At 34.4% G+C, this 69,841-nt stretch overlaps 2 protein-coding genes, 1 long non-coding RNA gene and 2 pseudogenes across 5 annotated transcripts; 1 reads left to right on the top strand and 4 right to left on the bottom strand.

Annotated features, from left to right (window-relative positions):
• Positions 1–27,580: 27,580 nt before the first annotated feature.
• On the bottom strand, positions 27,581–30,402 carry LOC143572935 ((1S)-1,7-diacetoxy-luvungin A aldo-keto reductase-like). Its single transcript, XM_077057955.1, has 4 exons — positions 30,077–30,402; positions 28,227–28,470; positions 27,915–28,097; positions 27,581–27,781 (listed from the first exon to the last, which is right to left on the bottom strand). Exons 1-4 carry the CDS (start codon positions 30,400–30,402, stop codon positions 27,581–27,583), a joined length of 954 nt encoding a protein of 317 aa, XP_076914070.1.
• An 8,038-nt stretch (positions 30,403–38,440) lies between these two features.
• On the bottom strand, positions 38,441–41,878 carry LOC143572934 (D-galacturonate reductase-like; annotated as a pseudogene).
• A 3,633-nt stretch (positions 41,879–45,511) lies between these two features.
• LOC143572933 (uncharacterized) lies at positions 45,512–46,289 on the top strand. The gene is made up of 3 exons (XR_013142339.1): positions 45,512–45,578; positions 45,678–45,828; positions 45,904–46,289. It is a non-coding gene; the product is annotated as an uncharacterized LOC143572933 (long non-coding RNA).
• A 1,311-nt stretch (positions 46,290–47,600) lies between these two features.
• Positions 47,601–49,829, bottom strand: LOC143572937 (D-galacturonate reductase-like; annotated as a pseudogene). Its single transcript, XR_013142340.1, has 4 exons — positions 49,487–49,829; positions 48,275–48,518; positions 47,970–48,151; positions 47,601–47,831 (listed from the first exon to the last, which is right to left on the bottom strand). The product of XR_013142340.1 is annotated as a D-galacturonate reductase-like (transcript).
• A 4,046-nt stretch (positions 49,830–53,875) lies between these two features.
• Positions 53,876–69,441, bottom strand: LOC143572931 (D-galacturonate reductase-like). Of its 2 annotated transcripts, none has more exons than XM_077057954.1 (4): positions 69,110–69,441; positions 54,683–54,926; positions 54,313–54,492; positions 53,876–54,135 (listed from the first exon to the last, which is right to left on the bottom strand). In XM_077057954.1, exons 1-4 carry the CDS (start codon positions 69,424–69,426, stop codon positions 53,917–53,919), a joined length of 960 nt encoding a protein of 319 aa, XP_076914069.1. In that variant the 5' UTR covers positions 69,427–69,441; the 3' UTR covers positions 53,876–53,916. The 2 variants fall into 2 exon arrangements, with proteins under 2 accessions (XP_076914069.1, XP_076914068.1); XM_077057953.1 differs by lacking the exon at positions 69,110–69,441 and adding an exon at positions 57,191–57,533.
• Positions 69,442–69,841: the final 400 nt, after the last annotated feature.

The following is a 69,841-nucleotide window of genomic DNA, read 5'->3' as shown; positions in this document are numbered from 1 at the left end:
TATCACCAAATACTATGGCAACCCATCCGCCCACAACATGCATAATCACATTATTTTCTTAGCATTCATATCATAATCAAGTTAGTTTGTTTAGTTGCAGCAGAACTTGGCTCATAGGCTATACTCAACTTTAGTTTATTAAGTTGCAGCAGAACTTGACTCATAGACCATATTCAACTTTAGTTTATTAAGTTGCAGCAGAACTTGGCTCGTAGGCCATACTCAGCTTTAGTTTGGTACTATTGTGGCCCCCCTTCCGCCCACAATAGCCCCATGGTCATCACAGACCACGTTATTCCCCATAGCCGTTACGGACAACATTATGTTTAGTAGTACCCAGCATATTTGTATAAATGTGTTGTCACGCATAATTTCGTTATGTTTTGGCAATCGTGGCATATCCACTTAATTTGTCATTCAATAATACTATTCACCATTCATTCGCACGTAATCAATCGTTATGTTTATAGGGACTTTTTGTATGTAAACGTTCAGGTAATTTATTTCCTGAACTATTTCCAGATAGATAACGTAAGTAACTATGCTTTTCACCCTAAAAAGTTCGTAAACAGTTTGAAAAGAGGGGTCATGAAACTCACGGTTTTGTAGCCACTAAGTACGAGGTCAGCTTGGGGTCCATTTCCCTTGCTATCACTTAGTCCCTATAGTTAATATTATAATAATATTAATATTTTAATATTATTATAATCCTTATACTAAGCTGGACTGTATAGCTAGTCTGGGTATAGCTGTAACACCCAGAAAATAGGCTTAGATTGTGATGTTGTTCAATGTCTAATATTTTAAATCAAACTTGGCTCAGTTTCCCCGTTTCACCGGCTGGGCCAAGTTGCTCATTTATGCGTTTGGAAAACAGTTATGGGGAAGTAAACTTGGGTAAACGTGTTGGTTGTTAAAATGATTAAGTTATAAAGAAAGATCACGTATTAGGGGTCTGGATTTGCTACGGGGCTCATTTCCGTTTATTCAGTTTGATTTGGAGAAAAATGCGCACAATCTATCCAAATTGTCCGGATTTCTTACAAAAAATTCATTTTTACATAATTAATCCGAAAATATGTTTTTGATCACTCTTGATGTTCTGATATTCTAACAAGTTCGTTAATCATGAACTTGCCGGTTTTCGTCAAAATTAAATTTGTTTAATATTCAAATTAGCACAATTAATTATCCATTAATCATTAGATCATATAATTTAGAAACTTATCAAAAAAAAATATGTATATTTTTATAAAAATATTTCTGGAATTATTTATTGATTTATAAATTTATAAAAAATCATTTATGTGCTATAATTAGCCCGAAAATTGTCCGTTTATATCAAATGATTTCCGAAAAATCTGCCAAAATTACTGAGTGACCAAAACACTTCCCAAAATAACCTGTAGCAATTCCATAAGCTAACAATCTTGCCAAATATCATTTTCGAGCCAAAAACGACTATGAAAATCTGGATAAACGCAAATGCACAAAATATACCTAGGGTTTTCCAAATGACTCCAAATTTCATATCATAATATATCAAATCTGAGTTCCCCACAAAATTTCATAATTTATCAAGCATTTTAACTATTTTTCCTAAATAAACGTCAAAATTCAGTAATAAATTCGCCAAATATTCTCGGATGGTCGAAAAGTTACCAAATTTGAGCAGGGACCCAATCATATTGCCTCTGATGTCCCTGCAAAGTTTTATGACCTAACAATATGTACATCACAACTTTAACCTAAACAACCCGTAATAGAATTTTTCGGGATTACCTTTGTGATTTTCACCCGTTTTCGCTCTCTTAATCCAATTTTCGGGTTCTCGTGCTTCTATATAAGCTAAGTACAGGTCCTATATCACAAACCAAGCATGTGTCATCAAGAGACTAGCCATGAAAGTTAGGGTTTCAGTTAGGGTTTTTAACCGAACTTTTGAACCATAAAAATGTCGTTTAAACCCTATAATCCGTGTTTATGGAAAAAATAACTATCAAACCAGATTCCTAATCATCTGTAGGATCAAAAAATGTTTTTGTACAATTTTTATGGTTTTTACATGGTTAGAAGTAGTTTTTGGCAATCAAACTATGTTTATATGTGATTAAACAAGCTAGAAATTGATCAAATAAGGTGATTTACCTTAGGGTTATGTGTGTGTGTGAAGGAACCAGAAGAGACTGTCCAGAACTTACAGGAATTATCACAAAATATCTTACTTATTATTCTTTTATATAAAGGAAACTTAAGGGTGGAAAAGTCCACTTTGGCGGGCCGGAAGTTAGGGCCCTCATTGGGCCCCATTTTGGGCCCATTTTCCTCGTTTTGCATGTTTCGAACGTGAATTCCGAGTTCATGTTTATTTCGGGTTCGGGTTTTGGCAAGAAAAATATATCGGAAACGAAAAACAGCACGAAAACGAGTGTATAAATTTAGAAAAACATAGTGTTTGTTTGTAAAAATCAAAAATATTTTCAAGGATCACTTTAAATATCCCCAACAAGTTCTTGGTAGATCTTTTTCGGCTTAACCGATGATACAATGCTTGTTTTGGAACTATCTTTCCCGTTTAAATCCATAACGGGTAGTTAAACGAGCATGTTTTCATTTAACTAGTTTGCTATCGAACTATGGCCTTAATATCAATATGTTGGTTTATAATAGACATATATCATTTATACATGGCCCCTCGAAATATCTGGGTCATAACCAGACCCGTTCGATTAATTGTTTGTTCGCTACGCAATAAGCGGTTAATTGCTTATTCGACAAACAAATACTAAGGCTATGCTCAATTTTGTCACGAATGTCACAGTTCCGACATGAGCTCGCATCTTGAAAACTTGGAGCTGAGGCTAGCCGAGATTGCCAACATTAAAAAACAAAAACAGGAGGGTCTAATGAAAATGCACGAAGAAAGAAAGGCGATGCTTGCAAAATACAAAGCGATGCACTAAGAGCGAAAGAAACAAAAGGAATTCGAGCTCATCTAAAAAGATCTATCGCATCTAGATCATGTGTCGCGGGCTGTGATGGGAAAAAGAAAAGCAAAGATATTGGCCAAATATGCAAACGAGGACGAGGACGGCGAACATTAGTTATATTTTTTTTATTTGTATGTTTTTTATTTATATTTGTAGGGTTTTTATTTTTTATTTTGTATTTTAGTATTATTGCATTTTTTTAATTATTGTGTTGGTTTTTTTATTGTATGAAAAAAAAAGGTTAGGCTTCTAAGCCCCTTAGCCATAGAGGGGCTTTATATCATGGGGCTTCGAAACCATCAATGTCCACGTGACGTTGACGTAACATTGTGGAGGGGCTTCGAAGACCCCCTACCATAGCATATAGCCTAATAGGCAACTCAGAGCCTTTACTATGCCCAATCTCTCTCCTTTTTTGAGTAACATTTATGTATAATAATAGTGGCATGTACAAATTAACCCTCCATGTTTTTCAGTGCCACAGTTGAATGGTTTTTAGGCAGTCTCTCGTCACTCTCATGGATTGATACAACACAATGCACAAACACAAATACCCTCCTCTCTCTCTTTCTCGCTGGGGGCTCTCATGGGGCACTCACTTTTTGAATTATATTTAACAAGAGCCAGTCAGCATCTATGCAGGTGGGCCCACTTTTCAATTTCATTAAATTGGAGAAACAACAGACCTCAATCATTCCACTCTTGACTCTCCTTTTCGTGAAACGTGAACAGATCCCAAATAGTTACTGTACTAAAAGTAAAAGAAATATTATGTGTCAATGACTCTAGGATGGAATGATAAGAAAGAAAACTTATGTTACATGATATTTAGGTTTGATTCTTACTCTTATAATTTAGTTTCGGTGTCAATAGGTGACGATGAGGGAGAGACTAGGCGAGTAAGTGGCGTTTACTAGTTGAGTTCTTGAATTGAACGAGTTTTTCTCACCACACTGTCGTGCCTTTGGGTGAGTATTCACAGGCGTTGGCCTCAGGTGAGGGTTTTTTTCCCGGATCAAAAAGCAAATGTATCTCGATCAATGTAGTGAATTTAGCTTGTAAAGGATTCGTTGGCCGTTAAAAAAAGAAAGAAAGAAACATTATGTCTTTGGAGTTGTTTCTTTCTCTCATCATGGTTTATTAGGCAAATAAACACTTACACAAGTGAAGAATCGGTGGTTATCCATGAATCATGCATGCCCATAAACTATAAAAGTAAAAGATAAATAATTACATATTCTATAGTATCTCTAGATGATTACAGGCAAATCAGATTTGTACTAGCGACTGCATTTTGCGACATGCAAACCATCAATGATTCTTAAAAAACCATGAAATAAGATTATGATGTTATTTCATCTTGTAGACTTTGTGGTTGGTATAAGTTGGATGATATGTGAGACATATTCCTTCGACGCCTTAATTTCTAATTAGTTGGGAACTTGTTGGTACATGATGTCAGTAGTTCAGTGTCAAGTGTCTGTAATCGAGTTTGTTAGATTTGTGTTTTTGTATGTAAGCGAAGTTAGCTCACAAGTTCGCTGATACAGGCGAACTTGTGAACTAAGCGAAGTTAGGGACAACTTCGCCTGAACATGCCAGGCAAAGTTGTCGTGATATATATGTCCTAGGTTACGACTTAGAGTTTAACAATTCAATCAGTGTATTCAGTTTACGTGTAACGAGTCCAGTATTAGTGATAGATATCACTTGTTTTCCGGTTGCAATATAACGTGTTTGTGTTTATTGTAACGTGTGTTTAATCGTATCGTCTTCTACGCTCGTAACGTCTTACGTAGGGATTCCGCACCTACGTAGAACGAGATATCTCGTGTAGATCCGGCTGGGAACCTACAATTGGTATCAGAGCCATTGCTCGATTGTGTGGTTCGGGATTATCACGCGGGTGTAGAAATCGTTCTGTTCGACTATTCGCGAGACGAGTTTTCTGAGTTTTTGTGTCCTACTCACCTCCTACAATCATAAACAACCCATAACACCTTCACAAACCTCGTAAAGTCCAGAAATCAAACCTGCATATTCATCGTGTTCATCAGGCGAAGTTACCGTCACTGTTCGTAGGGTTTCAGCGAAGATATAAGGTTAAGCGAAGTTATCCACAACTTCACCTACCTTCTCAAGTTCGCTTATCTCAAGCGAAGTTACCCACAACTTCGCCTACTTCACAAGTTCGCTTACCTTAAGCGAAGTTATACACAACTTCGCCGAATCAGGCGAATTTAAAAAGGAAGCGAAGTTCAGAATCAGCGAAGTTCAGACTTAAGCGAAGTTATCCACAACTTCGCCTACAGTACTGTGAAAAATAAAATTTTTATTTTTCGGATTTCATTGTGTCTTGAGAAAGATGTCTTCAATTAACATTACCGAACTGGTAAAGATGGAAGTTGAAGCGGGGTCAGCTACAAAGGCACCGAAGATGCTTAAGAAAACCGAATATGTAGCGTGGAAAGATCAGTTTGAACAATATGTCAAGTACCAGGATGCTAAAATGTGGGTGTGCATACAAGATGGTTACATTCCACCAACTGCTGAGTATGAGGGTCGTGATCAGATCAAGAAATACAAAGAGATGGAAGAAGAAGAAAAGAAAATGTATGAGGCTGAGAGCAAAGCTCATGCAGCGATTACTATGGCTCTTCCACAAGAGATTCTTCACACCTTCAGAAAGTATAAAACTGCTAGAGAGCTTTGGGAAGCACTTGAAAATCGTTTTGAGGGTAATGTGGGAATTCGTGCTTCAAAGATTAAACTACTTAAAACCCAGTTCTCGGTCTTCAAGTATTTGAAGAACGAATCACTTGATGATATCATCACTAGATATTATCATCTGATGACCGAACTCAACAACTACTCCATTACTTACAAAGAAGATGAAATTGTTGAAAAACTTCTTGATGCTCTCCCACCAAAATGGGAGATGTACACTGTGTTGATGAGAGAAGACAAAGACTTTGCCGACTATGACCTGGAAACAGCAGTTAATAAGCTACGAACTTTTGAACTAAACATGGTTCGAAAAGAGACACCTACTGATCAGGTTCAAGATCCAGGAATGTATGGTGCAAAGGTTAATACAAGTTCAAGTTCGAAGTCTGATTCGTCTGCTTACTACTCAAAGGGAGAGTCGGGTGCTAACTCAACACATGAAGGTCATGTATCTCTCAACATGAATGGTGATGTTTGCTTTGTAGCTGGAGGATCAAATGCTTCTAACCCTCAAGCAACCAAGAGTAGTTTTACCCCAAGTGTTTCGAACAACAACTACTCAAGGATGCCCATGAGTGTTAAATCTGCTGAACAGCAGTTTGCTCTCTATGCATCCTTCATTGCTTCGTATGAAAATTACATTCAGGGTAGGATTGTTGATCCTGCGACTTTGGATGAAGATTATGATCAGATCGATGCTGATGATCTGGAAGAGATGGATCTGCAGTGGCAGATGGCGATGATTGTGAGAAGGGTTAAGAGGTTTATGAAGAAGACAGGTAGGAAGTTTGTTGGTGAAAGACCAGGGTTCGATAAATCGAAGGTCAGGTGCTACAACTGTCAACAGAATGGCCATTTTGCGAAGGAGTGCACAAATGAACGTGTAGAACGCAGTCAAAACAGGTCTACACAACAGAGTGGGGGTGGTAATGATAATAGAGCCATGATATCCAGACAGAATGGGGAGTATAACTGGAATCTGCATGTTGAAGAAGTGTTCGAACAGGCCAATTTGGCGAACATCGAAACTGCAGATACTGAGAAAGTGACTGGCGAAAGTGAAGCTTACATGGCAGAAGCTCAAAATGAAGCTTACATGGCAGATGTGAAAGACCAGCTCACAGAGGTAAGTACTAAACTCCCTTGTACTAAGTGTGAAAATCTGTCTGAACAATTGACAACTATAACTGATCAGTATGTTAGTTTGGATGCTCAATTTAAAACGCTAAAAGAAGATCATCATTTCACTAAAGCTAGAGAAAACAGTTATAAAGTTAAAATAAAAGCTAGTGAGAAAGATATTAGAAGTCTTAAAGCAAATCTAGCTGAAAAAATTCAAGTGATTGATCTTAGTTATGAAGTGCTAGAAGAGAAAACCAAACTAATAGCTGAAAGGGATAAACAGATAGCTGATCACCAGGTGAAAGTGGTGGAACTAAACAGGAAACTTGAGAAATTCAGAAATTCCACCGCTATACTTGATCACCTCGTTAGTGATCAAGGTTCCCCAGTTAAAAGGGGAGGAATTGGTTATCATGAAGTTCCACCACCTTACAATCATAATTACACTTATGATCCTAGTAATCAGAAATCTGTTGATGTTGATTATAGTCAGACAGTTCCGGTTAAAGTAACTATTAAAGATCCAGAAGTTAGTAAAGGCGAAACGAGTAAGCCTGTGTCTAATGTGAAGATTTCTGTTCCTAGTCCTGTCTCATCAAACTCAGACAAGTCATCCGAGTCGAGTGAGACAAAAGCAAAGGCAGTGTTACCAAAAAGTGGAGAGAAACATAAAACAACTGAAAAGAAATCTCCACTAAACCCGTATGTCCCACCATATGTGAGACAAACGGGCAGTAATGCAGCCTCATCATCTAAAACAACTATTGAAAAGAAAGTTGAACACATGAGTTGTTTCAGATGTAATCAATTAGGACACCTAATTGCTGATTGCCCTCTCAAGCAGAGATTCAGAGGTATGAGGCCTTCAAAAACTGAAAACAGAACTAACAGTAACTACAATAGTGGTAAAACTGAAAACTCATCAAAGTTCAGAAATTGGACTAATTCAGGTTTTCAAAGAAAAAGATCTCAGTTTTTCACTGCTAACAACCAAACCATAAGTAATAATTCATTTAATTCACGAAGGTTTGGATGGCCTCATAGTCAATCTCCAAGAAGGTATCCGTTCAGGACTTACAGAAATTATTCTGATACTGACTTTGGACAGTCAAGGTACGGGATGTATCGACCCAAGACCAATAGGTCTTGGGTCCCCAGATTTTAAATCCTTTCCTTTGAGTGTGCAGGAACAGTCTGAAAGGACTGTGAACAACAGGTGGGTTGTCGACAGTGGCCGTTCCCTGCACTTGTTTGGTAACAAGAAATTGTTATGTGATTGGAAAGTAATACAAAAAGGAAGAGTAAGTGTTGAAAGTGAAAGTGAAAAGAGTACTTCAGACGTTGATATGAGAGAAAGGATGGACACTCAGACGCCAACTATCGAAGAAGAGAGCTTCACGCATAACTCAAGGGTTGATTCTCTGATTAAATTTGCCGACTTGTTTACAAAAGGGTTTGACAAAAATCGTTTTCAAAACCTTGTTGAGCTGAATGGGATGATCAATCCCGAGTAACCCTGCTTTTTGTCTTAGTAATAAAAAAAAAAAACGTCATTATCGCTTAGAATTATGTCGGTTGCCTCAGTTTGAAGGACATATCTTCGGATATGTTTGGTCCTCATTTCTACTTGTAGAATATGAGGATAGCCATTAACCAGATGACTGAAAGTGACCGGGGCGGTTTATGATGTGTTTTTATTCTTTCGCTGAAAATTAGTCGATCATACCTAGTTAGAAGGACACATACTCATATGTGGTCGGTCCAGCTGATCCATTGGATCTTCAGGATAGCCGTTTACCTGAAGACTTTGACTTGATCGGGGCGATAGAAGTTAAAAATTTTTTTTTCGGGAGATGAAATTATTTTTCAAGTCTACTACTTCGTAAGAAGTTCCTTTACTATGTTTAACAGAAAATTGATCCAACCTTGGAAAGTGATAGATAAACTGATTCTGTGTGCTTAACTAGTGAAGTTATTAGGCCTAAAAGACTTTAGAACAGTCATTGTATGTCATGGTAGCTTTTTATGGTGCGTAAAAGTAGAAGTGATACTAACTAAATCTACTCGATTTTACGTGGAAACTTCTTAACAGTTGTGCATGTCTCCATATATATCTTTCCGAATGATAGGCAGAAAAGCGATTACCCAGTCATACACGAGCCCGTGAGTGTTCTGATTCCCGTGAAGATAGCGTGTCAAGATACTGCAGTGATCCAGATTCGGGACTTGCAGTAGTTTATCTGAAGTTGTGTAAATATTCAGTTTATTGAAAAAAAATGTGTGAGTTATTGAGACATTATAGAGTTCATAATGATAAGACTTCTCAATCAAGATGCAAGATAGAGAACGGGAAGAAGAGTCCAAAGATCGAAGAATACCTACTATTTAATCAGACACTACGGGTCGAGGTCAACTCGGGGTGACTTGGGAAAGCCAAATACGCTTTGAGAATAGATAGGAGGCATCATAATCTCTGAGTTGTTGCCCACTTAAGTTTTTGAGCTTAATTGAACCTAACCCGTATCACAGAAACGATGAAAACCATTCTAAGTTATTTACCTGCTTACAACCTGTTTCTTTATGTCATAATACAGCTGAACACGGATCTGTGTGACAGTCACGTAGTTAGTACGATTCATGTTCGGATCTTTTTTAAAACATGGTAGTCCCTATCGAGACTGAAATTTGATCCCGTGTACTTTAAATTTTTAAAAGTTTTTTTCTACTTATGTAGTTGTATGATTTTATACCTGGTTACTTGGTCTTGATCATATCATTTAACTCTTTAAAGGATGTTTTAAAACTTAATTGCAAATTGGTCAAATCTTTTTATTCTTGAAACCCTCGGCAAATTTAACCTCAGAATCAGCCTAGTATCAGTAAGGGTGGTGAGCTGAGATCAAAAGGTAGGGAGTGATTCTGCATCTCAGGGGGAGTATGGAAAGATGAAGATACAAGATTGTTGAAGATTACAAGACACGTGTTTGAAGATAAAGAGATGAAGCTACTGCCAAGGGGGAGTCTGTTGGTACATGATGTCAGTAGTTCAGTGTCAAGTGTCTGTAATCGAGTTTGTTAGATTTGTGTTTTTGTATGTAAGCGAAGTTAGCTCACAAGTTCGCTGATACAGGCGAACTTGTGAACTAAGCGAAGTTAGGGACAACTTCGCCTGAACATGCCAGGCGAAGTTGTCGTGATATATATGTCCCAGGTTACGGCTTAGAGTTTAACAATTCAATCAGTGTATTCAGTTTACGTGTAACGAGTCCAGTATTAGTGATAGATATCACGTGTTTTCCGGTTGCAATATAACGTGTTTGTGTTTATTGTAACGTGTGTTTAATCGTATCGTCTTCTACGCTCGTAACGTCTTACGTAGGGATTCCGCACCTACGTAGAACGAGATATCTCGTGTAGATCCGGCTGGGAACCTACAGAACTTGTTATCAACTAGTTGATATGCGAGACATATATTCCTTACCATTCCACCACTAGCTCGTTGACAAAAATTTGTTATAGTTAAGGAGCAAAGGTAAACTTATAATATGACTATATGAGCATATCTCATAAACAAACCATGTAATAAACTCATAAATTTTTATCAATTTCTAGTTTCAATCTTTGTTTTTTATTAGGTTCACTTGTTTCTCAGTTTCAATCCCAGTTTTGAATTGGGGCGATAACGGATCACTGGTTGATTCAATCCGGCTTCAATAGGTGAGAAAGTAAAAAGGGTGAAGAAAGAAAACCAGCCGATCCGAAAGGAACATCCCACTTTGGAATATGCTTCGGTTGCTAATTTGGCCTAACTGGCTCTATCTAGATTTGTTCTAGTACTCTCTTAACTTCTTTTGTGTATATGTAGAAGAGAAACAAGTAATGTTTTAGTTTGACTATGGCCCTATTGTTCATATTATCAGTGCTTATGTATGGTCTTTGTTATATATACTAAACAATATTTACATACTATTGGTATGTCTATTACCATTTGTTTTCCTTTGGTTAAATTATTGTACATAGATCGAAATTTATTTGTAATCAGATATTTAGATTGTTTTTAATTAAAAAATTATATTGATATTTTAATCAACTTTTTAAAACTATGTATATTATATTGTAAAAGCTTATAGTGGAATTTGGCGAAGGGCCTTGGCCAACAAAGTCGATAGAATGCAAGAGAACAAAATAACAAGTGAGTGCGAGTTCTAAACTGACTAGCATGCATGAACACTACGGAATGGCCATAACTCAAACTTCATGGGTGCCTAGCGCCAACAAAACAACGCATTCAATAACACTTAAAATCCAGGTTGGAAGAAACATCCAAACTTTAGATGTAGCAATGGCAAAAACAGAACATCCGACGTCGAAATGAGATGATGACACAATTCCTAGCTGTCAACGAGACACGTCATCAAGAGTTCCTAAAGTATCAACGTGATATAGACAACCGTTTAAAGGAACATAAGGTTGAACTAACAAACCAATGAGTATGCTATTCAGAATTGCCAAAAGTTTTTCCGAGTGTCCGGAAGTCCCCTGTGAACACCATTTTACATATCATTATATCACTATGCTGGAAACCATTTGGTATTAAAGGGAAGTGAATGAACAGTAATGAAAATATGGAATTGAGAATTACTGGATGGCAATAAATAATAATATTTCACTATAGGAAAAACAAAGAAACTTTAAGATTACATTAGATAACCATTTAAAAACACAAAAGGTGGAATTTTTAAAGCATGGTCAATCCGTTTATTTAAAGGGTCATGTCATGGTCAGGCAATTTTATTAGACAGAATATCTGGTCCTATGTCGTGTTTGGGTTAGTCAATCTTCTTCATAAACGGTGAAAATATGAATCATACAAGTAGGATTATGACACAGTTAAAAGACTGGAATCAGATGAAATCTATTCAGCTTTAAGCATGAATCTGTGTAGGAATGAATGTCCATCCAATAAGTGGCCATAAAGAATCACAAGGAATCGTTGCAGAACTACATGAACCCTAGCAGTAGTGTCTATGGTCTAAGATAATATTAGATTCCCTCATTCATATGAAAATGGACAAAAACCAAATATTCAAACACCTTTAATTGCCTTGACCGATTTATACCTTGACTCGTGGATTTAAAATGTGACATGATTTAGAAGCTATTTATTATACCTCTTCATGTCACATATATCTTACAGCCCAATTTTATTACCTCATGTTCTAAGGCATTGCTTAGTGTGCGAGGAGATGGGGCGATGAAAGGCGATAAGGAGGTGGAACACCCCCCCCCCCCCCGGCCGATAAAAGGGGCGACAAGAGAGGGGGGGGGGGGATTGGTTTTTGTTGTCGGTGATGGTTTAAAGAATATTATCATTATATTGTTTTGACCGTTGAACGATCATAAATTTAAAAAAAAACAATATATATATCAATCAATCAATCAATCATACCCAGTAAAATCCCACCGACAGCAGAGCTATAGGTAGGGTCTGGGGAGGGTGGGATGTAGGCACACCGTACCTCTATCCAAAGGAATAAAGAGGTGGCTTCCAGAGAGACCCTCGGCTCTAATATATATATATATATTTGAGAGAGAGGGTTGAGATGTTGAAAATTAAGATATTTACAATCAATTAAGCATAGTGTACAACTGTTTACTGCAGAAGTCTTAAAATCCCATCTAAATCTCCACAACATCATCTGAAGCGGGCAGAAGGGAGGGACTCAAATTTCAAATACTCTCAAACTCTCTATTCATTCTCTGCTCACCAATAAATTCAAACTCATCTCATCTCTTTCTTTGTTCTCCCAAACTCATAATTTAATTTTCAAACCCAAATAACGGTCTGCTCTCTCTGTATTTGATTCTCACAGGTATGGTTTCTGGGGTTTTTGATTTCCATCTTTGTGTACCGAGTTTGATTTGGGAAACATTCGCTTCATTACTTCTTACGTAAACCATGTTACTTCTTGAGGTTGTAATCTGTTTTTGTGCCGCGAGTTCGATTTTGTAACCTTAGAAGCACTCCGGCGCTTTGGTTGTTGGGGTTGTAGTGTTGTACACGGAACGGCTACAGTCGGTTAATGGTGGTGGTAACTGGCGATGTTGGTTTTATATCGATGTAAGTCCAATATGATTATGCTTATTAATCTTAGAATAATCTGAATTTGAAATTATAAATCCCGTTTTTGTTTCATATAATTCTGGATTTTGTCTCCGTATGTAGCAAATTTACCACATATTTTGGACTCTCATCATGAAACATGAGTTGGGTCTACAAACCCAGAACAAGTTCATGTGATTCAAAGGATATGATATCAAAGTAAGGATTGGTTTGCACCTGTAGCATCACTAATTCTTGGTGTTATAGCCTTTTATTTTATTTATTTATTTAATTTTGTGGATTTTTAGGATCTGGGGCTTCTTGCAATCGCTAATCTATTGCAGATGCAAGGCTATAATCGTTGTTTAGGGGCTGAGATCGTATCTATTGCTGTGATTTAAGAACCAAGTTATCAAGGTACGGTTTAAATTTAAGTCCATTATATTTCTGATTACTATAAGAGTTAAAAGTGATTGAGAGATTAAAATACATTTTATGGTGATTATCAGGTCTGTTGAAACTCAAAAACAAACAGGAACAAAATGAAATTCAAGAAAAATTGTCTGGGATAGACTGGCTAGGCGGAGGGTGGATGAAACTTCTTTTATATGACACTTATTTACAATCATACAATATTAAAGGTGATTACCGACTCAATTACTTATCTCAAATAATGCTGTTCACCAGTCTTGGCTCAGCTTAGTGTTGAAACTGAGCTGAAAATTCGACTCGAGCTTGGCTCAGTTTTGAACTAAGCTGCCTCAGCTCAGTGTTGAAACTAAGCAAAAAGTTTGTTTTCAATGAATTTCTCTTGGTAACGAATTCTAGATTGTGTTCGTGGCATTAAACGAATTATCGGTTAAGTCTATTAAACTGAAACAAAAAAAACATAACTGGAATTTTATTTAGTTATGCATGTAACTAGGTGTTTCTGAAGGTTTAATTTTTCAAAAACTTCTGTAGTCATATGATATATGGTTTTATGATTTTTCATTTTTGGCTATTTTAAATTCTTTGAAGGTGGATATGATTTATTGGGATGAACAAAGGATCAAATAAGGACCATCAAACAAGAGAATTATGAGTTGGTAAGCATGCAAGTCTTCAAAATTTGATGCTTTAGTGTTAGATAAATCAGCAGAGTAGTTTTGATGATATAATACCAAAATCTACCGCAAAGCGTTGCATACTGTTATACTATAACTCCCTTAGTGTAAATTTTGCAAAAAAATGTACTTGGTCTTGTTTTTTGTCTTTTTTTTAATAAAAGAGCATTATAATTACCTTCACATTCCTTTCAACGGAAGATCCAAGCCATGCAAAGTGGATGAATTAAGTTGTGTAAAATGTTAAACGAGTCGAACTGGTGGCAATGAATTCCGTTGGCGTTCCCGCCACATCGCGCGGGTTTCTACTAGTATGTATATATATATATATACATATAAATATATATATTTCATACAACATCAATATTTCATCTCCACACACACACACACACCTCTCATTCTCATACTTCATCTTCAACATCTATTTCATACAAAAATACATTTCTTCTAAAAAAAACCTATAAAAATGAATCTTAGAAACAGGGGCGCAGCTCTTTGGGGACCCGAGGTGGCCTCGGTCACCGTTGTTTTTCGTTAGTAAGGTAAATTTCACGACTTTTTCCGAAAATATTTATAGGTATTAAACGCGATCACCCCCAAGGTATTCTCCAAAAAGCTACCGGTCACCACTGATTTTTTGTTAAATATAATATCACATCATTTGATTTTTTAATAAAATCTCGCAATTTTTATAAACAAAAGTTACAAAATAGTAGTCGAATAGTAAAAAGCTGTGTTTTTATAAAACTCAAAATTGAGTGGGCTATTTATAAAAATAAAAACTTGGTTAAACAACATAAAAAAGAGCGGGGATTGATTAGGGTTTGGATTTTGGAAACTAATAAGCCTCTGTTACCTCACCCAGTCCCCTGCGCCCCTGTTCGGCTGTTCATACGTACCGGAGACCACCACAGGCCATAACAATTTCCATCTACCGTCTACCGCCTACCGCCCGTTGCTCAGCCCTGTCAAAAAGGTAATAGGGTTTGTTGTTAAACATTGTATTGTATTTATATTGATTAATGTTAAAGGATTATAAAATTAGGGTTTGTGATTATGGAATTGGGGATTTGGGAAAATTGATCAACTAAGCTTATAATTGGTATTGTATGATGAAATTTTACTTTAACTCACTCTATTAAATCTTCTTAATTAGGTAAATCATGAGTATCTCGTGAATAACTTGGTGGTTTACATAGAAAAAAAATGATGAAACATTTGATTCGGAATCCATAATTGAGGAATTCAAAAATCTTAAAGGTCGTCGAGTTGCTTTGCAATTCTTCTTCTAAAGTACTCACTCTTCCTCTCGGCTCTCGCATTATTATGAATATTTTAGGTTTTTTTGGTTAAAAAATTATCAAGATTTTTTTTGGTAAGAATAATCATTTGAGTGAATGAAAAAAATAGATATATAGATGTCATATTGTTTAATCCGACCCGAACCGAACCACCGACATGAACCGAATCGTCGACCATAAATTTTTCGGTCCGTGACTTCGGTCACCTCGTTGACGAAGCCCAAGCTTCGCCACTGCCTAAAACAACCCGGCCCATACTTCCCCGCTTTCGGGCAATTCCATGCTCTGCAAAACCAACTGAACCAACCGAGCGTAAACTTTTCATGGTTCTCGAACACCGGAAACCAACCGAAACTAAACTATCAATTTCCTTTTCCAACCCGAACTTAAACATGTTCGCAACTTCCTCAGCCCCAAACCCCATGCCGATGTTCGGGCTTAGCCAACCCGAGCTAGAGTTGGTGACGGTGCTGGAGACTCAAAACGAAACGGGCCTTCGGTTTAACCCAAAAGGTGGCCCGTAAACAAAAAAACGGCGGCGCCACGGGAACAACATAAGTCATGGATGGAGGATGAGGAACTAGCTCTCACAAAAGCTTGGATCGTCATTTTGGAGGATCCCGACGTTAGTAAGTTATTAATATTAAGTATTTATTTAACTTTATTTAGTATTTATTTAAAATTAATATTAATTGTGAAAATAATTTTAATTGTAGCAAACTTTCAAGCCGCCGGTATATTTTGGATGAAAATATATGAAGCTTTGCTCAGACTAACGAGCAAACTAGAAGAATTCCAGGGTAAAGAAGCGGTCAAGCCTAATGGAAGGCCATCAATCAAGAATGCCAAAAATATGCTGAGATATACAACCGATTGAGTGAACCCGGTTGGCGTAGTGGGCGAAACGACGCCAACATCCAATCTCGCACGCAAAGCGAATTTCGAACTCAAGGGCAACTGTAAGGGCGTGCGGCAAGGGAAACCGTTTAAGCATTTAAGTTCTTGGGAGAAGCTTCGTGTTTGCCCGAAATGGAAAGGAGCACCTCGTCTACAAGCACACCCGCAACACCCTCCGATAATCGTCACCACAACCTCGTTGATGAGGATGACGCGATTAATTTAGACGACAACAACGATGTACAAGAGTTGGTGTAACATTCGTTAATTTTCAAACCCGAAACCTGATCCTTTTAGAATGTTTAATGTAATTCGGACTTTCAGTTATTATTGAAGACGGTTAATTTATTGAATATGATCATTATGTTGTTTATGATTATCATGATATTTTATTAATATTGTTATCTCAAGCATTAAATCTAATTCAAGAAGAATTAAATTCACTTATGTTTTGACTAGAGGTGCACAAACCGGTTTAAAACTCAAAACCGGTTTCGGTTAAAACCGGCTCGGTTTGGTCAACAAAAGTCAAAACCGGTTTATGATCGGTCTCGGTTTGGGTTGAAACCGGTTTCTTACAATGTTACGATTGGTTTCGGTTCGGGTTTTGATCGGTTTCGGTTTGGGTTTTGACCGGTTTTTGCCCGGTTTTGGCCGGTTTCGGTTCTGTTAACCGGTTTGTAACCAGTTTTGGTGGAAAAACTTACAAACCGGTTTCGAACCTGCGGTTTCAATCGGTTCCAAAGCGGTTTATACATAATCAGTTTCAAACCGGTTCGGTTTCGGTTCAGTTTTCGGGTCGGTACGGTTAACCGGTTTATATGCCCACCTCCAGTTTTGACTACATTTCAACCATTATTCTTTCACCAATTATGGTTAATTGTATATTTTGAGTGGCATTCGTCTATATTTATTTATTTTGATCGATTTCTCGCCTTTTGACTTATTGTGGATGTTGTGACATGTATCTAGACTCATTTCCAACTTATATGCATGATCCTTTATCATCAAATGGTCATAAAACTTATTTAATTAGTCAAATCCTTGTTTCAAGCCCTTAAGACTAGCCTTTTGACTAGTCATTCGCATTTAATTCATTTTGCCTTGTTATTAACGAATCCTTGGCTATATAAAGAGCACTCTACTTGTGCTTATTCTTTGTCACAACCCAACTTCCAATGCTATTCATTTTAACTTTCTCTTTGGTGCTTAACAACTAAGTTCGGCTTCACATTCTATTCTTTCATTTAGCTTTCCCCGGGTAATTAATACGATGTTTTCAGTTTGTCTACATATGTTTTGATTATTATGTTGTCAAAATAATTGGCATATGTGGTAACAACATATTCCCGCACTCGGTTTGTTAATGTTTGGTTATGTTCAAGAACATACTTTTCTCAAATCAAAGCCTTTTAAATATGACTATTAAATTTTAAAAAATTATTTTCACATCCTAAAAATGTTGGACATAAACCCGACACAACCCCGGGTTCGTATCCGACAAAAAAAAAACAAACAAACTAGTCCCTTAGCCCTTTCTTTTCTTAATAAAATCGGGTTTGTTATTTAAAAACGAACCGAACTCGTTAATATTTACTAATAACTATTATGACCAAATCTTTCTTTATAAACCTAAAACATAATGATTTAAAACCAAAACAACCAACTTCTTGAATTATAGAGTGTTATATATATTTTTCAACATTTACCTTTAAATTACATAAACTGTTTACCGAACCCGCGACTTCTCTACTTGTCTTTTCTTTTCTTTTATCATCATCATGAAACTAGAATATTTTTCGAATCTAGGGTCACTCGTCGAACCTAACTACGCCGGTTCACTCGCTTAAGACCGCATTCGCTTCTTTGTTTATTTACGTACAACTTTTATGTGAGTTTTCGTAACCCCCTTTTCATCTTTTAACGTTAGCGCCAATGAGTTTTGGTTAAGAAACCATGGCACCGCCCACCCTAGCCTTCATACCACAAACCCACCTACCTTCGAGAAGATAAGCATCAAAAACTCCATTTTGTTTTCCTTCCTTCTTCTTCATGTATTTTTTTATATAATTCCATTTGGATATAATCGAAATAATTCTGTTCATCTGATTTCTTCAAAGGTTGTTATAAAATTTATATTTGAGTTTGGTTATCTATTGATTGTTGACCTATTTTCGTTCATATTACTCTCAAGCACGAAATACACAAAATACTGCATAATCTATAATACATAATCGCAGTGCTGAATTTGTTTACTTTTTGTTATCTCAAGTCCGTGGTCTATGACCGATTCCCATAAACATAATCGTTTAGTGAAAATTGGGACTATGAACATGGTTGTGTACATAGTTATCTAATAGAAACCGTATTCTTACATTGACTATCTATGACCGGATACCTCTAAATGGATTCGTTTTCTTAAAGCCGGGGTATGTTTATAGCTATCTAATAGAAGTCACATGTATATATTAAGTTTATAATTATTTTTTTATACGAATTGCTTTGGTTATTTGCTTGGTTCTCTTTTCGCTCAATGTTTCATCAAAACATCTTGTTATTCTTGATCTCAACGTTTCATAAGTTTGAGGTCAATGTTTTTCTTTAATCTCAAAATTTCAATTATTTACTTTGCTATTCTTAATCTCAATGCTGTCTTTATTCACATTGATATATATATATAGGATTAGGTTCGTTTCAGAAGTTTTTTTAGTGAGAGAAGTGCGAGAAATGAATTCAACCAATCACGTCTTTTCTTTTATATTATTATATTATTTAATGATAAGGGTATTATAGTAAAAGCTATATCTTATTATATTTAGTAAGTCATAAATTGTAAAGAAGTTACAATAAATATATTTTTAATTTAATTTCAAATTTAGAGCATGTAGCCTGTTCAAACTTTATCGAATTATTGTTTCTTATTTAATCAAATTTAATAATGTCGATATATCCATAATATTATTTTATTATTATTTGAATTTCAATTTCATGCATTTTAAATTCAATTATACAGATTATCTAATCCAACCAAAATCAACTTATAATTTTTTTTAATTAATAAAGACCTACTAATCAATTATCACACATATAAGTGTACAATATCAAATTATCAAATAAAAAGAGAAGATTATATTTTCACCATTCAATTCCAAACTTTTTTATAATTCTAAATTTAACCATTTTTTTTATTTTTTTTCTTATTATAACAAACATACCTACATTTTATTTAATTCTTAATATAACCATTTTTTTATTATAATACACACATAATTCAAATTCTCATAATTGATATCTTCTTATTTACGTTTTATCAACAAACAAATCTACATCTTTTTTTATTTATTTTTAATTTCAATATTTTTGTATATATTACACATTTTCACTTCAAAATATCACCTACACAATGCATAAATGAACATATACATGATAGAAATTTCGCGTATATAATTCAAAATATCACCTACACAGTACATATATGAACTTACACATTACTTAAATGAACCTACGTGTGATAAACGTTACACATACATAATTCAAAATACCACCAACACAGTACATATATGAACCTACACATAAATTAACCGACACGATAAAAAGTACACATACACAATTCGAGGGACCACCAACACAATACATATATGAATAATACACAAATGAACTTACACATGAAAAAAATACACATACACAATTCTAAATACCACATACATAGTACAAAATAAACTTTTTTTATTACATTAAACTACATATAACAAATAACATATAATAAATAACGGATAATGATAATAACATACACTTGTAAAATTTTCACATACACCTTCATGATACTATCTATACGATAGATATATGAAACTACACCGTTAAAAATAATCCTTACATAATAAATTATATAAACCCAAACAATACACCACTATACAAACATTTATTCCCCAGCGCATACTAATTTGAATTCAATATGTAACTATACTTTCACAAAACCCTACATATAACTGTATGTTTCTAATTTTGCTGCATAGGTACTATATGAAAAAATTTCATAATATGCAACCTACACAACCATAAATTCCAAATATATATATATATATATAATTTATTTGCAAACTTTGAATGATGAAATTTAAATTATATTAATAATCTTATTAGCATTGATTAAGCATAAGAAAAAAGTAACCATTGAATACATTAATGTATAGTTTAATGACGCCTACACCACAAAAGACATGTCTGCCATTTTTAATTAAAAATATGTCATAAATATGTGTTTTTAATTACGATAATGCCATGTATATTGTAACCATTAATTAAACACAATCAATGGTTCAGATTCATTTCTCGCACTTCTCACTGTAATATCATTTCTCTCATGATCCATCCCATATATATATATATATATATATGTTATTTTTGTTTAACGTGCCATTATCGACTCCAAGAACTTAATCTATTTGATATTTTGACATGAAAGTTTCGTCTATCTATTTTATTCTCGAACCCCAACGATTTATCGACTTACGCGTTTATGTTTTGTTGGCTCAATGCCACATATATTTACTCTATTATTCTGGACACCAATGTTTCGTTTATTTATTGCAATGTTCATGACTGTAAGGTTTTGTTTTTCTTATCCTAATTATCTTGTGTTACTCAAGAGTTCCACTCATTTCGTTGTAATTTCAATAACAACGTTTATTTTGTTTATTTAGCTAACAAAGTATTTTCACGTTATTCTTAACCTCAAAGAAATGTTTATATATCCTTTTGTTATTCTTAATCCCTATAATTTATTGTCCTTGATTTGTTTTCATATAAGGATTTATTTTATCTTAAAACCCACACAATGGGACGGATTATGTGGACCTTCCGACGATAAAGGTAATTATGGGTCGACAAGTAATTATCCAAGTCCTCGCATGGAAGACATAATAAGTACATTATGTGCAATAACTCGAAATCTAGAATGATCTTGGAAAGACGGGACAAATACAGTATGATAGGGCATGGTGGATACACCGCTAGTACATCACACACACACACAGATATATATATATATATATATATATATATATATATATATATCTGTGTGTGTGCGTGTCCTTGCCATATTCCCATTTGTGGTGTCTTTCGGCTCTTTCAAAGAACAATGTTATTGCTTTTATTTATTTATGTTTATATAATTGTCAAAACTTTTAACAACTCCTTGTATTAGTTGTTTTCTTTTAAAATTTTATTTTAATTTTAATTTCGGGACGAAATTTCTAAAAGTTGTGAATCCTGTAATATTCGTTAATTTTCAAACCCGAATCCCAATCCATTTAAAATGTTTGACGCAATTCGGACATTCAGTTATTATTTAAGACGGTTAATTTATTGAATATAATTATTATGTTGTTTATGATTACCATGATGTTTTATTAATATTGTTATCTTAAGTATTAAATCTAATTCAAGATGAATTAAATTCACTTATGTTTTGACTACATTTCAACCATTATTCTTTCACCAATTATAGTTAACTGCATATTATGATTGACATTTGACTATATTTAATTATTTTGATCGATTTCTCGCCTTTTGACTTATTGTGGATGTTGTAACATGTATCTAGACTCATTTCCAACTTATATGCATGATCCTTTATCATCAATGGTCATAAAACTTATTTAATTGGTCAATCCTTGTTTCAAGCCCTTAAGACTAGCCTTTTGACTAGTCATTTGCATTTTATTCATTTTGCCTTGTTATTAACGAATCCTTGGCTATATAAAGAGCACTCTACTTGTGCTCATTCTTTGTCACAACCCAACTTCCACTACTATTCATTTTAGCTTTCTCTTTGGTGCTTAACAACCAAGTTCGGCTTCACATTCTATTCTTTCATTTAGCATTCCCCGGGTAATTAATACGATGTTTTCAGTTTGTCTACATATGTTGTCAAAATAATTGGCATATGTGGTAACAACATATTCTCGCACTCGGTTGTTAATGTTTGGTTATGCTCAAGAACATACTTTTCTCAAATCAAAACCTTTAAATATGACTTTTAAATTTTAAAAAGTTAGTTTCACATCCTAAAAATGTTGGACATAAACCTGACCCAACCCCAGGTTCGTATCCGACAAAAAAAAAACAAACAAACAAACTAGTCGCTTAGCCCTTTCTTTTCTTAATAAAATCGGGTTCGTTATTTAAAAATGAACCGAACTCGTTAATATTTACTAATAAATATTATGACCAAATCTTTCTTTATAAACCTAAAACATAATGATTTAAAACCAAATCAACCAACTTCTTGAATTATAGAGTGTTATATATATTTTCCAACATTTACCTTTAAATTACATAAACCGTTTACCGAACCCGCGACTTCTCTACTTGTCTTTTCTTTTCCTTTATCATCATCATGAAACTAGAATATTTTTCGAATCTAGGGTCACTCGTCGAACCTAACTACGTCGGTTCACTCGCTTAAGACCGCATTCGCTTCTTTGTTTATTTACGTACAACTTTTATGTGAGTTTTCATAACCCCGTTTTCATCTTTTAACGTTCTGGGGTGTAGCACGCTACAAACCTTTATTTGTTATTTCATGTTTTATGTTGTAAACTAAAATTCACACCCGTGTCTAGTATGTATTTGTTTTGTATCATATTGCTTGTAAATTATGTGATTATGTGCTAGTTTTTTTTATTATTGTTGGTGGTGGAAGAGACTCATACACATACTCAACGCAAAGTGGGAGGGTCCAACGGGACGTACCCGCGCCGCCCGTTTTTTAACTTTTATTAATAAATGATGGTATCATTATCATTATCATTATCTATACTCCAAGTAGCTCGGCGAACGGGGGTTCCTTAGTAGATTTGACTTATGTCAAGTGAATGGGAATATCATGTATTTACTTTTCTTTTACTTTATGATTGAGACATTATATCTTGACTTGTGAATTTTACACTTTTTGTATATATACATATGCAAAACTTTATGATTCTCACCAACATTATTGTTGACAAAATATATTATTTTAAACGTGCTGCAAGTTGAAGTTTAATTTGAGGATTAAAGACTAGATAGTTGGACCATTAGGTTATTAGAAACATATCATAATGAAATTCAATGTTATTTTATTGTTATTTGATTAATGCCAAATTGTATACTTGTGATTTAATGAAATGAAGTAATTATATTTGTTACATTAATAGTGTCATGAGCTTGTGAGCAATCTGTACGTACCGCCCCGATATATTCCGCCCCGACATATTACGCCCAAGGTCAAGGTGTTACAGTTGGCTCGACCCTGCGGGAGAGGAAGAAAAAAGAATATGAAAAATGCGGCGGGTTTGTCGTCGTCGCGAGCCGATGTGGGAGCCAACGAAAAACTTGAACATCTAAACGAGGTGTTAAGTCGTTTCGAAACCTATAACGTGAAATGTACCGCTACCTTCCAACAAACCAACGAACGACTAGCCAATCTGTATCATTTACGACAAATGGGACGAGACTACGAGTTCCTCGTCTCAAACAGGTTTAATGAAGAGACTGCATTATTAGAAGAAAGACGAGTACAAAAAATGCGCGAATATTATGGTTTTTAGTTTTATGTTTTTTTAGGTACTTTATTTGGTATTTCTTTTTTTTTTAATTTTAATGTATTTTTATCTTTTTATTTAATTTAATGAGGGGTTTTTATTTGTTTAATTTAATTATAAAAATAAAATAATAAAAAAAGATGACATGGTGATAGAGGGGCCCCATAAAACTAAAATTTCTTACGTACTAACTGGGCCTCAAATATCACTAATCATACAATTTTATAGTTCATCCACTGCATGTAACTTTATAATATCCTTTGTCATTCTCGATAACCAAGAAACAACTAATTCCGTTGTAGACTTCTTTCACTTTTGAACTTCTTTCTTGGAAACCATTATATACTTTTTTTTTTCTTTACATTTTCATAACTTCTTTGGTGCCTAGGTGCCTCATCTTAGTGCCATCACTATTTTGTACTATATTCATTTATTATACACTAGATTTTATTCCCGTATTACGGGATTGTTTTACGTTATCCATTTTTAATATTTATATATGTATATTTGGATTTTAATTTATTTATTGTAAGAAAGTTAATAATTAATATGCTTGAGGTTTGATGATAAAATGGTTTCATAAAGAAATGATATGTTATAATCCGATTTAAAAGTTATCTGGGTTTGGTGATACCCATTACCCGTTTATTTTCTTTATTATAAAATTGTTTCTTAATTTTAAATAATATATTTTTAAATAAAATAGATATCAAAAACGAAAAATGTAAAACAATCATTCTCTCAAACCATCACGGGTAAATGTCTTACCAAACACAGATAGCTCTTAAACATGTTATAACATCTCATTATATTAAAAATTAATCTAATCAAATATTTGATATGAAAATCCTATAAAATAGGGATATACTAAAAATTAATATCCTATTTTATTTAAAAAAAATATATTATTTAAAATTAAGAAACAATTTTTTTATTGTAAGAAAGTTAATAATATACTTTGGGTTATATGTTATAACCCGTTTAAAAGTTATCTGAATTTGGTGACCCATGACCAATAAAATTGATTATTAATTATAAATAATATATTTATTTTTTTAAATTGGATATTAAATTTTAGTATATCCTTGTTTTATAGGATTTTCATATCAAATAATTGGTAAGATCAATTTTTAATTTAATGAGATGTTATAATCCGTTTAAGAGCTATCTGGTTTTGGTAAGACTCGTACCCATGAATTTTGGTTAAATCAATAAGAGGTCTCCATTTAAAAATTAAGCAATCTGGTGGCTTCCATAAAAAGGAGGAACGACCACATGGCGACACGTAGGATTTTAAGGTTTTCGTTTATATATATTATAGATTATAAAAGTTGACCTTATTAAAACACGTTCCAAATAGTACAAATTAAAGACACGTGTCGATAGATAAAACCATCGAAGAATAAAAGAAGGAACCTTGGTGAAGATTCATGGTAAAACGGATGTTGGTAAAGACATCACAGGCAGACCACAAACCACTTTTGCCAATATAACATAACTTCACCACGGGTCACCGACGTATCATACATAGACATAAATTATATCGACTAGTTGACTAACTTTAGACACAAATTACATCAAACACCGCAACGGAACATCTATACACGTTTATAGTCTTTAGCGTAGAACAACACCATATGGAAATTTAGCCATAGTTCGTCCAACAATTAATACAACCAAACAATATCATAAAATTAAATACGCTCAGTTTTAAGAATTCATAAATATGCAAGTGCCGAATATAGGTGTCACTCATCAATGTTAGAAATAAATAAATCAAAATGTAGCTCCGGTCGTGATCAAAGGAATCGCAATACTCATGACCACCAGTCGGCTACTCCGAAAATTGCCAATTCACAATTAAACCCTCAAATTCTTTTTAATTTTATCACTTTGGGCCATGCTTCTTTTATATCCAAATTCAACCCACTGAAATCTTGTAGAGGCCCAATTTCAACAAAAACAATTTGAATTTGTGTTTTTGCAGATAATATTCTTCAACAAATCAGTTGAAAATTTTTTCATTTTTACAATTTTCCCTTTGTGAATGATAAAATAAAAATATGTTGGTGATGAGAATTGAACTTACTACCTTGCTTGCTTTTAAAATGTTTATGGATTGCCAACTCAACTAGGATGAATTGATATTAGTCTTCTCTTTTTTTTAATTGGTATAGATTCACAACCTTCCATTTTATTACTTTTAAAATGCAAATACAAATTATGCTTACTAATCTATGTATTTTTGAAAATTATTAATATCTTATAAATCCATAAGAAATGTTAATATGTATATTAATTAAATTTAACTTTTTTATATTACTTTTTAACCACCCGTATATCACTCGATTCATATCCTAGTACATGTAATAAATTCACCCGATGTGCACCATTGCTCTTAATTAATAATTAACTTCACCAATTAATTTCATCTTCATTTTTAAACCATGTGTAGTGGAGGGCTTTAGTGAACAAAAAAAACCATCATGTTATTGCCACATAAGCGGATAGTATTAGCTAACTAAACAAATAAAAATGTGTAATGGTTTGAACAAGTTATTTAATACTTTATTTTTATTAAAATATTAATAAATGAATATGATTTGTTGCAAAAGTTGTAGCCCCACCTATTACCACAAGTTTCTCTCTTCTAGCACCATTGCAATAGTCTCCCTCTCCCAACCCCCCATGCGTAATGGTGTGTAGCGTCCAAAAATAATGTGGCCATGGGTGACGTTCACTACACATAGTTTAATCAACACATTAATCTTTAACAGTCTTGAATATGAAGTATGTATATTTTTTTTTATTTCCATATAATCATCTTTTTGACCATCTGTATTTTCAATTGAGATGTAGTTTTTTAACATCTTTTATGCACATAATATCTCTTCCATCTATAAAACCACTCAATGTAATATATAATATAGTAATATTGAATATGATTTGTTGCAAAAGTTGTGGCTCCACCTATTACCACAGGTTCCTCTCAGGTGTAAAGTTATCGTACAGAAATTTTTATCCTACAAAAACGTACGCGAATTACGATCAAGCCAAAACAAAACGCTCTAACCAAAAACAAAACACTTAAAGCGAACACACAAAAAACGCTCAATTGAATTCCAACCTAATACGCTGAAGGAACAGCCAGTTACGCTCAGGAAAATTTTTAATTCAATTGAAGATCCATATATGTTTGTTTGGATGAATTGATGATTAATTTGATCAATTTCGAAGTTTAATTGATCAACTGTTAAAACAAACACGTGAACAAGTGGGAGCATAGCTGCGTTTTTCCGGCGAGTTTCTGAACACTCGCCGGTGATGATGACGGAGGGTTGTTGATGACAGCAAGTGGTGGATCAGTGGCGATGGAGATAGAGTGACGTAGGAGATCGATGGTGATGAAGGAGTGTTTGATTTAGGGTTTTTGTTCCTTTGAAAACAAAGGAAATAAATGAATGCCGCATACGTTTTTACACGATTAGAATTATTGTATCATATCTTTTATCTATTGAAAAGTGCAAATAATATCAACCAATACATAATTAAAGGCTCATTGGTTAATTATTAAACATTAATAATTAAACTAATCTATAGGATAGTCATAACCTCATTAATTTGAATAAATTCCAACAAATGTAACATGAGAAAGCTTAATCCAATATAATTTACACATTTTGTGGTAGATCTCTACTTAAAATGCTTTATTGTGCGCGTGTTATTTCTTCAATCAAGTTCAGCATCAATCTCAGCCAATATAATCATTATGCTCAACAAGTAATGCTCCATTAAGATAAGCATGCCTGTATTGAGGAATTTGATCAATATTGTTCAATTCCTCCTCATTCAAAGACCAACCAAAAATGTCAAGGTTTTGCTTCATCCTTTCAGTGTTGAAGCTCTTTATTGCAATAATTACACCTTGCTCATATAACCATCTTAATGAAATCTGCATGTCAATACTAAAACATTAGACATGTTCTCTCGTTACCAATTAGACATTCATTTGAAAATATTAGTTTTTGACTTCATAAACAATGTAATATCAATATAAGAACAAAATTGTCTAAAGTAAGGAGAACCTGAGCCACTGTCTTCCCTTTGGACTGAGCAATTTCTTGAAGAACATCACATTCCATGACACGGTTGTGTCCCCATGAACTATTACCAACCGCGCCTAATGGTGAGTAAGCAGTTATAATGATGCCATTCGCTTTGCAAAATGCATTAAGTGTTTTCTGTTGCCAAAGTGGGTTCATCTCAACCTTCAAATCAAATTAAAATGATTTTAGTACCATCATCTTGAATTTTAATTTGACTTCTCATCTAAAATTTTAAAAAAAATATCTAAAGATTATCAAGCAAACGACTAGAATGCTATTTATCATACATACTTGGTTGACAGCCGGTGGGATTTTGGCAAATGAAAGAATTTCTTTGATCCTTTTAACAGAGAAGTTGCTGACGCCAATTGATTTGGTGAGTCCAAGATTTTGACACTCCTCCATACCTTCCCATACACCTTTTATATCGATAGCGGCTACGCACTCGCTTGGAATAGGGAATTTGATTTCCTCTTGGATCAACTTTAATGGAAAATGTATAAGATACAAATCTATATAATCTACTCCCAGATTCCTACATTCATAAACGTAATTAATGTCTTGTTTCAATTGTGTCTGTAAATAGTTTCAGCTTTAGCCTTTAACCATCAGGAGTATGCCCAATAGAGCAACCCAAAATGAAGATGACATGCACTACCTCTTGCAATAGTGGCCCCTTTGACATAAGAAACCCAGCGTAAAACTAACCTCAATTACCCTCTCCCTCAATTATTTGAAAGGAAATTTTTTTACACTATGTGGACTTGAACTCGTTCAGTAACTTTAGATGTGTAAGATTTTTTGTTTTTGTCACTAGGTCAACAGCCATTGGAGAATTACTCTCTCCCATTTCTTTATCATTCACCCACATAACACATCATTCCCCGTTATTCCACAAAAACTTTTTCCTTTCATCTCTTAAATAACCTAAATAGATAATTCTAAACATTTAAACTATTAATTAAATCCTAATTAACTAAACTCTTTCGAATTATCCCTTCAACTTTCACTTTCTTTCAAAACCAGCCCGTTAACTTTTTGATGACCTGGTTTAGGATTAATTTCCAATAGGTAGAATAAAGTCTATAGGGTTGTTCTGATTAGTTTGCTAGTTTGGTATCTTACATGAATTATTATCGACAAGTTTTTTTTATCCGTAACATTTAACGTGTTCTAGTCTCAAAGTATCACAATTTAGAGCTAGCTTTCAAGTTTCAAGTTGAAACCTTTCAACCCTTTTGACGAAAAACATTAATTGCGGTGCATGCGGATAATAATATTTTTCTTTCAAAAAGATATTTAAGACAAACTTCAGCAAAAGCTTGAAAGTGAGGTTATTTTGAAAGAGGTTACAGGAGATATAAAAGTTGTTAGGTTTTTTTTCTCAAGTATAAGTCTAAATATAGATCATTAGTTTGGTTGAATTGGTGTAATTTTCTTGTTATGCAATTTTTTTGGGTCGTTGTCCTCTGACCTGTGGAGGTAGTTTGTGGTCAGTGGTGGATCCAGAAATTCTTTTCAAGTGGTGCACTACTTTTATATGTTTCAATTTCATAGAATCGGGTATAAAAAATTCCGAGTCGGTTCGATGGTTCGGATAAAGTTCATTACAAACAAACAAATTAAAAACTAACAAACAAACAAATTAAAACTAACAAAAACTAACAAACTAACAAATTAAAACTAAAATTTAACATATAACATAACAATTAACAACATCAAGAACAATTAAATATTTAACAAATGAATCTAAACTTACCTTTACAGTGGGAGGATTCTAGGAAGAGTAGCAAGGGTGCGCACGAGAAAGGGAGAGTGACAACCACTGTGTAAGTGTGTGTTTTATAAAACCCTAAATTGATATAAGGTTGACTTAAAAAAAAAGATTTAAAAAATCACTTGCTAAACGGAATCGAACCCGTGACCATCCGTTTACAACACTAGTGTAAATAGAATGGTTCCTTCCTAATTTATAAGGTGGTTCATCTAATATTTTCAATACATCGATACACTATTATTTCAAAACTTGGGTGGTTCCGAAGAACCAACCATTTACACTATAGATCCGCCCTTTCTTGCGCCGGTGGTTGTTTATAAATATCCAGAAAAGAAAAAAAAAGCAAAAGCATGAAAGTATTTACTCGAGACTCTGCTTGATGGCCGGTAAAACAAGATGGCGGTCAGCGGAGTTACACCACAACTTGGTAGTAATAAAAATCTCTGATCGCGACTTTATGAGGCCTAATCTTAGAGCTTCTGCAATCGCTTCCCCGACCGATTTCTCAGTTTGGTATACAGCTGCTGTGTCAAAGTGACGATAACCCATCTTAATGGCTTCAACTAGAGTTGATGGTGCCACTATTTTGATGCCTGCGATGCTTGATTCCGTTGCTGTGCCCAGTGCGATCACCGGAACCGGGCGAGTACCTTGTGAAGAACTTATCATCGTCTCCGGAATAGTTGCCATTTTTTTTGGAAACTTTGATGTTGGTTTTTGAGATAAAGAATATAAGTGGCTAATTTTGTTGGGACTTATTGTAGGGCTGATATTGTTTGCTATTTGTTTTGGTTCTTTGTTGTACGGATTATTTCTAGCATTTTTTTATAGTTATAAATTTTTATCGAAAAATAAAAGAATTCAATTACAATAGAGATGTAGGTAAGCGGGCAACAAACTGCGTGCTACCCGCCTTTTGAATAGCAAAGCCAATCCTACAAAAAACAAAGTTGAGTTACTGTGCACAACCCGCTGAACTCTTTTTAGAAACGTAGCAGCATCAGGGACAAGAGATCCACGTTAAGTATGAGTTACCTGATTACGTATGAGAATGTACTTAATTTGCTAGAAATAATAGATCTTACTATACTATTAAAGCAATACAATGTTTCTACATGGCATTCAACTATCATGTCCACATAGGCTTCTAATTCATCAATTTTCTATTTATATAATTTTCACATGTTAATTTGAACATCAATTTTAAACATTAACTCTTAAATTGAAGAAAGTTTCAAAATAAACTGTTATAATAATCATTTATTGGGTAATAAAGACAATTAATTGTTTTCATTGTTATTTTTTAAAATTTATAGACTTTGTTATTTTATTTTTTGGATTTTAGGAAATTATTTATAAAAGTTTGGATTGGATGCATGGATGTTTGGATTGAAATTGTGGTTTAAGTCACGATGTTTGGATTATATCGTTGCTTATTTATTAAACGCGCGGTGTAATAAAAATTATAATTATATCTCATTATTATACTGATGTTTTTAGCATTTTTTATGTTGTTTATTTAAATGTCTTATAATTTCAATAAAAATAGTTTTTATAACACAACTTATGTTACAACATCTACATATTTACGCTTTATAGTTTACAATATATGACTTTAGTAGATGATGAAGTTTTAATTAATATGTTTTATTTTGTTTCATGGTATAAGTTAAAATATGTGGCATAACTTAGAATTATGTTTTAAATTGTTATTTTTTTCTCTATTTGTCTTTGTATTTTGGATTCTTTTAATTAAAACAACAATGTGATAATAATAATAATAATAATAATAATAATGCTAGATTATCTGGCGTTTACAATTCATTAAAATGTATATAACACACAGGCACGCGCACACACACGCTCATATATATATATATGTGTGTGTGTGTGTGTATGAATTTTTATATATTTTCCGTACGTGTGTAACACGGGATCTAACCTAGTAAATAAATAAATCAATTCAAAGGACTGTGTAAAAGCATCCTATGTATTCTATTAATGTGATTTATTATTATAGTAAGTGCCGATGAACTTTAGGTATCTGACATTAGATGGAGAGTGAATATTTGGGCTAGAGAACGTAAGCTCAAAGTTTTGAATTCAATTTTAACCGGGTTTTTATCGCAGTGGCTCTTTAGAGGGTGGGCTTTTCCTAGAAACAAAAGATTTGTTTGGGTTACCTAGTGCTGCTAGTGATCTCGGGAGTATGGGGTCGCCTTTTGCCACTGAGTTACCCTGGGTAGCCGAATTTTTATTAACAAGTGAATGTTAAAACAAAATTATTATTGTGTAAGTGTATATACATTACTCTGATCTGATATGCTGCTTAAGAATGTTTTGGGTTTTCAAATACAAATTTTGGAACTTAAGGCATCAAGAGCAAATATTTAAAGAAAAAAAAAATAGTCACTCTCTATGAAAATCATTAAATGCTTTCAGTTTAATTTCTATAATTCTAACAAATACAATAAAAAAAAACTAAATAATTAACTTCTTTTAATATTTTAAGTTTTTGTTTAAAAATGTTTATTTAAACAATTAAACCTATAATCATCATACGATTCTAAAACAAAAATAAAATAAATATGGAAACAGGCATATCTAGAGTTGGATTCAGTATGGCCCATGGCTTGCCATACTTTTGCGTACGTCGGTATGTGGTTTGGACGAATTTTGAAGTTCAAATCAACTGGAACCACTCGTCAAAAGTGGTCATTAGCTAATCTATATTTTTGTTTCCTCACGTGGGAATGTAAATGTTACAATTATAAGAACTATATAAATTTTTTTTTATATACTAAAAAAGTTACAATTGCCATCAATCCTGGTTCATAGGGGAGACAGTAAGAACTACGGCTCAAGACCTAACAGTTTTTTAGGCCCTTAAAAAAGTTCAAGTGTTAATATATAAATTAGAGAAAATTTACTATTTGCAATCCTGTGGTTTCAGGATGGAGGCACAAATAATTCCTGAAATTTTTTGAGCTGGTTAACTCCTTATGGTTTCAGAAACGAACAATTTGAATCCCTATCGCTAACTGAAAATACGGAATTACTAGTTTACCATTTTTTTATGATCCGTATGAATCCTTATGGTTAAGTGTTAATTGATTGCTAGTTTCAGGGGCTGTTTGGAACCCCTCTGAATGGCACCATTAAGATGTGAGATCTGAATCGTTCAGATTCTAAGTGTTTGTATGAGTTAAACACCATCTCTTAATGGCTGAATACACCTCCTAATCGCTCAGATAGAAAATAACGCTGGATGAAATATCAGACCAAAATAACCTTAACCTAATAGAGCGTTCTTCCTTCCCAATCCCTCAAACCTAACATCGCCCCTCCCTCCCTCCCAGTTCTGCCACGGTGTTGCTACCTGATCGACGAACCATTGCACGATGCCATATGTTTTCGAACAATCTGATCCCATCTCAGGTAATTTTTTTTCTCCAATAGCAATTTGCGATTGTTTCTGAAATTGATAAACCATTTGGCTCGTTCTTTGTTCTCTCATCTACAAGTTGAATGTAAAATGTTTCTGTTTTTATTTTATAACATGGAAGTTAGATTGATAGGATTGGTTCATAATTGTTTTGAGAATAAGGTTTCAATTATGTTTTTCATCAAAATGGTAAAAAGTGAGATTGATCATGCAACTGGTGTTTGTGTTTATATTAAAGGGTTGTTTCTTCATCACTTGTAATTTTAGTTCCAGCTTTCGAGTTGAATGGTTTAGGTTCGTGTTAAACAAGATAAAATAATAATAAACCATCAAAAAATGTTTAAACCCAAAGTGAAAGTTAGTTAATTGACTAATTATTGGTCAATTGCAATTTAAGAATACAAAATCAAATAGAAGGAAACAAAAACATGCTCAATTTCATGAGTACCTAACATAACAATTCTACTAGTAACCTAACAAAAACAGACCTAAACGGGTCTGATTCAAACATTAAACCCATTGTTTTGATTCTTGCTTTGCATATGATTTTAAGCATTCAAAGTAGTTATATTATATTGAACTCTAGGGGTGCTCATGGTCCGGTTTTGACGGTTTTTATGCCAAACTGTAAGCTAAAATGTTATTAATGGTTTTAAAATTAACGAGGACTAGCCCAAACTTCACTTATCGAGCTCGAGACGTGCTTTTCAAATTTTAAAGTTAACTGAACTTAATATAAATATCAAAGTCAAACGCGCATTCTTGACTTTATAAAGTCAACTGGACAGTTAATGAATAATAATCCATATGAAGTTTTAGTATCAAGCATAGATGATGGAATTCTATCAATAACATAAGAGCACTAATTACAAAATTACCCTAGAATTTTGGAGTAAATTCAGCATATGTACGTTTAACAAACTCAAGTAGTCAAGTGCATTATAAGACCTAACATATTTCACTATAAACTGAGGGTGTATAAACTTAGTAAAAAAGAGCAAAAAAGAATCACTGTTTTCTATTATTTGATATCGCTTATGAATGGTAAAGATATAAAAACCATATTTATGTTAGTGAATTATAAATCATATGTAAATAAAGACCTTCTGATGAGGGGATATAAGAATGCGTTTTTAATGTCTAATATCATGTGTTTTAGCTATTTATATATATCGAACACGATTACTTTGAGATCTTTTATAATTGCAGGTGTGTTGGTGCTTAATGGAGCTTAATGGAAGCTATTGGGATGACACTTGAAAGTAAAAACGAAGATGAACGAGACCGATAGTCAAGATATGGAGAAAAAATGAAGAAGACCATACAGGCCGCAAATTGTGCCATCGGGGCCGCAATTTGTGGTCCTGTCTGATGAGGAGGGCCGCATGCAGGGGCGCAGATCAGGCAGTTTTGGTAAAGGAGGCCGCAATTTGCGGCCCTGTGAGCACAAATTGCGGCCTAGTTCGTAAAAGACGCGGATTTTAGGTTTTTGCCTCCATATATAAACATAACCTTAGGGTTACGAAAGCGGGACTTCTCCCAGCCGTTTTTGGGTATTAGGAGGCCATTTTCCACCATCCTAACACCTACTAATCACCACAATCATCCATGCTTTCATCCTTCCACACCATAATCAAGCAATTCAAGATGAAGATGCAAGGCTAAAGCTTCTGTAACCATCTCCGGGAGTAGGGTTGTGTTTGTAAGAAAGACCTTTTGTATTTTGAATCTTTGCATTGGAACTATAGTTGATTAGTCATTCGGTTGATTAATCTTTTGCGTTTGTTTGTGCATTCAACAGTTTCTCGTAATTGAATGTTTTGTGATTTTATCAGTTAATTGATTTGTGGTCATCAACTTTTAGGATTAGGTTCTTAGAGTCATTGACCCGTTTATCTCTAGCCATTAAATCACTTACATTTATCAAATCCTAAAACTGGTAATCAATTAGGTTATTATTCAACCAAACCAATTGTTCATATCAAGTTCTGTCAATCAGTAAGGTCAAATATCTAGTCTTTTGATTATAGGTGTAAGCAAACGAGTTTTTCAAATAAGTTTAATCAATTGGTCGAGTTGCTTCACAACCCGAAACCTGGAATTTGGTTACTTTTCTTTTAATTGTTTTACAACTAAATTAATATTTAATCTGCTTGACATCGTCTGTCCGCCTAGCATAATTATTTATTAAACATTAAGCTCGATTAGCACTTTCCACTGATTCCCACTTGCCCTTGCTAGTAAAGGTATTTTACAAATGTTTTTGATTGACCTTTCGACATCGATCAAAATGGCGCCGTTGCCAGGGAATCAACTCTCAAAGTGCTAGTTTAGTGTTTGTTTTGTTTTGACTTGTCTTCGTTTGTTTTACGCGAGGTTTGGTGTTTTAGTGTGTGCAGAGAATTCTCCAGGTTAATGCAACCAAGATATTCTCGTGAGAAAGAACCACTTCAGTTTGATCCTGAGATTGAAAAGACAACAAAGAGGAATCGAGCATCTTTGAAAACAACTCTCAACAGAAAACCGAAAGAGGAGAACATGAGTACACAAAACAACCAAGAACCATTGGTACACCCACCCGAACCTCAAAACCAACCATTGAACCAAGATCAACCAATCCCACAAAACGAGCCCGTATTCAACCAGAATCCGAATGTGAACCGTAAAAGACATCAAGTGAACCGTGGGGGTGGCAACCGGAATCGAAGACCGCAAAACCTTGACAATAATCAATCAATTCATTCGGAACCAAGGAACCGTCAATGGCCATTTCAATTTGCGGAAGATGATATCGGATTCGATTTGGGTAACGAAAGGGCTGGAAATGAGGATGAGATGGAAGATTGGGATCCTGAGCAGGAAGATGAAAAGGAATATGAGGATTACAATGGGGTCGGTACAACGAGAGGCATCAACAACAATACCCTCAAGATGGTCGGTCACCTAACAGAAATCGTCAACCAAACCAGCAACCGAGGTATCGGCAAGCACAGAGACGGCCAGTTATAAGAGAACCACGGGTTCCCGTCTATGAGTTTGATGACGGGGTCCCGAGAGCTTTCGTTCAACCACCCGTCCGAGGGGTTCAGAGCCATTTTATTTCACATGTGGCTACAAATCCTTTGCCAATTATTATTCCGGTGAGAAATGGAAGAACATTTTCAGTCAGGCGGAGCAGTCTGACCGGGATACCTACATTTCATGGAAAAGCCACAGAAGAGCCGTATTTACACTTGAGTGACTTTAACTCAATCTGTGCAACAATCTCCAGTCAAGGATTCACTGCAGATGAGGTAAAGATGGTAGTCTTTCAATTCAGTCTGAAAGATACAGCAAAGCAGTGGTTTCTCTCATTGCCGTCATCCAGTATTTATATGTGGCAAGATTTGACACAACAGTTCTTAGATGAGTATTATACGCCAGCGAACCTCAGAATCTAGAACATCTATAAGATATTATCAGCAGCGTACAGGAGAGACTTTCTATGAAGCTTTTCAGCGGTTCAAGTTGTTGTTGAGGACTTGCCCTCACCATGGTATAGCTCTATGGGAATTGATAAAGGCATTCAATGATGGTTTATCGACTGAAGATTTGCGAGACTTTCAATCTACCACTAATGGATCTTTTCTGACTAATGAGGAACATGTGGATTGGGGCATCTTGAGAGACATGCTTTGAACTCTAAGAGACAGGCCCAGTCGAACAGAATGATAAAGAGGTCAGTGGTGAAAGCAGTAGATAGTGGAAGTTCAGATGATCAGATGGCAAGGTTAGAAAAGAAGTTAAATCAATTAATGGTTGTTGGTACGAAAGAAAAAGGGAAGTCGGGAAAAGCATATCCGGTTTGTGAATGGTGTGGTGAACTAGGGCATGAATTGGCAAGTTGTGGGGTTGCGGAAGATGATGAAGATGACGAGGAAGAAGCGGTTAATTATGTTCAGGGTGAGAAAAGGTACAACAACAACAATATGAACTCGAAAACCTATCACCCGGGACTCAGAAACCACCCAAACTTCAGCTATGGAAACCCGAACACTAAGCAGAACCCGAACTTTCAGGGAAGCTCTCAGAAAAAAGGATATCAGTCGAATCAGAGACAATACGGGAACAGTACAGGTAATGGTCGGAGCGGGTATAATTAGAGAGACTTTGGGGGGTACAATAAGGGCTATCAAGAGAGTCATCAACAAGGCCAAGGAAATTCTGGGGGTAATAAAGAAGAGTCACTCAAGGATGTCATGGATTTTCTGAAGCAAATGAAGGCTGATCAGGAGGCTCAGAATAAAAGTGGAATCAGAGATTAGAGCTCCAAGAAAAAGCGAATGCCTCGAGGGATAAACAGGTGAGTCTACTCGCGGAAGAAGTGACTAGTTTGAAAAGAAATCTGTCAAAGCTATCGAGTGATACCTTGAAGAACCCAAGTCATCAAAGCAGCAGTTCATCAAACGGTAAAAACGTGCACGTTAGTGCCATCACAATTGAAGATAACGGGGTGAACTATGCAGTTGAAGAATTTGAAACGGGGGCACCACTCATCCCCATTCAGATTGAGGAATTCAAGACTACCAAAGCACTTGTTGATTATGTGAAGACTGAAGACTGAATGTTATATGCTGAGTTAACAAAGTAAATTACCATTTTATACCAACACATATTGAGAAACAAAATTCAATGAATTCTGTAATTTGCATGTGATCAAAAGGAAGCTCCTTGTAATTATCTTTAGGATTCATGTTAGTAAATTAAGTTAGGGTAAAATGTATAAACAATAGTTTTAGTACGCTTATTTTGTAATTATATTCATGTTTCACCGAAACGTTGTATCACTCGGCAACAGTCTACGTTGGTTCAAGAACAACCGCGTGTAGTGTATAAATAGGAACCATGTATCGATCGAATCCAACTCTAGTTAGCTATGATGAATATATATATCGACTCACCATGAGACAATATTGTACTTCAAAGTATTATTGTTTAGAGACTATATATATAGTACATTTATTGAGACTTGACAATAATATCAACTAATACATACAGGCTTATTATTTAACCTATTACACCTTAATAGTTAAATTAACTTATAGGATAGCTATAAACTCATTAAATTGAATAAATTCCAACAAATGTAACATGCAGAAAGCACAATCAACAACATACACAATTTACAAATTTTGTTGTAGATCTATACTTAAATAAATGTATTTTACACAAGCTATTTGTAAGTAAGCATACAACACCAAAATGGGTGACATTTAAATAAAAAAATACATGCATATTATTTCTTTAATTAAGTTCTGCATCAATCTCAGCCATAATATTGTTATGCTCAATCACCATTGCTCCAATTAGATAAACATGCCTGTATTGAGGAATTTGATCAATTTTGTTCAATTCCTCCTTAGTCAAAGACCAACCAAAGATGTCAAGCTTTTGCTTCATCCTTTTCGTGTTGAAACTCTTAACAACAATAATTACACCTTGCTCATATAACCATCTTAAAGAAATCTGCATCTCGATACCAAAACATCAGCACATGCTCACTTGTTACCATAGTATTAGACATTTGATTTGAAACAATTAGTTTTGACTTCATAATCAATGTAACAATATCATTACAAAAAAAATAAAAATAAATAAAATAAAATAAAATAAACAGAATCTGAGCTACTGTCTTCCCTTTAGACTGGGCAATTTTTTGAAGAACATCACATTCCATGATACCGTTGTGTCCCCATGTATTATTACCAGCTGCACCTAATGGGGAGTAAGCAGTGATAATGATGCCATTCTCTTTACAAAATCCATCGAGTTTTTTCTGTCGCCAAAGTGGGTTCATCTCAACCTTCAAATCAAATCAAATGATGTTAGTATCATTCGCATTTGATACTTTTGGTTTACTAGCACCCGAGGGCCGACGCTATAGAGCTATTTAGTCGTGTCAAACGAGTCATGAATAGCAATTTATGATCCACGTTCTATGAAGGTCATTTCCAAACAACTTAGTTTTGCTATCTAAAAGGGGCTAACGGCATAACTTGTTCCCGTTATATTGATGTAACCACTGTTTTTTTAATGAAACATATATACATATTAATCTTTAAAAACAGTTAGTACCATCATTTTGATTTATAATTTGCCTTTTCTTCTACAATAAAAAAAAATCATATTAAGAGCATCAAGCAAACAACTAGAATGGCATTTATCACGCTTGCCTGGTTGACGGCAGGAGGGATTTTAGCAAATGAAAGAATTTCTTTGATCCTTTTGACAGAGAAATTGCTGAAACCAATCGATTTGGTGAGTCCAAGATTTTGACACTCCTCCATGCCTTCCCATACAGCTTTTATATCGATAGTGGCTATGCACTCGTTCGAAATAGGGAATTTGATTTCCTCTTGGTTCAGCTTTAATGGCCAATGTATAAGATACAAATCGATATAATCTACTCCCAAATTCCTACACTTATAAAGGTAATTAATGTCGTATTTTAATTGTGTTTGTAAAGTAGGTTTAGCTTTAACAATTAGGTGTATGCCAAGTAGGGCAAGCCAAAAATGAATATGGCGTGCACTCCCACTTGTAGGGTACGGGTGTTATTAAAAAGAAAAACTAGTTTTAGAACCCGAGTAATACACTGGATTTTTCAAATTTTAAAATCAATAAGATAAATCATTTGAAAGAAAGAAACAACACTAATTAAAGGTAAAAGATAAGTCTAATATATAGATAAGAATTTTAAAATATAAAATTTACAAATTCGAGAAAATCTCTTGCATAAAATTTTTGTATTAACTTATTTGTGAAGATGAACAAATTTGCATTGAATTAGGGATGAAATCATTGATTGAAGTTAACTAATATTGATTGGTGAATAATTTTGATATGAATTCAAATTTCATGCATGATTTATAAATTTATTTTGATTGATTTACAAATTTAATTTAAGCAAGCCTACAAAAACGCCCACCACCTTATTTAACGACAACAAATTAAATTAATCATCAAACTAATTTTTTTTCTTTAATAAATTAGTTCCATTATTAAGTTACAAATCTTCTTCCTCGTTCAAAATGATATTGAAATTACCCGATAATTGTAGGAAATTTTGTTATCTTTTTTATTTAGCTGAGTTTCTTTATTTTTTTTTTACTTAGGAGAAAATGTAAATTTATTGACAAGAAAGAAATTAGTGGGCTTCATAAAAATCTCTTATTTTCAATATAATTTTAAGCTCAATTTAGAACAAAAATTAGAAAATTTTCTTTTATAATAAAGTATTTTATATATTTGTAAACAGAATGTAAATATAAAAAAATGAAGAATATAAACTTTTTTCTTGTTTATGGATATTTCTACTCAGTTAATTATCCTTATTACTTTATATATACGTATAATTAAACACAGTAGATGGAGTTTTTATTAATTTAATTTAGTTTTTTGTTTGACTATTGGTAGTAGTTCTCAAATATTGTTTTATTCAACTGATGTATGATATGTAAAATTTTAAAACCATTTATATTTGATTTTGCTTTTTAACAGTTTCTTAAAATAAATAACAATCTTAAATTGTCAAACATTAATATAATTACCATAAATATCTAGAATTAAGAAGATTGGAGATTAGAATTTAGGAGGGAAAAAATGGTCAAGAATAAATATGAGACTGACATGTGGCAACCAGTATTTTCTTTTATTAGTATAGTAAGATAAGATGATGTAAGACAATTAATATTAATCGATCTATGTATGTTAAGTTAACCTTAATCATCTTTTGAAATTATTAATTGACTTATATATCTTTATGTTGGACATATAACTTATAATTTGCTATGGATGATGATATTTTGGAAAAAATTCTCAAAATACCCATTTTATATAGAGAGATTCCGTATGTTCTCACAAATCAAGAGTTATATAAATGTCCCCTCAAAACACACCATCAATGACCTGATTTTAAGGCCGGGCAACACGTCATCAATGACGTGTTTTTAAGGCTGGGCAACATGTTTGTAAGACCAATAAATAGGCGCCACGTGTTATCAATAACTCAAAGGAAGACTTATTTGTGCAACAAAATCGTCGGCATTTCTTTAACAAAGTCATTGAGAGGGGTTGTTTTGTTCAACAACTTATCGGGACACTTGTTTACAAACTCGTCTGGAAAACCTATTTTATTCACCAAACTTGTCTAGGACGACCTGTGTGGGCTAACTAACATTATTTAATTGGAGGACACAAGCATCGGGTGAGTAGAAAAATGACATAAGCGATGTGTTTGGTGGAAATATTTCTAGAACTTTAGATTTGTGGAGACATAAACGAAATCTCTTTTTTTAAAAGGTACATTTTCAGAATTTTCCCAAATATTTTTCTTTCAAAAAGATAACTAAGACTAACTTCATCGAAATTAATAAATATTTTACTTGAGACTCTGCTTGATGGCCGGTAAAACAAGATGACGGTCAGTGGAGTTACACCACAGCTTGGTAGTAACAAAAATCTCAAAGCTTTTGTAATCGCTTCCCCAACCACTTTCTCAGTTTGGTATATAGCTGCTGTGTCAAAGTGACGATAACCCATCTTAATGGCTTCAATTAGAGTTGATGGTGCCACTGTTTCAATGCCCGCGATGCCAGATTCCGACGCTGTCCCCATTGCGATCACGGGAACTGGCCGAGCACCTTCGGAAGAACTTATCATCGTATGAGGAATAGTTGCCATTGTTTTTCTTTTTTTTTTGGAAACTTTGATGTTGGTTTTTGAGATGGAGAATATGCATGGTTTTGTTGGGACTTAAAAGGGTAATGTTTTTTTTGTCTTTTTGTGTTTTTTGTTTTGGTTGTTTTGTATGGGTTATTTTTTAGCAATGTGCGAAATATTGCGGTGATAAATAATTTGTGGTATCGGTTACCGATCACGTATGAGAATGTGGTTTGTAAAATTTCTTTGAAATTAAAAAATCAATCCAAGGATGAAGGAACATGTTAAAAGCATCCTATTCTAGCAATTAATTTAGTTGATTGCTATTTTCTTTTTATTTTCTTTTTTTGGTGTTATATATGTTGGGTGGCTTGGCCACTGTTACGATTCGTGTGGTGGTTGGGTTCTTCTCGTGGTACGTCGACAAGCTCTTTGCTAGGGGAAAGTTGTATGTTTTTTATTGATAATTTTTTGTTGGTCGTTAGAAAAGAAAGTGCTAATTATTATGTTGCAATTGTATATATTACTCTAATACACTGCTTAAGAATGTTTTGTGTTTTCAAATACAAATTTTGGAACTTAAGGTACTAAGAGCTATATTTAATAGCATATGGAAAAGCTTTTATGAAAATCATTAAATAGTTTTAAGTAAGAGGGGATAGAGTGAAGTCCACGAGGAACCAGGAAAAGGGTGGGAAGAAACGGGGAAGCCGAACCATCCCCCGCCCGGTTTTGTTCCCACTATTATTCCATGGAAACTAGGGAATACTCCACTGCTTAAGTTTATCCCAGACCCATTTTTGAGTGGTTTTGGGTTTCAGGAAGAAATATTGAGAGAAAGTGAAATGATACTGGCTTTGATGTTTGGGGGGAAGTGAGAAAAAACGAGAGGTACAAGGAAAAAAACATTCGAGATAAAATGAGGAAAATGAGATAAATTGGAGGACTTACTATTATTTTATTGTTATGAAAATTCTAATAAATCAAATTTAGAAAAGACCTACGTACATACGTAAATGATTATGTTATTTAATTATATGAAAATGAATTTAGTTTGATTTGTAATTATTATAGCCGAATGTTTAAGCATATCTTTTTTATAGAAACGAGTGGAGAAAAGTATGATAGCGGATGGGAGCTATTCTAAAAATAAGGAAGACCCGCTAGTTCGAGTTATTGGACCCGAGCATGGGGGACGATCAAGGACCTTATCCCAGATTATCGATAATGACTGTGTGTGTTTCCTTCAAAGATCTGCATTAATATTCTTTGTAATCTTTTTTAGATGTTACTTTGACAGGATTGCCTTAGATGTCACTAAACTGTTCTAATATTCGTATTCTCTGCTGCTTCTGAAATGTTGAACTACGTGGTGATTACATGTTATAGATTTATAGTATTATACTATTTATGTGGGAGTGTAGGAGTATGCAAAAAGTGATTTCTACTTTTACACAAGTGATATTGATGGATGGATTAAAATACTATGATACTTGTCAGATTGACCAAAGTTGATGTGATTACATATTCTAGTCTTTGTTTACTATTTATTAAAATTATATACTTGATTTGCATCCTGTACACATATTCTATATTTTCAAATCCTTTTTGTATTGTTTGAAAGTGGCTTTTTCTAGCAGTGTAATACTTATATAACATTTACAAAAGTAAAATCCTTTTATATCAAAACAAAACTTCTTAAATGGTGCTGATGGAACGGGCCAAAACGGGTGCGGGTCAGAACGGGCCAGCTTAAAAAAAGGTTATTTTGATTTATGTTAGAAAGAGTTCAGGTCAAAATGGGTGTGGGTTAGAACGGGTGGATCTAAATAAATGACTTCTTTTCCAGAACGCCTTAATGTTAATCCGCCTGGTGTGACCCGCTTTGCTATTTTCAGAACTGAATGGCTGCCCAGTTTGACCTACCAAAATTAATAGTAAACCCAATGCAACCTGTCCATGAAACTGCATTTCTGTTGTAACTAATTACAAGTACCAAAATCATTATTAAATCTGTAATTTATTTATCTCTTCTTTTCTGAACGTAATAGCCATTATGAGAGCTTGAATTCATAGATAGCATAATAATCTGTAATTAATTTGCTTGTTATATTGTATTTATAGGTTATACAAAAGCTCATGGTGGATTGTTTCAGAATGTGAATCATGAAAAAGTGTTGGTACCACCGGTGGATGCGAGACCTAATATACGAGTCGACTATCCACCTATTAAGGTAATATATTTATAATTTGCTATATTAAAATGTTATATATATTAAAAATTTTGAATGATTTTTCAGAGTCACACCAGTTGTGAGTTGTTACTAAAAGTGGGTGATTCACTAGAGAAAGTGGCTGATGGTATGGTCTGGTCGAGCACTGATACAATTCTACATTGTAAAACAATAATGGAGGGTTGTGTCAAGGTTACGGTGAATGATGTCGTTGATGAATTTAAGACGTTGAAAGTCTACAAAGTGGCAAGGTCGAGTGAACTTAAACGAGTTGAAGAAATAGTTGACCAGATCGTTCAATGGCCAAGAGATGCGATAAGGGTATTTTTTATATTAAAATATATTTTAGTATATCAATATAGTAATAGTTACTATAATATTTTCTTTGTTAAATTGTAGCTTGTGAACCAAGGGGCACCTAGCTCACCTAGTGCCCCGAGAGTGGATGCTTCGCCACAAATAGATGATGATGATACCTCGGACACTTCAAGTTACCGTCCACAGAAGGTCGACCCATTTAATCTAATAATTATTTTTTAATTTAGTTTGATTTGTTCATATTATAACAATTTGTTTGTAAATTTAGGTTGATGAAGTGCATCATGGCTCATCACAATTCCATGACGAACACATGACGTCCTATCATTTGGTAGCCAACCTAGTTACTCTTCTTTATATTGTTTCTTTGTTCGATTTTTCAACGATTTATTTGTTTTTAGGTTGACGAAGACGACCAAAATCAAACGGAAAATCTATATCCTTTCAAAGACGGGTTTTTAAACGCGGTTAGTTTTCAAAAACTTGTTTATATATCAATTTGTATATATATAAACATATATTTTTATATATGTACTAATGTTTTTATAATCGTATTTAGTTATTATCCATGGCCAGCAACAAATCACGTCATATGCTACCGTACGGGCACCCGAACCCGAGCTTGAGCCTGAGCCCGAACCACAAATTACACTAGTAAATGATCCCGAACACGATGAGTGGGAAGATCCTGATTTGGAACCCACATTGGAGAAATTAAAGAAAAAAACGGGTATCATTCGAGTTATGTTTGATCATTTACACAAATTTGTCGGTGCACGCCATTCCATTTGCATTTCTTCACCTCAAGGGATGTACCCCAAACGAGTTGCAAATGCATCCCATATTCAGAGTTGTTAAGAATATTTTCAAAGGAATGGCTTGATTTCAGCATTATACATTTGTTTACAATGTAAGTTATTATTGTTTAAATATGGTACAAAACATATTTAGTTATTTGGATATAATTTACTTAATTACTAACTTTTATCTCATATCTATATATTCAAAGTATTTTTTTCTCTGCCCAAATCCGAATGCGCATTCCTTGATTCTAGCCGCATTAAAGGTACAGAATGTGACACAAATTCGGAGGCTATTGTGGAACACATCAAAGAAATATTCAAATATCATGGAAACAAAAGATATTTTCTTGCACCATTTGCTAACAGGTAATATATGTGTTTTCGTCAATACATACGCATACATATATTCATATACATATAGTCATACACATACATATTTAATTGTTCATAATTTCTACTTTTTAGTGGTCATTGGACGCTTTTTATCTTTGAACCGGGCACCTCAACCGCCTATATTGTTGATTCTTTAAAATGGGGGAAAAGTGAGGAGAGCTACACCATTTCGGGTCTAGCTGATAACGGTTTCGGGAGAAAATTTACATGGACAGTGGTGAATGTATGTTTTATACTTTTATATCTAGTTATTACTTATTACAGGTGCTTAAAATAATTAATTGTGAATTAATTGCAGTGCAACCAACAACAAGAAGGTTGGGAATGCGGCTATATGGTCATTAAACACATGCGGGAATTTGTGGAGACCATTCAATACAATTTTGTTGAAAAGGCAAGTGTTTTTTGCATAAATATATAAAATATCAACTTTTCTATTTATTTGTGTACATTTAGATACTTTTATTATTTGTTTCAGTTATGGAATAAAGGAGGGATTACTTCTCATAAGGAAATTGACTTTATGGTCATAGACTTAATGGATCATTGGATTAATAAGGTGTTTGGAGTTTGACTGTTTGCGGGCTGGGCATGAACTTTCTAAAAGCGTCCCAAGGTTATCCCGGATTCTACTATTTTATGTTCATCTATATCTAAAGCGTAAAGTACAAACTCGCTTATATATGAGTAGGGTTTGAGTTTGATTAACTTTTGACTCAAATGCATATATATGAAGACTTTGGATATGTTGTTTTGTTAGGCAAGTAGGAAGACTTCGGATTCGAATTTGCATTGCAAGTATGAAGATTGAATACGGCTCTTTCGGGTTGCAAGGATGAAAGTTAGAGTTTTTTGAACTGAATATTTGAAACATGATTTTTGTATTTGGATTGCATTTGTGGTACCTTGAAACATGATTTTTGTACATTTTGAAACCTTTTTTAAATATATTATTTGGTTTTGCATCTATAAAATATTGTATATATGTGTATGTAGATGCAGCTTGTAGTTGCATATATTGTTTGGTTTTGTATATTGTTGTTTCCAGAAAATAATTAAAAAAAATAGAATTTAAGCTAAAAGGTGTGGTTAGTTTATATGTTATAAGATGCGGTTTAGTTATTCAGATTAGGATGTAAAAGGTGCGACTAAAAGATGCGGTTCAGATTAGGATGTAAAAGGTGCGACTGTGAATATGCAGGTTAGATGATGCGGTTTTTTAAAAGGTGCGGTTTCTATATCTGAAGATTCGCATCTATTTTGTGCGGTCCTAGAACCGCATCTTTTGGCAAAATTCACCGCACCTTTTGGCTGTTTTTGTAGTAGTGATAACTTCTTTTTACTATTTTAACCTTTTTGTTTTTAAAATGCTTATTTAAACAAATAAATATATTATCTTCGTACATGATTACGTCTAAAACAAACAAAAATGGAAATTGGGATCTAGCGTTAGATTTAGTATGGCCCATGATCATTTATTCTCTAGTTCCGTTGCCATACGATTACGTACGCGGTATGGATTCGTTTGTGATTATCAAAAGTTCATTTTATTGGTAAAAAAAATAATAATAATAATAAAATAAAATAAACTTTGTGATTATCAAAGTCATGGTAGGTTCTAGGGTATGCATTTGATGAAAATCTCATCATCTAAAATAATACTCCACATATAATTTTTTTAGGAGACACGAAGATCTAGTGACATGGTTATTATCTCTTAAAAAATAGCGGCAAAGGTCACAACTAATGAAATATCTTTTGATTGTTCCCTCTTTTAACATTTTTTTTGCTAATAACCTCATACTAACATAATACTAATGTCGGTAGTATTTTGTTAGTATACAAAGCTCAACGTACGGCGTGCCCACAATGCACAACTTACAAAGTTTTTGTTGTAGATCTCTACTAATTAAATTAATGTATTGTGCACAAGCTACTTGTAAAAAAGCAGACAACACCAAAAATGGGTGAAACCTTAAGAAAAACACATACATATTATTCTTGTTCATCAAGTTCTGCATCGATCTCAGCAAATACATCATTATGCTCGGTCGCCAATCCTCCGATTAGATAAACATGTCTATGCTGAGGAATTTGGTCAATTCTGTTCAATTCCTCCTCAGTCAAAGACCATCCAAAGATGTCAAGGTTCTGCTTCATCCTTTCTGTGTTAAAGCTCTTAACCGCAATAATTACACCTTGCTCATGTAACCATCTTAAAGAAATCTGCATGTCAATTTTAAAACATCAGTACATGTTCTTTGTCACTATAGTACTATTAGACATTTGATTTGAAGCTATTAATAGACTCATAATCAATGTAATATCATTAAAGAAACAAATTTTGCCTCAAATAAAGAAAACCTGAGCCACTGTCTTTCCTTTGGACTTGGCAATTTTTTGAAGAATATCACATTCCATGACACGGTTGTGTCCCATGTATTATTACCAGCTGCACCTAATGGAGAGTAAGCAGTTATAATGATGCCATTCTCTTTGCAAAATCCATTAAGTTTTTTCTGTTGCCAAACTGGGTTCATCTCAACCTTGAAACCAAATTAAAATGATGTTAGTACCACCATCTTGTTTTTTAATTTCCTTTTCTTTTACAATAAAGATCATCTTAAGAGCATCAAGCAAATGGCTAGAACGGTACTAATCATGCTTACTTGGTTTACAGCCGGAGGGATTTTGGCAAACGAAAGAATTTCTTTAATCCTTTTAATGGAGAAATTACTAACGCCAATCGATTTGGCGAGTCCAAGATTTTGACATTCCTCCATGCCTTCCCATACAGCTTTTATATCGATAGCGGCTACTTGCTCGTTTGGAATAGGGAATTTGATTTCCTCTTGGATCAGCTTTAATGGCCAATGTATAAGATATAAATCTACATAATCTACTCCCAGATTCCTACATTCATAACGGTAATCAATATTTGGTTATGAATAACTTAAAAATATTCTTTAATTACAAATTTTGAGCAATATTTGGTTGAGTCAGCATAGAATTTAGTCTATAAGGTTGTTCTGATTAGGGATGATATTAAAGCCCGAACCTGATTAAAAAACCCGAAATGTTTGATACAAGTAATACCCGTTCCATTAGGAAATGGGACAAGTTTAAAATTACTTTTAAAATTTTCATGGGTTTGGATTGGGTATGAGATTTGAGATATGTCCGATTACCCGACCCGATCACCGATAACATGCATCGACCCGTTTATCCGATTTTGGTGGATTTTTATTTTTTTAGTAGACTTGGATGTATCATATGAAACTTGGAGCATAGCTTATTCGTCAAAACTTGTTTATAATAATTATGTGTTACTGATTAGTCATTGGCAACATTTTATGCTAATTATTTTTTGTAATTGATTAATAGTTACTTACCCGATATAACTGACTAGTTATAAACTAATTTTCAAAACCCGATAGATAACCGCCGGGTTTTCGGTCGGCTATACCTGAAACCCGCTGGTTTGCCTAATATCTGACGGGTAATTACCCGACAATTACCCAACCTGATTTCGATTGATTTTACTGACTGGGTATGACGGTATGAGTTTGGGAATGCCTAAACCAGACCCACTGTTATCCTAGTTCTGATTAGTTTGCTAGTTTCATATTATTCATGAATTACTATTGATCTAAGTCTTTTTATATCAGGTTAGTTAACATTTAATGTGTTCTAGTCTCTCAGCATCACAATTCAGTTTAACCCTTTTGATAAAATTAATCTTAGTCTTTTGATAAAATTATTAACTGTTATGTATCTTAATGTTGGACATAATATAGCATATAATTTGCGGTGGATAATAATATTTTTCTTTCAAAAAGATAATTAACACAAACTTCAGCAAAGGTATGAAAATATTTTACCTGAGACTCTGCTTGATGGCCGGTAAAACAAGATGACGGTCAGCAGAGTTACACCACAGCTTGGTTGTAATAAAAATCTCAGATCGAGACTTTATGAGGCCTAATCTTAGAGCTTCTGCAATCGCTTCCCCAACCGGTTTCTCAGTTTGGTATAAAGCTGCTGTGTCAAAGTGACGATAACCCATCTTAATGGCTTCGATAACAGTCGATGGTGCCACCGTTTCAATGCCTGCGAGGCCTAATTCCGACGCTGTGCCCATTGCAATCACTGGAACCGGTCGGGCACCTTCGGAAGAACTTATCATTGTATAGGGAATAGTTGCCATTTTTTTGATGTTTTTTTGGAAACTTTGAGGTTGATTTTAAGTGATAATATGCATGGTTTTGTTGGGACTTACAGGGCTGATATTTTTTTGCTTTTTATTTTTATTTTATTATTATTATTATTATTTTTTTTGCCTTTTTTGTCTTGTTTTTTTGTATGGGTATAAATAATAATTGTTAGAAATGGACGAAATTATTGTGGTGGATAAACATTTGTGGTATCGGTTGCGGATTACATATGAGAATGTAGTTTGTATAATTTCTTAGAAATAAAAATAAAATCAATCCAAGGAAATATATAATGGTCTACCTTGATCACAATTACCTTTTAATAATTAGCTAATCTATACCAAAATACTAATATTGATTGCTAACTAAGATAAAAAATCAATACAATTATAATTATAAAGACTAAAAAAAACATTTATAAATATTATCATCCTCATCGTTGGCATCTTCGGGATTCATCCTTAGATGCTCTAGCAAGTCGATCTGAGCAAAGATTAATATGTGCTTACGAATCATGTGTTCTCCTGAGAATAGCTCGTTTCTCCTTGGTGCTTAGTATTTTAGCCGCCTGTTGCATGTCATCTTCATGATGTTAAATGTTGCTTTTCCGCAACTCTTCCAAGATCATATTATGTAAAATCAAGCAAGCGTACATAGAGTTCCTTAATTTTTCTTGTCCACATTCATGCTGATTAGGAAATGATACCCTATCTTTCTTCACATGATCAATTCCAAACACCTCCGGTTCAATATATTTCTTTTCATTTCTTGCTTCTTCACATCAATTCCTAACGCCTCCAGTTCAATAAATTTTTACACTAACATAATCCACTCAAGATAAATGTCATCAGTATGATAAGATCCGTACTCATGCTCCACATCATTAACACAAAATGTTGACCGAAGATCTCGTAAGTATTTCCGACAAAAGGGGATTATTCATTAGACTGCTTAACACAGGTTCCTTATCAAAATGGTGTGGTTGAACTAATGCGTATAGTGTTTCCTTTGTTAATCTTGATCATTTACTTAAGGTCTGAGCAACTCATTCTTAATCTTAACAGCATCAGCATGGCGAACCTTTTAAGGGGCAGAAGAGGCGGGGAGAGGGCTCAGACCCCTCGTTTTTTTGGTTAGAAGTATAAATATAGCACATTTGCTTCGAATAATTTTATGTCTAAGAAAATTATATGATACTTTAAATTTTCAAGCTCCTTAACACCCCCCTCCTCTCCAAATCTGGATCATCTGTGCAAGTTCCCTCATTAAGTTCCCCCACCGGATATCAAGAACATTCTACTTATAAAGAGGCTGCTGATCATCCTGCTTGGCAAGAAGCTATGTCTAAAGCCAGACTGGTAGTTGGCAAGGACACTCAAAATACTAGCATTGATTAATATGAGACGTTTTCTCCTGTTGTTAACTTAACCACCATTCATAGTATCAAGGATAATAATAAATACAATCCCAAAAATCATGGCTAGTTAAAGATGAAGATATTCTCTCCATAAGTTATGTCTTACATATAATTGTAATTAAATGTATTTCTTGAATTAGCTTCCAATTCTTGTATATATATATGTCTTATTGTAATCAACAAAGTGTGTTTGATTATAATCTTCTTCTAATATTGTGGTTGCTTATCATCTTTTCCAAATCATTCTATTCTTGTTATGGTATTAGAGATCATATCTCCAACGAGAAGTTCTTGATCCTGCGCCCATCAATCTCCTTTCCTCTTTCTCTATTCCAATAATCTCCCCTACTATCACAATATTACTCATTCAAACACCACCACCACCACTACCACTAAAATATTTTCCGGCGACGCACTGTTCCGTCGAACCACTGTTCCCTACCACCTCTAAAATACTTCCGACCGACGCACTGTTCCGGCGACCCACTGTTCCTTTCCACCAATAAAATATTTTTCGGCGACCAACTGTTCCGTCGACCCACTGTTGTCTCCACAACTAAAATATATTCCGGCGACGCACTGTTCCGTCGACCCACTATTCCCCTCCACAAATAAAATATGTTTTTGGCGATGCACTACTCCATCAGTTTTCGGTGACGCACTATTCTGCCACTATTCCCCTCTAAAATAATAAAAAAAAAAAAAACCAAGAATCATGTCTTTGCTTCATCAACTTTTCTTACATACCACAAAATCTACTTTTATTCAAGGTTGGACTTATCCTACGGTCGTCCATCTTTGGAGAAGACCAATCTTGGAGAGAAGATGATTGAAGCGGTATTTGAGTAGTGGTTTTGTCAAGACATCTGCTAGTTGGTCATCCTCTGATATATGAGTGACACGTATGGAGCCACTTCGAACCTGTTCTCGTACAAAATGAAAATCGAGAGCAAGAAGTTTCATCCGAGAGTGAAACACGGGATTCACAGATTAGTGGTGGCACTTAAATTGTCACAGTAGATTGTTGGAGTGACATTTGAGTGGCACCCAAGTTCAGATAATAGGGACATTAGCCACTTGACTTCGGTTGTTGTAGAGGCAACTGCTCCGAACTCGGCTTCGGTAGAGGAACGAGCAATAGTGGCTTGACGTTTTGAGCTCCATGAGATTGGGTTGGAACCAAAATAGGTGACATAACCTGTTGTACTTCGGTAAGTGACCTTGTCACCCGCCCAGTCGGCATCGGTGAAGGTATGAAGGTGTAGTGGGGAATCACGGCGTATAAGTAGTCCGTGAGTCATGGTGCCTTGTAAATATCTCAGCAACCGTTTGAGAGTTGCCCAATGTATATTCGTAGGAGACTGCATCTTGCGGGGGCATATCATGGATAATAATGAATACAATCCCAAGAATCATGGCTAGTCAAAGATGGAAATATTCTCTCCATATGTTATGCCTTACATATAATTGTAATTAAATGTATTCCTAGAATTAGCTTCCAATTCTTGTATATATATATATATGTCTTATTGTAATCAACAAAGTGTGTTTGATTATAATCTTCTTCTAATATTGTGGTTGCTTATCATCTTTTCCAAATCATTCTATTCTTGTTACATAGTAAGTTTATCAGCGATCCACGCACTCCTCACTAGGATATTGGCTGGCATACTCTATGCTATGTTAAGGGACTAAGGGTGCTTGTTCAAAGGGTTTGTTTTTCAATAATATTCTTGGTTTCATACTTGTAGCTTATTAGACTCTGATTGGGCTTCATGTTCCAACACGTGGCGCTCCGCTAGCAGATATTTCATTTCTTTTGGGGAAAGTCTTATTTCTTGGCAATCCAAGCGACATGCCACCATTTCACATAGCTTTGTTGAAGCTAAGTATCACCGTGTGACATGGAAGTTATCTTGGTTGACTCGTTTGTTTTCCAAGTTTCAAGTTCTTACTCATGTTCCCCTCAAATGCAATAATCAACTATTGTTCATATTACTAAAAATACAATCTTTCGTGAGCGGATTAAGCACATTGAATTGAATTGTCATTTTTGTATGAGAGAATCTTCAGGAAGGCTTGATTTTGCTTCTCACACTCCTACTTTAGATCAACTTTTTTATTTGTTCGTTAATAGTCTTGCTAGTCATCCGCATATATATTTTGTTTCCATGATGGGGTTGCATACACCCCCAACTTGAAGCAGTATCGTCTGAAACTTTGTTTAGCATGCAAATTTGTACGAAAGTTTTTGAATGAAAGTTTCTTTCATTTACTTAGTTTCGTTTGTTTGTTTTGTTTATAAAAAGTTTGTAAGTTTGGACAACGGCATGTTAACATTTCAGTCACCACCATTAATAAAGGCAGGTTTAATCTATCATAAAAATTAACTAATACAATTATTTGCATTGTACCTTGATGTGTTATACTAATGGTGTAAGTATCAACTTTTGTGATGTATAAATCATCTATTTTATGAATGTTGCTACCTATTAAAGCATTTAACTTGCTTTAGATAAATATGTTAAAAGTTGAATGGTTATGAATAACCTTTTTTATTTTAATTGCACCATACAAGACCTGCTTGTTTATTCCATAAAGAAATATTGTGCCATGCGTGTGAAACGTGTGGGTGTTACGTCTTTGGTGCAAAATTAGATCATGATATAAAACTACACACTCAAAGCTTTGAATCAATCTCAGCTGTTACACCATTAGGCTCCTTCACCACAAAACCATGGAGATAAACGAGTTTTCGTTGAGGAATTTGGCTTATTTTGTTCAATTCTTCAGCCGTCAATGCCCAATCAAAGATGTCAAGATTTTGCTTCATTCTGTCTTTGTTGAAACTCTTTACTACGAAACTAACACCTTGCTCGTATAACCATCTTAATGAGATCTACATGTCAATATTAGGATACGAACATAACATTAGCTACTTACATTACATAGGATAACATAATTGAATACATATTGAGTTTGATCATTGATTTTAGCATCATAGTTCATGAAAAAAGTATATATTAATTTCGAATTGGTGAGGTGATTCCTATTCATGTCGCGATGGTGTAAATACCTGAGCAGTAGTCTTCCCCCTGGATTTAGCAATATCTTGGAGAGCATCACATTCAACAACACTGTTGTTTCCCCAATAATTGCCGAATGAAGCTAGAGGCGAGTAGGCGGTGATGAGGATGTTATTCTTTTTGCAAAATTCATTGAGTTGTTTTTGCTGCCAACGAGGGTTCATCTCAACCTTCAAAGAAATCCAAAACAAAAAACTTGTAAATTCGTTGGTCAGTTCGATAATTTACACTTTTTACCCAAATTGGTAGGATCTTGACATGATACGAATTGTGTTGGCAACTGAACTTCTAGTTCAAAGGTTTATATGTTGTCATGTCTAGATAAAATATATGATATGAGATTTAAGAGTGGATGATCACCTGGTTGACAGCAGGAGGAATTTTGGCAAATGAAAGAATTTCTTGAATCTTTTGAGAAGAGAAGTTACTGACACCGATGGATTTGGTAAGTCCAAGATTTTGACTCTCCTCCATTGCTTCCCAAACTGCCTTGATATCGATCGCAGTCACCAACTCCTTTGGAACCGGGAGTTTGACATGCTCGTAGTTAATTTTGATTGGCCAGTGTATCAGATAGAGATCAACATACTCTAGTCCCAAATTCCTATATTAATCCATACACTGTCAATAGTTGATACATAGATTGTTCCAAATCCTACATTAATATATAAACTAGTAAAATAGCTAATACAACTAGGTTGTCCCAAGTTCCTACATTAATCCACAAACCGTGAATAGCTAATAAAAAGCATAACCTAACTGAAATACCGAACCAATTAAAAGCCAACAGTTTGGTTGAGTTTTTTGAAAAAAAAAACTTATTTTCCAGTTCGGTTTTGCAATTTACCGAAAAAGCCAAAAAAGAAAAAACCAAACTTATTGGAACCGAACAAAAAAAACGCTTTTAAGTCATTTATAAGAAATTAGTAACCGGTATAATCCAAAACTTTTAGTATTAAATATGCAATAATCAATGATTCATTAGTTAATAAAAATTAAGGCCCAAAGCTAGCTTCAGGCCCAAATTCATTGTTCGCACTTCGCACCTTTGCGATATTTATGATCGGCCCAAAATTTTTAAACTCAAATAGTAAAACCAACAAATCAAAACTTAACCAAACCCCTTATAAAAACCGAAACAAAACGGTTTTTGAAACCCAAAAAACCGATTTTTTTGGTTTTTAATTTTTAGTTCGGTTTGAACCTAAAAATGTGTTGTATGTGTAGGACCAATATTCTATATTGTTTTTAGGATTTTATATGTCGTTTTAGTTTGCTTTTAGTCGGTGTAATACGTACTTGGTACGTTTAGTTTGTACGTTTATTTTGTAAGTTTTGGAGAAATGGGGACCCTATAAAAGGTCACCTACCCATTTCTCCACACCAACCCCTTTTCACAACTCTTGGAAATAAAAAGAATTTCTCTCTCTCTATCTTCTTCTTCTTTCTTTCTAGAAAATAAACTAAGATCCGAGTGTCGTTGGTGATTTCCGCTAACCAACAACACGGCTCCGAGTCAAGTCTTGAGATCCATCTAGAGGACCTACAAGTGGTATCAGAGCTTTCGGCTTGACTTTTTGTGGTTTTCGGGTCAAACTTTTCGGATTTTGATCTTAGTTTTTATTGGATTTGACGTTGATTTCGTGTTACTCATCTCTCTTTTGGAGTCCCTTACACCTTGGAAATACACGAGAATCACCAAATCTAAGTTTTTAGTGTTTTAGGTTTTTGTGTCCGAGCTCAGATTTGGCTTAAAAACTCAGATCTAGGCCGATTTATTGATTTTTAGACTAAAGTGTTTTTGACTTTTTAGAAGTTTGGGTGTTATATTCTCAAAAATAAAAAATAAAATAAAAAAATAAAAAATTTCGCATCGGGTACTGTAGCAGTCGCTTCCGAGGTACTGTAGTATCACAATTTAGAGCTAGCTTTCAAGTTTCAAGTTGAAACCTTTCAACCCTTTTGATGAAAAACATTAATTGCGGTGCATGCGGATAATAATATTTTTCTTTCAAAAAGATATTTAAGACAAACTTCAGCAAAAGCATGAAAGTGAGGTTATTTTGAAAGAGGTTACAGGAGATATAAAAGTTGTTAGGTTTTTTTTCTCAAGTATAAGTCTAAATATAGATCATTAGTTTGGTTGAATTGGTATAATTTTCTTGTTATGCAATTTTTTTGGGTCGTTGTCCTCTGACCTGTGGAGGTAGTTTGCGGTCAGTGGCGGATCCAGAAATTTTTTTCAAGTGGTGCACTACTTTTATATGTTTCAATTTCATAGAATCGGGTATAAAAAATTCCGAGTCGGTTCGATGGTTCGGATAAAGTTCATTACAAACAAACAAATTAAAAACTAACAAACAAACAAATTAAAACTAACAAAAACTAACAAACTAACAAATTAAAACTAAAATTTAACATATAACATAACAATTAACAACATCAAGAACAATTAAATATTTAACAAATGAATCTAAACTTACCTTTACAGTGGGAGGATTCTAGGAAGAGTAGCAAGGGTGCGCACGAGAAAGGGAGAGTGACAACCACTGTGTAAGTGTGTGTTTCATAAAACCCTAAATTGATATAAGGTTGACTTAAAAAAAAAGATTTAAAAAATCACTTGCTAAACGGAATCGAACCCGTGACCATCCGTTTACAACACTAGTGTAAATAGAATGGTTCCTTCCTAATTTATAAGGTGGTTCATCTAATATTTTCAATATATCGATACACTATTATTTCAAAACTTGGGTGGTTCCGAAGAACCAACCATTTACACTATAGATCCGCCCTTTCTTGCGCCGGTGGTTGTTTATAAATATTCAGAAAAGAAAAAAAAAGAAGCAAAAGCATGAAAGTATTTACTCGAGACTCTGCTTGATGGCCGGTAAAACAAGATGGCGGTCAGCGGAGTTACACCACAACTTGGTAGTAATAAAAATCTCTGATCGAGACTTTATGAGGCCTAATCTTAGAGCTTCTGCAATCGCTTCCCCGACCGATTTCTCAGTTTGGTATACAGCTGCTGTGTCAAAGTGACGATAACCCATCTTAATGGCTTCAACTAGAGTTGATGGTGCCACTATTTTGATGCCTGCGATGCTTGATTCCGTTGCTGTGCCCAGTGCGATCACCGGAACCGGGCGAGTACCTTGTGAAGAACTTATCATCGTCTCCGGAATAGTTGCCATTTTTTTGGAAACTTTGATGTTGGTTTTTGAGATAAAGAATATAAGTGGCTAATTTTGTTGGGACTTATTATAGGGCTGATATTGTTTGCTATTTGTTTTGGTTCTTTGTTGTACGGATTATTTCTAGCATTTTTTTTATAGTTATAAATTTTTATCGAAAAATAAAAGAATTCAATTACAATAGAGATGTAGGTAAGCGGGCAACAAACTGCGTGCTACCCGCCTTTTGAATAGCAAAACCAATCCTACTAAAAACAAAGTTGAGTTACTGTGCACAACCCTCTGAACTCTTTTTAGAAACGTAGCAGCATCAGGGACAAGAGATCCACGTTAAGTATGAGTTACCTGATTACGTATGAGAATATACTTAATTTGCTAGAAATAATAGATCTTACTATACTATTAAAGCAATACAATATTTCTACATGGCATTCAACTATCATGTCCACATAGGCTTCTAACTCATCAATTTTCTATTTATATAATTTTCACATGTTAATTTGAACATCAATTTTAAACATTAACTCTTAAATTGAAGAAAGTTTCAAAATAAACTGTTATAATAATCATTTATTGGGTAATAAAGACAATTAATTGTTTTCATTGTTATTTTTTAAAATTTATAGACTTTGTTATTTTATTTTTTGGATTTTAGGAAATTATTTATAAAAGTTTGGATTGGATGCATGGATGTTTGGATTGAAATTGTGATTTAAGTCACGATGTTTGGATTATATCGTTGCTTATTTATTAAACGCGCGGTGTAATAAAAATTATAATTATATCTTATTATTATACTGATGTTTTTAGCATTTTTTATGTTGTTTATTTAAATGTCTTATAATTTCAATAAAAATAGTTTTTATAACACAACTTATGTTACAACATCTACATATTTACACTTTATAGTTTACAATATATGACTTTAGTAGATGATGAAGTTTTAATTAATATGTTTTATTTTGTTTCATGGTATAAGTTAAAATATGTGGCATAACTTAGAATTATGTTTTAAATTGTTATTTTTTTCTCTATTTGTCTTTGTATTTTGGATTTTTTTAATTAAAACAACAATGTGATAATAATAATAATAATAATAATAATGCTAAATTATCTGGCGTTTACAATTCGTTAAAATGTATATAACACACAGGCACGCGCACACACACGCTCATATATATATATATATGTGTGTGTGTATGAATTTTTATATATTTTCCGTACGTGTGTAACACGGGATCTAACCTAGTAAATAAATAAATCAATTCAAAGGACTGTGTAAAAGCATCCTATGTATTCTATTAATGTGATTTATTATTATAGTAAGTGCCGATGAACTTTAGGTATCTGACATTAGATGGAGAGTAAATATTTGGGCTAGAGAACGTAAGCTCAAAGTTTTGAATTCAATTTTAACCGGGTTTTTATCGCAGTGGCTCTTTAGAGGGTGGGCTTTTCCTAGAAACAAAAGATTTGTTTGGGTTACCTAGTGCTGCTAGTGATCTCGGGAGTATGGGGTCGCCTTTTGCCACTGAGTTACCCTGGGTAGCCGAATTTTTATTAACAAGTGAATGTTAAAACAAAATTATTATTGTGTAAGTGTATATACATTACTCTGATCTGATATGCTGCTTAAGAATGTTTTGGGTTTTCAAATACAAATTTTGGAACTTAAGGCATCAAGAGCAAATATTTAAAGAAAAAAAAAATAGTCACTCTCTATGAAAATCATTAAATGCTTTCAGTTTAATTTCTATAATTCTAACAAATACAATAAAAAAAACTAAATAATTAACTTCTTTTAATATTTGAAGTTTTTGTTTAAAAATGTTTATTTAAACAATTAAACCTATAATCATCATACGATTCTAAAACAAAAATAAAATAAATATGGAAACAGGCATATCTAGAGTTGGATTCAGTATGGCCCATGGCTTGCCATACTTTTGCGTACGTCGGTATGTGGTTTGGACGAATTTTGAAGTTCAAATCAACTGGAACCACTCGTCAAAAGTGGTCATTAGCTAATCTATATTTTTGTTTCCTCACGTGGGAATGTAAATGTTACAATTATAAGAACTATATAAATTTTTTTTATATACTAAAAAAGTTACAATTGCCATCAATCCTGGTTCATAGGGGAGACAGTAAGAACTACGGCTCAAGACCTAACAGTTTTTTAGGCCCTTAAAAAAGTTCAAGTGTTAATATATAAATTAGAGAAAATTTACTATTTGCAATCCTGTGGTTTCAGGATGGAGGCACAAATAATTCCTGAAATTTTTTGAGCTGGTTAACTCCTTATGGTTTCAGAAACGAACAATTTGAGTCCCTATCGCTAACTGAAAATACGGAATTACTAGTTTACCATTTTTTTATGATCCGTATGAATCCTTATGGTTAAGTGTTAATTGATTGCTAGTTTCAGGGGCTGTTTGGAACCCCTCTGAATGGCACCATTAAGATGTGAGATCTGAATCGTTCAGATTCTAAGTGTTTGTATGAGTTAAACACCATCTCTTAATTGCTGAATACACCTCCTAATCGCTCAGATAGAAAATAACGCTGGATGAAATATCAGACCAAAATAACCTTAACCTAATAGAGCGTTCTTCCTTCCCAATCCCTCAAACCTAACATCGCCCCTCCCTCCCTCCCAGTTCTGCCACGGTGTTGCTACCTGATCGACGAACCATTGCACGATGCCATATGTTGTCGAACAATCTGATCCCATCTCAGGTAATTTTTTTTCTCCAATAGCAATTTGCGATTGTTTCTGAAATTGATAAACCATTTGGCTCGTTCTTTGTTCTCTCATCTACAAGTTGAATGTAAAATGTTTCTGTGTTTATTTTATAACATGGAAGTTAGATTGATAGGATTGGTTCATAATTGTTTTGAGAATAAGGTTTCAATTATGTTTTTCATCAAAATGGTAAAATAAAGTGAGATTGATCATGCAACTGGTGTTTGTGTTTATATTAAAGGGTTGTTTCTTCATCACTTGTAATTTTAGTTCCAGCTTTCGAGTTGAATGGTTTAGGTTCGTGTTAAACAAGATAAAATAATAATAAACCATCAAAGAATGTTTAAACCCAAAGTGAAAGTTAGTTAATTGACTAATTATTGGTCAATTGCAATTTAAGAATACAAAATCAAATAGAAGGAAACAAAAACATGCTCAATTTCATGAGTACCTAACATAACAATTCTACTAGTAACCTAACAAGAACAGACCTAAACGGGTCTGATTCAAACATTAAACCCATTGTTTTGATTCTTGCTTTGCATATGATTTTAAGCATTCAAAGTAGTTATATTATATTGAACTCTAGGGGTGCTCATGGTCCGGTTTTGACGGTTTTTATGCCAAACTGTAAGCTAAAATGTTATTAATGGTTTTAAAATTAACGAGGACTAGCCCAAACTTCACTTATCGAGCTCGAGACGTGCTTTTCAAATTTTAAAGTTAACTGAACTTAATATAAATATCAAAGTCAAACGCGCATTCTTGACTTTATAAAGTCAACTGGACAGTTAATGAATAACAATCCATATGAAGTTTTAGTATCAAGCATAGATGATGGAATTCTATCAATAACATAAGAGCACTAATTACAAAATTACCCTAGAATTTTGGAGTAAATTCAGCATATGTACGTTTAACAAACTCAAGTAGTCAAGTGCATTATAAGACCTAACATATTTCACTATAAACTGAGGGTGTATAAACTTAGTAAAAAAGAGCAAAAAAGAATCACTGTTTTCTATTATTTGATATCGCTTATGAATGGTAAAGATATAAAAACCATATTTATGTTAGTGAATTATAAATCATATGTAAATAAAGACCTCCTGATGAGGGGATATAAGAATGCGTTTTTAATGTCTAATATCATGTGTTTTAGCTATTTATATATATCGAACACGATTACTTTGAGATCTTTTATAATTGCAGGTGTGTTGGTGCTTAATGGAGCTTAATGGAAGCTATTGGGATGACACTTGAAAGTAAAAACGAAGATGAACGAGACCGATAGTCAAGATATGGAGAAAAAATGAAGAAGACCATACAGGTAGCAAATTGTGCCATTAGGGCCGCAATTTGTGGTCCTGTCTGATGAGGAGGGCCGCATGCAGGGGCGCAGATCAGGCAGTTTTGGTAAAGGAGGCCACAATTTGCGGCCCTGTGAGCACAAATTGCGGCCTAGTTCGTAAAAGACGCGGATTTTAGGTTTTTGCCTCCATATATAAACATAACCTTAGGGTTACGAAAGCGGGACTTCTCCCAACCGTTTTTGGGTATTAGGAGGCCATTTTCCACCATCCTAACACCTACTAATCACCACAATCATCCATGCTTTCATCCTTCCACACCATAATCAAGCAATTCAAGATGAAGATGCAAGGCTAAAGCTTCTGTGACCATCTCCGGGAGTAGGGTTGTGTTTGTAAGCAAGACCTTTTGTATTTTGAATCTTTGCATTGGAACTATAGTTGATTAGTCATTCGGTTGATTAATCTTTTGCGTTTGTTTGTGCATTCAACAGTTTCTCGTATTGAATGTTTTGTGATTTTATCAGTTAATTGATTTGTGGTCATCAACTTTTAGGATTAGGTTCTTAGAGTCATTGACCCGTTTATCTCTAGCCATTAAATCACTTACATTTATCAAATCCTAAAACTGGTAATCAATTAGGTTATTATTCAACCAAACCAATTGTTCAGATCAAGTTCTGTCAATCAGTAAGGTCAAATATCTAGTCTTTTGATTATAGGTGTAAGCAAACGAGTTTTTCAAATAAGTTTAATCAATTGGTCGAGTTGCTTCACAACCCGAAACCTGGAGTTTGGTTACTTTTCCTTTAATTGTTTTAGAACTAAATTAATATTTAATCTGCTTGACATCGTCTGTCCGCCTAGCATAATTATTTATTAAACATTAAGCTCGATTAGCACTTTCCACTGATTCCCTGTGGATTCAAAACCTTACTTGCCCTTGCTAGTAAAGGTATTTTACAAATGTTTTTGATTGACCTTTCGACATCGATCAAAATGGCGCCGTTGCCGGGGAATCAACGCCCAAAGTGCTAGTTTAGTGTTTGTTTTGTTTTGACATGTCTTCGTTTGTTTTACGCGAGGTTTGGTGTTTTAGTGTGTGCAGAGAATTCTCCAAGTTAATGCAACCAAGATATTCTCGTGAGAAAGAACCACTTCAGTTTGATCCTGAGATTGAAAAGACAACAAAGAGGAATCGAGCATCTTAGAAAACAACTCTCAACAGAAAACCGAAAGAGGAGAACATGAGTACACAAAACAACCAAGAACCATTGGTACACCCACCCGAACCTCAAAACCAACCATTGAACCAAGATCAACCAATCCCACAAAACGAGCCCGTATTCAACCAGAATCCGAATGTGAACCGTAAAAGACATCAAGTGAACCGTGGGGGTGGCAACCGGAATCGAAGACCGCAAAACCTTGACAATAATCAATCAATTCATTCGGAACCAAGGAACCGTCAATGGCCATTTCAATTTGCGGAAGATGATATCGGATTCGATTTGGGTAACGAAAGGGCTGGAAATGAGGATGAGATGGAAGATTGGGATCCTGAGCAGGAAGATGAAGAGGAATATGAGGATTACAATGGGGGTCGGTACAACGAGAGGCATCAACAACAATACCCTCAAGATGGTCGGGCACCTAACAGAAATCGTCAACCAAACCAGCAACCGAGGTATCGGCAAGCACAGAGACGGCCAGTTATAAGAGAACCACGGGTTCCCGTCTATGAGTTTGATGACGGGGTCCCGAGAGCTTTCGTTCAACCACCCGTCCGAGGGGTTCAGAGCCATTTTATTTCACAGGTGGCTACAAATCCTTTGCCAATCATTATTCCGGTGAGAAATGGAAGAACATTTTCAGTCAGGCAGAGCAGTCTGACCGGGATACCTACATTTCATGGAAAAGCCACAGAAGAGCCGTATTTACACTGTAGCAACTCGGTACTGTAGCAACTCATGCGAAACACTGTAGCGACTCGGCACTGTAGCAAAAAAAAAAAAAACCTTAAATTTTTTTTCTTCTTAAAAAAAATTCTGGTTTTAAAAGTTGTTTCGCTTCGCACCAGATCATTTCGCTTCGCATCAAGAAAATTCGCTTCGCTTGAGACTGCTTCGCGTCTCATCAAAACGCTTCGCTTGAGACTGTTTCGCGCGAAATTCTTGTTTTTGTTAAAAATCAAACTGTTTAAGGACTGTTAAGTGTTTGAGACTGTTGTGACCATGGCTAGTACTGATTCTGAGCTGTTGAAGGGGTGCTTGTTGCTTGAGAACCAAGTGGGAACCAATACTAAACCTCCAAAGTTTATGATCTTAGATGACAACTTTGCTGATTTCAAATGGAGGTTCGTGAATTTTATTTCGTTGACTGACTCTAAGTTGATGAGATGTTTTGAGGTAGGTCCTCATGTTCCTGTGGTAGTCACTGCAAATGGGGGACAAGCAAAAGCCGTTGAAAATTATGATCAAAATGATAAGACATTAATAGAGCAAGATAAGAAGGCATACCTCACTTTAACTGTTTGTCTCTCAAATGAAATTACTGAAACTTTACGTGAACACAAAAGTGCAAAGGGTTTGTGGGATGCACTTGTTGAAAAAGTTGAGGGAAATGCTGAGATTAGAGAAAACAAAAAGGCTCTGCTGAAAGAAGAATTCAATATGTTCAACCATCGTCAAGGTGAAAATGTGTTGGACTTGGTAAAAAGGTTTGAAAAGTTGATGGTAAGAATCAGAGCTGCTAGTGTCAATATCACGAACTCTGAAATCAACCACAAGCTGTTGAATTCACTGCCTTATACATGGAGCGTCAATGTTGTTACCATAAAGAGAACCACAAACCTGTATACCATGACACTATCAGAGTTGGCTTCTACCATCAAATCTTTTGAAATAATGGAAGATAAGCTCCAAATGAACAATCAGTCCAAAGAAAATAAAGTTGGGACAAGTAATAAAGTTGGGACAAGTGCTGCAGGTGAAAGCAGTCGTGCAAGTCCTATCATTCTCGACACATCACATGCTGATGAGGTATACATCAATTTATGTTCTCAAGCTTGCATTAACAAGGTCGCATATTATAGATACCATCAGAATGAAGTTTTGAAAGAAAATGCAAAACTTCGTGAGTTAAATGCTGAATATGTAAAGGCTGACAAGATTTACGTTGAGAAGATTGAAACTCATCGTGATGATGTGGCAAATCTTAAATCATCATGATATGTAAAGGCTGACAATTTCATCTTTTATAATATATGACGTTATATATTATAAAAACATAAATATTAAAATTTTTCCCTTTTATCAGAAGCATCAAGTTTCAACTTTTCAATTTCATCTTTTAAATCATTAATTATGTTTTTATAATATATGACGTTATATATTATAAAAACATGATTAATGATTTAAAAGATGAAATTGAAAAGTTGAAACTTGATGCTTCTGATAAAAGGGAAAAAGAAAAACAAGTTGAAAGATTTGAAGCATCATCTGAGAAATTGGATGATCTTATTGGAGCCCAGAGAAGTACTAAAGTGAAAGCAGGGCTGGGGTACGATTACACTGCCGTACCACCACCTTTTAATGATAACTACACCAGTTTGCCCCACTTTAGCTATAATACTTCTCCCGAGGAAGAAATGTCATATGGGGTTGGTAGAATACCAAAACCTGTGAAATTTGTTCCTGCAGTACCACAAACTGTTGCTCCAGTTCAATCATCTGATAAATCTAACATCAATGTATCTTTTGAAGCTAGTTGTGTAGAAGAAAGTGGGTCGGTGGAAACGGACACGAGTTGTGATTATGAAACCGTTTGTGATGAAACTTTTGTTGAAAAATGTGTCAACGAAAGTAGGCCTGTTGAGGTGAACATATCAAGTTGTGAGACTGAGAATAATTCAAGTAAAAACAAAGTTTTTGAAAATGAAAAGACAAGTACTTCTTGTAAATATGTTCCACCAAATAAACGATCATTTTCTCAAACAACCAATCAATTTAGAAATCCTCAGCCATACAACTTCTGTGACAACAACTACTATGGTCATTATCAACAAAATTTTGTTGATCCATATTACACAAATGTGTTTTATAATCATGTTCCTTTCCAAGGATCACCTTTCCCACCACACCCAACCACATTATAGTTCAGATGAGTTCTTTGGCACTCCCAAGAGAAGGTGTTGTTTTGTGTGTGGTCACTCTTCTCACCTTGCAAGACATTGCAAGCACTGGTTCAAGCAACAGCTTGATATTCAAAGGCGGCTTAGTCAGTCCCCAAAAGGAGCTTTTAGTAGCCCTGATCAAGGACTGATCAAGCTGATAGTGAACCTAGTGAAATGGATGTGAGATCCAAAGTAAATAAAGTAAAAAACAAAAAGAAACCTTTTTGGAAAACCAAGAAGGATAAAATCAAAAAGAATCCTAAGACTGTAAAGTATGAGGATTCACCAAAAATAGTTTCAAAATCAAGAAAAGAAAAGTTCAAAACTGACAAAACCAAGGAACAAGTTTTTGCTTGGATTCCTAAGGACTGTTTTTCATCAAGTGAGGCTCCACCAAGAAATAAATGGTTTTCAGGAAATAAAATCAAGTTTGGTCGATTTACGGTTGACCTTCCCGGGACAAAAGTGTGCCGGAAACCCATGTCTATTTAAGCACTTAGTGCATACAGGGTCAATCAAGGAGGACTATCAATAGTATTAGGTACTTAGATAGTGATTGCACCCGGCATATGATGGGAGACGAACCCATGCTATTTGATGCTAAACCATTTAATGGAGGATTCGAGTCTTTCATAAGCGACATGGGAGGACAAACTTCAAAGAAGGGAAGCCTTGTTTAAATGGTTCAACAACAACTTTCGAGCGTTTCTCAACTAACCTCGTCCAACTACTTCTCTCAAGTGGTGGATCCTGCATCAGCTGTTGGGTCTCGGTTTGAATCTCTTCAACTTTGTCATACAATGTGATAATGCTTGCTAAGATAGTCCATCTAACAACAACTTTGCTGACCTTTTCACTAAAGCCATCGATCATACCCGATTTGAATTTTTGGTCGAATCGTTCGGCATGATCAATTTTGATTAAAACAACCTATCTATCTTTTTGTATATAAATTGTAAATATTTTCAAATATGTCACAATTTTAGAGGGAGAAAATGAGTTAAGTTTAACTCACCAAAAAGATTTTCAATTCATCTTAAGAAAAGCAAAAACAAATCATTTGATTTACCAAAAAGATTTTATATTACTTTTAAGAAAATCTAAAAGGAATTGTCCCCGTTTAGAGTGAGCTCCTGCTTAGAGGGAGTCGGATATTTAAAATTTTGAGAAATTGATCCGACCATTGGAAAATGATAAGAAATTATCTCTAACGATTCTAGCACATGAAAAGAGTAGATCAAAAGCCAACAAGATCATTGCTTGATGTGTAGATAGGCTTGACAAATGAGTAAGTGTCATAGTGATATAAACTTAAATATCTGCCTATGCTAGTGGTTACACGTTATGAAGCGGTTGCCGACTCCAACTAAAGTCATATTAATGAAGGCTGAAATGCAATTAAACATGTCATACCCAAGCCTCTCTTTACCTTATCACAGTTGTCTTATAAAAAATCAGTGTCATTTTTAATTTTTATTGAGTCAAGAAAAGAGTCAAGTAAAGCGTCAAGAAAAGCAAGAAAAAGAAAAACAAAAGAGTCAGAAAAGAAAAAGAAAAAGAGTCAGAAAAAGAGTCAGTTCTAGAAATTTTAACTTCTGCGTTATTTCTTCATTTATTTTGATTCAAGCCTTGGACTTTCTCCTGCGCGATAATATGGTATTATCCGACCTGATTGTTAAGGCCCTGAATCTTCTGTTTTGTTTTATTTTCTTTCTTTTGTTCAAGCCTTGGACTTTCTCTGCACGATAATATGGTATTATCCGACCTGATTGTTATGGCCTGAACTTCTGCTTTATTTTAATCTTTCTAGATCGAGTTAAGTGTACAAAGTTTCAAGTGCATAAAGTCAAAGTGTCAAGTGTGTTAATAAGATTACTGCGATCAACTAAGAAAGATTTAAGTCAAGTTGAGGTGACATGTGAAAGCAAATTAAGCCCGAGGTATGATAGAGTCTGTAATTTGTCGGATTAAATGGGGACCACACAAGCATTGTGCCTAATTGTACCTTAACGTATCATGTTGACATCAAAATACTTGTAAAGTTTAAAGTGGACAAATTATATCTACAATCGACTTTGGGTTCTTGACATAATAATGTCCAAATAGAAGTGTGATCTAGAACGTTAACAGATAATGTGATTCTATGTTGTGATCTTTCTCAGAAAAATAATTTAGTAAACTTTTAAAGTATATATTTTTGATATATAATATTAATTTCATCTTTACTCCTATCTTATTTTTGTTTCAACTTCAAAATATTATGTATATGTTTTCGTAATATTAAAATATATGAAAATGCCAAAAAGATTTTAAGTTTTTATTATGTTCGTACATATTTTATTAAACCTTGTTTTATTCAAAATCATGTGTTTTGTTGTCAAGGTCGTTCATGCAATGTTTGCTGGAAACCTAGGACTTAAACAAATCATTTACAAGTTGAGAGATTGAAAATAAAATTTCAGGTTATTCTGCAAACACTTCAAACCAAGAGCTTGTTTTGAAAAGGAAAATTCTTCTTTGACCCTTGAGAGGGTCTGTGAACGAATCTTATTCTTTCTAAGTTTTGTGCAGGTGTAGATGGGCAGGTAGATCAAGATCAAGTCTGCTTGGAGTTGCAGATGCTGAAGTGCTTAAAAGAAGACGAGAACGTGAAAGTTGGTGGTTGAACCTAAAGATGAACTGATTGTGTTTGAAGACAAGGAATGAAACCAGCCGGCTCAAGAAAGTCAACAAGAGAAAATTAGATGTCGAGCCTCCCGCATTTGATGTTTCTAAAATTTGCTGTTGCCGATATTTCCCAGAAAATAAGATTGAAGTTCAAGTCTATAAGACTGGAAAATAAAGAACTGTTCAAGATCCAATCTGGTTCAAGATCCTGGATCAAGACAAGTACTAAGTTTCAAGAAATAAAGACGAAGCAAAGAACTTGACGAAGATTCCTCGACATACTCAATCCTAGAGAGAGATTGTAGGGTCAATATTCTATATTGTTTTTAGGATTGTATATGTCGTTTTAGTTTGCTTTTAGTCGGTGTAGTACGTACTCGGTACGTTTAGTTTGTACGTTTATTTTGTAAGTTTTGGAGAAATGGGGACCCTATAAAAGGTCACCTACCCATTTCTCTACACCAACCTCTTTTCACAACTATTGGAAATAAAAAGAATTTCTCTCTCTCTATCTTCTTCTTCTTTCTTTCTAGAAAATAAACCAAACAAACTAAGATCCGAGTGTCGTTGGTGATTTCCGCTAACCAACAACACGGATTGATCCGAGTCAAGTCTTGAGATCCATCTAGAGGACCTATAGTATGAAGTTGTATTCAACTATTCATAGATTTCAATAAAAGCATGCAAGTTTCTTACTGGAGGCTCTTCTTCAAGGCCGGTAAAACAAGATCACGCTCGTTCGAGTTACACCACAGCTTCGTCGTAACGAAAACCTCCCCTCGAGACTTCAGGAAACCCGCTTTCAAAGCTTCCGCAATGGCTTCCCCAACAGGTTTCTCGGTGCCATAGAATGTGGCAGTGTCAAAGTGGCGATAACCCGCCTTGATGGCTTCAACCACAGCCGCTTTCACCACATCACCTGTATCAGTCACGGTCCCGGTCCCCAACCCGATAAGTGGAATGGGTCGTGGACCATCAAAAGAGCTTATTGTCGTTGTGGGAATGCCTGTCATTGTTCTAAACTTTGTTTCTTTCGTTACATTTCTTTGGTTAATGTTAATTTAAATAATGTTAATGGGGACGTATATATGCCCACAAGTGTTGATACTTTTTAGACTAAATGATGGCTTCTGTTCGAATGAATGGTCTTATTTTTTCTAAATAAATTGTCATGAATAATGACAAGAACACTTTCGTTTGAAACATAACAAATACTGATAAATTATTGTTAAAGGCACGACCCAGTTTGTTTAGTCAGTTACGCATCTTTATTCCAAGTTATTTTATATCTGGACCTTCGAAGTTTTTGAATCTCATTTCCGTCCATTTTACTAAACCGATTAATATTAAGACATAGGTATATATTTCTATTCTTTTACCTATTTGGATAACAGCTATGACAAGAAGTGCGCAAACCAGGTGTTTCAG

This window comes from Bidens hawaiensis, unplaced genomic scaffold, assembly GCF_021521415.1.
Source record: "Bidens hawaiensis isolate Kalapana, Puna unplaced genomic scaffold, B.hawaiensis_p1.1 tig00026176_1, whole genome shotgun sequence".
Lineage (NCBI taxonomy): Eukaryota > Viridiplantae > Streptophyta > Magnoliopsida > Asterales > Asteraceae > Bidens > Bidens hawaiensis.
Note: the sequence above shows the minus strand (reverse complement) of the source record. Positions and strands in the feature narration are given on the sequence as shown.

Excerpts from the sequence above, each read along its gene's own strand:
- LOC143572935 (XM_077057955.1), bottom strand. The coding sequence starts at position 30,402 with ATGGCAACTATTCCGGAGACGATGATAAGTTCTTCACAAGGTACTCGC. Across the intron at positions 28,471-30,076 it reads GCCATCAAGCAGAGTCTCGA|GAATCTGGGAGTAGATTATA; the intron begins GTAAATACTTTC and ends TTATGAATGTAG. Across the intron at positions 28,098-28,226 it reads TCCCACCGGCTGTCAACCAA|GTTGAGATGAACCCACTTTG; the intron begins GTATGTATGATA and ends TTTGATTTGAAG.
- LOC143572931 (XM_077057953.1), bottom strand. The coding sequence starts at position 57,516 with ATGGCAACTATTCCGGAGACGATGATAAGTTCTTCACAAGGTACTCGC. Across the intron at positions 54,493-54,682 it reads TTCCTCCTGCTGTCAACCAG|GTTGAGATGAACCCTCGTTG; the intron begins GTGATCATCCAC and ends ATTTCTTTGAAG. Across the intron at positions 54,136-54,312 it reads GGGGGAAGACTACTGCTCAG|ATCTCATTAAGATGGTTATA; the intron begins GTATTTACACCA and ends ATTGACATGTAG.